This window comes from Lynx canadensis, chromosome B2, assembly GCF_007474595.2.
Source record: "Lynx canadensis isolate LIC74 chromosome B2, mLynCan4.pri.v2, whole genome shotgun sequence".
NCBI lineage: Eukaryota > Metazoa > Chordata > Mammalia > Carnivora > Felidae > Lynx > Lynx canadensis.
In genome coordinates this window covers 6,384,867-6,456,955 of record NC_044307.1, presented here as the reverse complement: position 1 = coordinate 6,456,955, position 72,089 = coordinate 6,384,867, and positions in this window count along the sequence as shown.

The following is a 72,089-nucleotide window of genomic DNA, read 5'->3' as shown; positions in this document are numbered from 1 at the left end:
GTCTTTCCAATCAGGTTGCTGTCTGATACCCGTGCTAGGTCTACCTTTATCTCCAAACTGCAGGTGTAAGGACACCACAGGCTTCCAACCTTCTATCTGTTGCGCTAAGCAGGTCACCAGCACAGCTCCTGAGATATCTCATTCCCCCTGCCGCCAGCCTGGTGGGAAGCTGGAATAGTTAATGAAGGTGTGCATACTTACATGTGAGGAGGGGCCACAGGCATGTCTTTGTCTGTCTCAAGGTTATGCTCCTTGTATCATGTCTTTGTCTCCCAATCCCCTACGCCAATTCCACTAAAAGTAACGTTTCCATTGAACGAACTCTTATGGCGGTGTCGAACCAATGAAGAAAAAGAAAATGGCAAAAGGAAAAACAAAACGCTTGTTTGTTCCACAATCTGTAAGTTGTATAATGTAGGGCTTTATAGTACCTTCTTGATAAATGAATTATAAATAGATTTATTAAGTTGAAAAGGCAACATGAAAAAGTGAGGGGCCACAAGATTTGGGAACAGAAATGGAGAAATCATCTTAGACACAGATATATGGACTCTCTTGAAAATATCTTCTAGGGTCCTAGCGGTGCCACTGGACTCATGAAGGATTGTTAGCAATGCTGGATACTTCTGTCCAAGCTCTAAATACGTTGTAAGTCCTTATGCATACAAAAGAAAACTTTGCATTTATATAATACGTGACGGCACATTTGATGCTCCTTCATCTTGTACCTTTCTGGTTGTGTTGTGTGCACTCGTCTTTACCCCTCCTCACTCCCCACGCCCACCCTTATCCCTGACTCAGCCCAAGCATGGGGGATCCTAACAACCCAGGTGACCTATCACCACCGCCACTGTGTTCATCAGTTTTCATCTTTTTGGAATGCTCTCTCCCTCTCTCCTTGCCTATTTAAATCCTTTCTTTACTTCCAAGCCTGAAGTAACAGCCACTTCTTATGTTAAGCTACCCTTCCCACGTTTTTGTTCAATAATTTATTTGTTTATACCAACATTTAGCATTGGAACATTAACCTTTGCCCTGTTATCAAATTGCAGGGAGCATGTCTCCTATTGGTATAGTAGGGATACATGAAACAAGTCAACAGGAACTTAGTTATGGGGAGTATTTACTTCAGGAAAATTCCGAGTTTTAAAAAATTTAATATGGTTTCTAGCTGATAGTCTCCAATGTTGCACACTGATTATGGCTTTGTTAAGAGAACAGGCTTGAGTGTCACATTGCCTGGGTTGGAGTTCCAATTCTACCACGTAAATGCTAGCAAGTTAGTGTTTCTCTGTCTCAGGTTCTTCATGTGCAAAATGGAAATGAAGATAATACTCACCTCCTAGGGTTACTGAGGATGTTATATGAATTAATAAGGTGATTAGAACAGAGCCAGAACCATGCAGACAGCCAGCAAATATTAATTACTTTCCTGGTTACGATTCATGAAGACATTTATGCTGCCCTAAGCAGCTCTTTAACTTGAAGATACCAGAACAATAGTGTAATATATCAGAGTGATGGATTCAGACTTAGATATTCAGGTAAGACATAATAATAAACATGAACTCAGTCCTTTCACTGAGCAAGGCATTGCCAAGTGGGAAGAGCATGGTTTCCACTTGCCGAGCTAAATTAAACATGCTATAAAACAACGTGGACCTTTTAACAGGCATTTTTGCACAGCCAATATCAGCGGTCAAAAAATACATAGAAATCACCCAATTTCTTTAGGAAGAGAGAGAAAAAGGATTTAAGGCTAATTTAAGGGCTTTTCAAAGTCTGAAGTACATGATGGTCTATTGCTTCTGGTGTTCATTAAGACTAGTAAATATTATGGGAAAGTGTATCACCAAAAAGGAAAACTGGAGCCCAAAGTAAAAATGTAAGCACCATAAGTATAATTGAAACAATGATGAAAGGATAGCAGTTATGTCCTTAGAAAAACAAAGGCTTATTAAAAATTTCCAGGAATTAACTCTTAAGTGTTCTGTAATTGTGATTCTTGTCAAACACACACACACACACACACACACACACACACACACAACACCCCATGTCACATTGAGATGTTTACTATAATCTTAGTTCATCACGTACACTTTTCTCTATGAAGCTATCATAATTGAAAAGATATTGTTAAATACCTTTTAAAACTTTTTAAAATCTTTATTTATTTTAAGAGAGAAAGAGAGAGAGAGAATGCATGATACTTGGGGAGGGGCAGAGAGAGAGAGAAAGAGAGAGAGAATCCCAAGCAGGCATTTCCCTGTCAGTGCAGAGCTCAACACATGTGGCTGAATTTCATGAACCACGAGATCATAACCTCAGCCAAAATTGAGAATTGGACACTCAACCGACTGAGCTACCCAGGTGACCCAATATTACTAAATACCTTAAAGATACTCTCATGAGCCTGTAATTTATTAAATTATTTAAAATATAGTTTAGAGGTGCCTGGGTGGCTCAGTCGGTTGAATGTCTGACTTTGGCTCAGGTCATGATCTCACAGTCCATGAGTTCAAGCCCTGCAATGGGCTCTGTACTAATAGCTCAGATCCTGGACCCTGCTTCAAATTCCATGTCTCTGTCTCTCTCTATGCCCCTCCTCTGTTTGCACTCTCTCTCCCTCTCTCTCTCAAAAATGAATAAACATTAAAAAAAATTTTTAATAAAAATAAATGAAAGGCAAGGGAAATAAAAGAAAAAATAAGCTACTGGGACCTCATCAAGATAAAAAGCTTCTGCACTGCAAAAGGAAACAATCAACAAACCTAAAAGGCAACCTACAGAATGGGAGAAGATATTTGCAAATGACATATCAGATAAAGGGCTAGTAACCAAAATCTATAAAGAACTTATCAAACTCAACACCTGAAAAACAAATAATCCAGTGAAGAAATGAGCAGAATACGTGAATAGACACTTTTCCAAAGAAGACATCCAGATGGCTAACAGACAGATGAAAAAATTCTCAACATCACTCATCATCAGGGAAATACAAATCAAAACCACACTGAGATACCACCTCACACCTGTCAGAATGGCTAACATTAACAACTCAGGGAACAACAGATGTTGGCAAGGATGTGGAGAAACGGGAACCCTCTTGCACTGTTGGTGGGAATGCAAACTGGTGCAGCTGCTCTGGAAAACAGTGTGGAGGTTCCTCAAAAAATTAAAAATAGATCTACCCTACAACCCAGTAATAGCACTACTAGAAATTTATCCAAAGGATACAGCAGTGCTGATGCATGGGGGCACATGTACCCCAATGTTTATAGCGGTGCTATGAACAATAGCCAAATTATGAAAAGTGGCCAAATGTCCATCAACAAATGAATGGATAAAGAAGATGTGGTTTATGTATACAATGGAATACTACTTGGCGATGAGAAAGAATGAAATCCTGCCATTTGGAACAACGTGGATGGAACTGAAGGGTATTATGCTAAGTGAAACAAGTCAGTCAGAAAGACAGATATCATATGTTTTCACTCTCATGTGGAATTTGAGAAAGTTAACAGAAGACCATGAGATAAAGGAAGGGGAAAAAATAGTTTCAAACAAAGAGGCAGGCAAACCATAAGAGACTGTTAAATACAGAGAACAAACTGAGGGTTGATGGGAGGGTGGGGCAGAGGGGAAAATGGGTGATGGGCATTGAGGAAGGCACTTGTTGGGATGAGCACTGGGTGTTGTATGGAAGCGATGAATCATGGGAATCTACCATTGAAATCAAGAGCACACCGTGCACACTGTATGTTAGCCAACTTGACAATAAATTATATTAAGATAATAAAAAATAATTTAAAATTGAAAAAATAATATAAATAAACAGCTAGATAAACAAATAAATTAAAATGTAGTTCAAGTAACTGCAACCCCTGCCCAATAGGAATTTAATAATAATCCAAGATGGGAAATGCTGATGCTGTTATAAAATAAATGCGATGTATATAGAAAACAAACAGAAGAAGAAAAGGAAAAAGTGATTACCTCAGTTCCATTTCACGAGAAAAAGTACCCAACGATGAAGAGGGAGTGGGAAGAGCAGAAAGCTAGTGAAGAATTAATATGTAGCCTTCCAAGTATAAGAAGAGACCCAAGATAGCCACAGAAATGGGATGAAACCAGTAGATGGAACAGGTTTTGACCCAACACCTCTGTTCAGGGCAGACCTTTTGCTTGGAATTTCCCACACGTTTCTATCTTAGACAAACCTGGACTTACTTTAAAAATAAGTTCTATTTATATAAGTTCATTTATAGAAAAGAAATTTCAAAGGAGGAAAAACTAATCTCTGGTAATAGGGGAAAAATGAATCTATGATATTAGAAATTAGGTTAATGGTATATTCAGGGAGGGTAGTAATTTAAAAGGGCAAGCAGGTGTTTTCTGGGTTACAGTTGTATTTTGCTTTTTGCTCTGTGTGCCTGTTATACTGTTTTTGACATTGTTATACACATTCATGGAGCTATACAAGTATATATTGTGCACTTTTCTGTCTGTATGTTTTATTTAAATAACATTTGCATTTTTCAAAATGTCAACTCACACAGCCTCTGCTATGAAGCTTTCCTGCAATATTTTTTCCACCTTAGGTAAGTCTTCTTTTTCCAGTCTCTCGGTACCTACAATATTAAAGTTCATTAAGAGCAAGAGAACATAAATATTTTCTTATTTTATCACCAGCAACTAGAAGAAGACTATTATTAATCAATGCTTAATAAATTACTGATGACATAAGTAATAACTGAATGACAAAAACCTAAGATTTGCATGATCAGACTATGAGTACCAGGAAGGGTAAGATAATTAAAAATTGTTGATAATCAAGATCTTGAAGAAGATATTAAAGAAAGTCCTTAACTTATATACAAATGACTAGTTAGCATGTAGATACTGTCTACCATTTCTTCACATTCCACACATTTTAAATTAATATTGAAGGTGAAAGTTACAGAGGCTCTTTGCCTGTAACTTATCTTACGGTATTTACTTTATATATATTTATCTTATTCCTGTATTTTCATTAAAAAAGGGTTTCCAGTCAAGGAAATGTGGTCAAACCATATTTATTAATTAATTTGCGAATAGAAACTATCTAATCATAGTTACCTTGGATTTATTTATTCATTAAATACTTGTTGAGCCTCCTCTAGGTGATAGAATTTTTCATATTCAAGAGATACAAATACAAACAAAATAAGTCCCTTTCCTCAAGGCACTTCCTGGTCAGTAGGAAGAGAAATGTATATATATTAATTGCTACACTAAGGATTAATACAGAGTGCTGGAAAAAGTTTTAGAAGAAGCTATAGTTCAGGTAAAGAAACCCAGATGTGAAACTTTTCTAGAGTTTCAAAGTAAGCAGATCTCTTGGCCTCAAAGACTTATCTTGATGTGATTTGTGATGTTATAAACTCCAAGGTCGTGAGACCAAAAAGCTTGTAGCAAAAGCACACTTTGGACCTAAAGATATAGGATGATTCCAGGTACTTGAGGGCTGTGGCTCTCATATTTCCAGTGAAGTTCTAGGCACAAATCGAGTCTTTAGCTCATTTCTTGATCATGCATGGTAATTTTTCACATTGTAGCTATTCAATCCATACTTGCTGATTTTTGAAACTGGGGATGTGGCTACGATGGCCTTATCTCTAGCATGTAATGGAAGTCTTTACTCCCATCCTTACAGCAAGAAAAAGCTGGACAAAGTGAAAACCAATGACTTTTCTCAGACCTATCCGAGAACCATTTTCTTGATATCTAGAAAGAAAGAGCCTCCAGATGTCCAGCTGCAATTTGCTCACCTGGAACAGGAGCTGCTTAAGCTAAAAGCTGGCAGGCACGCTTTCGTGGTAATTTTGATGAATTGCTGAGGCTGAATTAGCATCATAACTTCCTGGGGGCTTCAGTCTTTGGGGGCTGGTCCACATTTCTCTGCAATGGATCTCCAGGAAGGTACATGGAGATCCCTTTGTGGTTCTGGCAGGGAAAGGTGAAGAGGAAACATTTTGAAACACACCCAGAGCCTTGATAACAAAAGCCTATTCTCCATGGGAAAAGATTTGCCAGAGTTTTCCATTTTCCAGATGGGGGAAAAAACTTCTTCTTCCCCAGCCCCCTCCAGCCTTCCTGTGTCAGCTAAAGAGGAAAGACAAAACGAAACAAAACCCACAGCCGACAGGTCAGGGCTTTAAGGAAACTGATTGAAAATGCATCCAGGCAAGGGAGAAGGAGGCAGAGGGATAAAAACATTTGTGAAGGTTATGGCCCTCAGACACAGGCCCACAAAAACACGGAGCTACAATCATAAAATTACAGATTACACTGCTTCTCCATGACTTCCCTTACACCTACATGTCTCCATACAATAATATACATTCCAAATACAAGGACTGTAAGACATAGACTCTCTCTGAGAAGGAGCATTTAGGGAAGCCCAAAGTAAAGAGAGGAAACTAAACCAAGGACATTAGAGAAATTTGAAGCCTCCAGCATCTACAAAAAACATTAAACCTCACCACAGCTCATAGCTAGATTAACATAAATTCTCAAATTAAAGGCCTATTTACCTCCGTTCCTATTACCTGATAAGGCATGTCAGTCTTTTCCAAAAAAAAAATGTTTATTTATTTATTTTGAAAGAGAGAGTGTGAACAGGCGTGTTCATGAGTGGGGGAGGGGCACAGAGAGAGGAGAGACAGAATTCCTAGCAGGCTATGTTCCAAGGATGCATGAGCCTGACACAGGGCTCAAATTCACCAACTGTGAGATCTTGACTTGAGTGGAAATCAGGAGTCCGACATCCAGCCGACTGAGTCACCCAGGTGCCCCAGCATGTCAGGCTTCTGGCGTGAAATTATAAGGCATGCCAAAAGGCAAAACACAAAAAAAACGAACGCAAAATACACACACACACACACACACACCCCCCACAGTGTGAAGAGGTAAAGCAATCATCGTGCTTAGACTCAGAAGTGACACAGATTTTGGAATTATCAGGCTGGAAATTTAAAATAAATATGACACATATGTTAAAAGTTTTAATGGAAAAAATACTCAACATGCGATAGCAGATAGGTAATGTAGGCAGTAAGAAGGAAACTCTGAAATAGAACGCAATGGAAATGCTGCAAATCAGAAACACTGTGATGGAAATAAAGAGTGTCTCTGATGGGCTCATCAGTAAAATTTGACATGGTAGAAGGCGGAATCTCTGGGTTTGATGACAAATCAATAGAAACTTCCTAACTAGAGACTCAGAGCAAAAAATAATTGAAAACTAGCAAAAACCAGAATGTACAAGAACAGGTATAATATCAAAAGGTGTAACATTTGCAAAATTTCAATAGAGGAAATTAAAAAAAAAAAAGACTGGAACGGAAGAAGTGTTTAGAGTAACAATGACCAAGGATTTTCCAAACACCATTGGCCATCATCAAACCACAGGTCCAGGAAGCTTGGAAAACAATTAAGGGGATATATACCAAACAGCATCAATAAAATCGCACGCCCCCAAGCATATCATATTTAGACTGTGGAAAACCAAAGACAAAGAAGGTGGAGAAGAGGGAAAACAAAACAAAACAGAACAGAACACCCTACCCATAAAGGAACAGGGATAAGAATTACAGTGGGCTTCTTTTCAGAAACCATACAAGCAAGAAACCATACAACCAGTAACTCAAGGTGATTCTCGCCCCGGGAATTTACGGATCACATTTTAAGTAACACAAACTATGCTCCAATGAACATGCCACGATGAGATTAGACATACAAGGGCTTTGTCAGTGGAAAAGCCTGTGAGACAAAACAGAGAGGCAGGCAGGAAGTTTGGGAGAGACCTCAGGCCACCCTGCAAGTTTAATCTCAAGTGAAGGAGTGGAGGGAAAAAAAAATCTTTGGGTGGGAGAGTCTTAGACTGCCATCTGCTCTAAGGAAAATTCAATCAGGATGCTAGGGAGACCTTGAGACTAAATAGGCTATTACAGGAGTTCTCAGTCTCCAGGAACAGGCTGGCCTCCGTGCTGTAATCACACACAGTCCTTGGTTTGGAACAACACGTGGAAAGTATGGGCTCAGTACACACGCTGCGATGGATTTCAGAGCCCAGCACTTGGAGCTGTGTCTACCCAACTGCAGTTGTGGACCCCAAGGTGTACCTAGTACCAGAGGAAGATAATGGTATCAAGCCAAGGGTCTATGCAAAGAGAAGAGAGGAAGCTCAGATGTTTGCCACGAATGTTTGTGAGCAAAGCTCTTTCAATTTTGACAATCTGAGAAGGACAGTTTTCGTTGTTTTTTGTTTGTTTTTTTTTTTTTCACATCTAAATCATTAGAACTCTAGCAAATCTCGGCATTACGACAAAAGGATTAATTTAAATCTGTGAAATACAGCTCTAGCATCGCATTTGATGTGGCAATGAAAACACATCTGGGTGATGGGATGAAACGTCCACAGTGATCTTAAGGATAGCCGAGGTCACAGGTGAAGCACAATTTCTCGTGTGGTGTAATCGTCCAAAAGCACCGTGCAAAATTCTCGATGTGGCAGTTGGATGAAACAGTTGTGAGATTTCAGACCGTTCGCCAAAACAACAGTCAGAAGTAAAGTACCCCTGCTTCTTTTTAAATTTTTTTTTCAACGTTTGTTTATTTTGGGGACAGAGAGAGACAGAGCATGAACGCGGGAGGGGCAGACAGAGAGGGAGACACAGAATCGGAAGCAGGCTCCAGGCTCCGAGCCATCAGCCCAGAGCCCCACGCGGGGCTCGAACTCACGGACCGCGAGATCGCGAGATCCCGCAAGATCGCGAGATCGTGACCTGGCTGAAGTCGGACGCTTAACCGACTGCGCCACCCAGGCGCCCCAGTACCCCTGCTTCTTAGCAAGCGGCGTTCGTTGAATCGCTTTTGCTTATGTTTGCTTGTTCTCTCTGGAAGGTCATTCTTTTAAATGGTGTATTGATAATTACATTCATTCTAGAACATGTATGACAAATTTGGGTCAGATTAATTTCAGGAGAGGCACTCTCCCAGATAAGGAGCTAATGGATGGGGACTACAGCTGACTACAAAATCCAGTCAAGTGCCTGGCTGTGTATGAAATTAAGCGGGGTTTCTTTTGTGAAGTGCCCGCGCTTGGACTTGATCTTTGTCATTGTGCTGTGCCAACACTGCTCTCGCTCCTCACAAGGCCGAAGAGTTTTGTGCGCTCATAACAAACAGGCATTATCTCTATTATGTAGCAAATTACCATTAAGATTAAAATACAATTAATCCTCCCTCTGGATCTCTCTTCACTGTGCTGTAAATTAATCTGCATGACAGAGCTGCAGATATCAGAGCTGGACAGAACTTTACAAGGGCCCTTCTCTACTGCAATTTCTTCATTTAATAGAAGAGAAAAATGGAGTCCTAGAGACTAACGTACCTTCACCAGGCCTACCTGTAAGGTGAAGACGAAAATCGCTTTCCCTTCTACTTCTCAGAATCTCTGTAGGAATCAAACTAGATATGGGATTCCAATTTTTGGAAAACAATCCAGTCAATAATAACATAATCATAACCACAAAGGTAACATTTATTGAACACCAGGTAAGAACTGGACACCCATGATCTCACACATCAGCCCAACCCTTTCCAGAGAGGTGCATTCATTACCCCGGCTTGGACAGGAAGAAACACATCTGCACTTGGCTGGTGGCGGAGCTGGGAAGTAGCCAGCCTAGGGAGTCTAACTCTAAAGCATACACCCTTTGTCTCATGACCTAAGGACTCACACCTTTTTCAGAAGCAGAGCCCATACTGGACCACGATTTTCTGATAATCCAGGGGATTCCCCTTATGATAAATTAATTCCATAAGGTTCTCTTGGAAGTAGGAAAACTTGAACCTGCCTGTCCCTCTCTGGGCTTAATGTTTTATGTGTTCTTTACTGTTAGCACTGAGTTTTAACGAAGAATAAAAAAAATAGGAGATGCTGCTGCTGCTGTAGGTGTTCTGCCCGGTGCCGTGGTTTCCTACCGCCGTGTATTTTGACAGTTGAACCTCCAAGTGTCCAGGGCTATTATATCCGAATATGCCTCTCATCACCCAGGGTTCTGCTTCCTTGCTGCAATAAGCATGAAGCTGCAAACTGCCCATCAGGAATTTAGAAAAGAGCCCAAAGACCATGGCAATGGCTTCTGGATGTGCTGTATGCAGATGACGTTAAAATGCTGCCACCTTCTGTTTAGCCCCAGCGCTGCGGATGCACCCTGTGCCCACCGCTTCCCTCTTCTCTGAGCTGATTTGCACTGATCCCGAACTGCACTTCTGCGATATATAATATGACAAGCTAAACGCAGAGCCTGCCAAAAAATCTTGATAGGCTCAGCTTTTGTGCTGCAGCACTTGAAAAGACCATTACTACTGCCATCCCACTAAAGTGTGCTCAATATTTTTGACAGTGAATCATCTAAGCAGGAGTTTATCTCTGCATTCGCGGGGTGGGAGTGGGCTTCGCCCGTTAAAGATTCAAAAGAGGGGAGATGAAAGGGGTGGGGGAAGGGATAATTTTCCATTGTCACTGGATGGTTTTCCGGATGTCGCAAGGGCTCTAGATTTATTCTCAGGGGCATTTTCTGCCGAGACGCTCAAAAGAAATGAAATTGCATGGGCAGGATCGTAAGTGAGGAAACAGCATGAGCACCTGCATTTTTGTCCAACGCGGAGGGTTGGACCGGGCTTCCAGAAGCTGGTTTACCCAGGACAATCACCTCTTGCTTATCAGCCTTAAACTATCATTCGGTCCAGGGCGGGAAACCTGTGGCAATCGCTGACACCATACAGGGCGCGGATTCCTTGGATCTGAAGGTCTGCTGGCCGGCAGTCTCATCCCTAATATCTCCCCAGGAAGCGCAAACAGGGCTTCATTCTACCTCAGCCTCTACAGCCTTGCAAAATTGGTTCTGTCCAGGATCATTTTAATCACTAGCATATGACCACCTCCAAGCATGTGTGTGCACTTAGGTCTGAGCGAGTTGGGACCCCTTATACATTAAAATACCAGGATTGTTTAGTAAAGCTGGAAAGTCAGGAATGGAAAATCATTCTAGCAGCCAAAACTGCCTACTTAGGTGCTTACTGACCAAATTTTTCTTGACTAAGAAACTCGTGCCTTATGTCTCTATGATTATACTCAAATCCTCTCTTGGGTCTAAAATTTATCTATCTGTCCATCTATCTAATTTTGCATCTCTCGCTACAAGAGACAACAGACAAACAAAATATATTTTATTTCCTCCCGAAGCCCTATAGGAAAAAAAAATCACCTAATCTTCCAATTTTTTTTCTCAAATGAATAATACCATTCTTAACATTCTTACTTATTTGATCCATCATTTGCCTAGAAATGCTTCTCTATATTTTAAGTCTTACACATATGATACGCTTAACACGAATTGGAGACAGTCTTGCTAGTCTTGGATCTTACAAATCCCTAAACTAATTAATAACTTAATTGCAAAAAATTTCCAATATAAATGCAGTAAAACAAGATTTTCATATTTTTGGGAGATGATACTGCGTTCGAGGAAAGTTAACACCTCCGTGTAAGGATGCTACGTAACTCTGTGGCAGACATGCACACAGACGGTAATCCTCCCCCAGCCTGGTTGAAAAGATATCAACAGAGAGCTTTCTTGAAGGATAGACTCTGTACTTTTCAAGGGTTAACGCCCAAGAGTCAGGCACCTGCACAGAAAGTCACTCCGACATAGGAAATCTCAGATGGACCGAAGGCTGGAGCAATTCAGGTGCATACGTTTCCCCACTCACTTTAGCATCCAGACCCCCATGCCTACTAGTAATATGTTTTCCATCTTCAATTTCTTCAAGTTGAACAGATACGAGAAAATACTTGCCAGTGTTCTGAACTTGTTCGTGTACTACTTAACAGCAACCTCTGCCTTCTTCTGGTAACCAAGCTTTGATAATTTCCACTCAATTTTACTTCGTGGCACTGAAAGAAAAATCATAGAGCAACTGTGCCCTGAGACAGAACCATACAACCTGCAACTGTCAGACCTTCTCAGCAAGCCTGCAGAGTATCTGAATTGCAGCAGTGAAAGGAGACTAGGGAAGACTCCATTCGTCAGATGCCAAGGCAGGAGGGAAGGAACTCTCCAAAAATCAGATCCAGAAAAACGAGGTGTTTCAAAGCTACATTGAGCAAGAGACATCTTGATGCAATGCCATGGCTCTCTGTGAAGAAACCAAACTGCAGAGAAAGACCCAGCCATCAGGATAGAGCTAACTTAGTGAGGAATCAACCTGGAACCCAATCAACTGGCTGGCATGGCTTCTCTCCTTCTCTCCTTCAACTGCAACAAGAATTCTCAGATATTAGCATCAAAAGAAAATTCAGGGAGTTTTGAGTATTTTGTTGAGTAAGAAGCAAACTGTTGGGGGAACAGAAGACTTCAAAACCTTCTCAGGAAGGTTACAGTGAGGTTTATAAAGTCAGGAAGAGGACGTCTGTAAAGCTTAGGTCTCATTGGTTAAGAGAGCAGGTTACTTAGACCATCCTTAATTTGCTACACCATGCTGAGTCAGATAAGACTCAAACTTTGTGCACAGTTTAAGTGGGTATTTCAGGGAGATGAATCCTTGTGCGTTTTTGCTGAGCTGGGTCTGGGCTCTTTGTTCAGAGGCAAAGGTGGAGTCCCAGCCTCCATTTTTATTTTTATTTGACATTAGTGTGTACAAAAATCACCTGGAGAATATGATTATCAGGCAGACACAGGCTCCCACTGGAAGGGTCAGAGACATCAGGTCTCTCTGGAGCCCAGCAATCTGTATTTTTAATGGGTGATCATGACACAGGTGGCCTGAACACACTGTTTTAGGAAAAGCCTCCTTCCTTCATGGGAGTAGCTCCCCATTTGTTTTTAGGGAAAGACTTCTGGAACCAAAACTGATTAATTATTCAAGTGTCTAGCCAAGGGGTCACCGAGGTTAACCGACTGGTGTGAGTTACCCTGCTTCCTGTTTCTCCACACTTAGAGTACTCAGGCTGATTTCGGGGGGAGACAGAATCGCGCATACCAAAAAAAAACAGAATAAAATACAAAATAAATGTAAAAAGCCTAAATGTCAACTCTGCTCGACTCTGACCCCCAGTCACTTGCCAGTAAGAAAAGCTACAGTCAAAGGCTTCCTTCTCCTGCTGGTCTCTCAAACCTCCAAAGCTTCAAGAAAAATGATAGTTACTCTCTTTCTACAAACGACTCTTGTTTCTGGATCATTCTAAGTAGCCCGGTCCATATTCCTCACAGAAACAAATTCGGAGTTCCTCTTATCAGGGGCCTACACAAAAGCAGATGTGGAAACTTCTGTACATTGGATACGCTACAGGAATGGACGACAGGGAGTTTGTTGATTCCGGAGGCCCCACGAGTCTTCTGCGACATTAGAGTACCACAGATGGGTGAGCGAATTCTGAACACCATCACGGTCTTCAGCCATTGGTGGGCCTTCTCCCACGAGCACCGAGATCCTGAATATCGGGCAGTTAGCCTTAGCATCGCAATTAGTTACCTGCTCCTCCCCGCCCTTCCCCCACCCTCTGGAGCTGCAGGCACCAGGCTGGAGAAATCAAAGTAAAACGGATGCATTTCTTATTCCTTCTGCCTCCAACGGGGAGCCGCGGCCAGCCTCTGTGTTAGCAGTGGGAGAAAAGGTAGACCCATCCTATTTGATTCAGACGGTCACCGTCACAGGGTAGCCGCAATTAGCCCACGCCGGGCTTATTCAGGCCTTGGATTCTTTTCAGAAGTGAAAAAGGGAACACTTGAGGTCTATTGAATTGAAGCGTGGCATCTGCCGAACACCGAGGGGAGAGGTCGGGGGTCAGTGCTTGATTTTGATAAAGCGTGCCAGATTAATTGTCTTTGGTAATCCTGTTTGTCATGGTAGATGTGCAGAGGAGTCTTTGTGGCCCAGGCTGACATATGGGCCAGCCTGCTGCTTGCCTATTCAGCCCCCCCACCCCTCCCCAGCACATGCTCTCCACAGTTGGACTGGTTCCCAGGGCCTTGTTTGCCGGGGGAACTGGAGGCCCTATTCAGACATCCCCCATTTCCACAAACAGGCCTCCTAATCTCCAAGCCTGCCGGGGCTCCTGAAAGAGGCTGCATTATTCAGAAGGTCTGAAGAGAGAAAGGGAGACAAGGCGGTGGGGGGGTGGGGGGGGTGGGGAGGGTGAAGGGGAGGGAGAAATCCAAATACCGGAGACCCCATGAAAGACTCTGCAGACTGAGGAGGGGGTTGGGGGGCAGAGAAATATAATTACAAAAAATAGCAGCCGTGTACTTCAGGCAGAACACTTCAGGAGGCTGATTACAGTTCCTCTCCAAATCTGAATCCATCACCAAATTATACCCTGCCTCTTTTGTAAAATAAATGTTAATAAGAGGTAATTTGGGCCCTGCTGATTGGTAAGCTCAATGGAGATAGACAATTTTTTTTTCTGCCTCTGTGTGTGTGTGTGTGTGTGTGTACGTGTATGTGTGTTTATTGTAAAATCTGGAGGGCGTTTTTCCCCCCCTTCTAACCAGAACTGATATTCAACCACAAAAGATGAAACAAATGTTCAATGGCCTGACCCAAGTGCCAGAAAATCGATAACAGTTTGAGTTTTATGATAAAGGGTGAACGAACAGATTGGCGATGGGCCCTCCGTCTGCTAGAGGGTGCACTTGGTATGCTCTGGAGAGAATGTCCCCTGAGATTTAGCTGCCAGTGGGGCCCTGGGAGGGGGGTGAACTAATGCCTGCCTCCTGGGGAGAGGAGGGTCCTTGCTCTAAATAGCTTTGCCTTTCTTTGGTTTAAAAGCAGGGTTGGTTTTTTTTTTTTTTTTTCATTTACATAATCATTATTTTGAGTTGCTGACAATTCTTTTGGGGGCTTTTATATTTAAAAGCACACAAAAAAATAGAGACAATCCTGTGACAGATCTTTTGAAAATGTTCTTATGATGTGTATTTATGAACAGATCCAGAAACGGCGCAATTAGAAACAATGAATAATAATGTTCTGATCAGACAAAAGCATGGAGATATTAAAATACAAATCCTTGATCGTAAGGCCCTGAACCAGCCTCTCGTGTATCTTCCTTGCTCTGTCCCTCGCATCTGCAGGGCAGAGATGGGGCTGGTCAGTGAATAGCCTCGCTCACCTCACATCGCTTAGGCTCCACTTGGGATTTCTGACTTAAATGCTTTGAAAACCGTGCGTGTGCGTGTGCGTCCGCGTGTATATGTGATTAACTTGACAACGTCATTGTCGATTTCAAGGGAAAAAGAAGAGATTTTTCAAAATGTAAGAAATTGAACTAAGAAGAAATCGTTAAACGGGTTTTTTTTTTTTTATTCCAGATATTCCAAGGAAAAGATTTTGTGTGGGTTTGTTTTCCCCTCCGCCCCAAATAGTTGGTAGCTATACTCGTGTTGCTGTTTGGGGATATATATTTCAATATTTATTTGTTTGACTTCTTATAGTAAAGCAGGTTGGGGACTCAGTGCTCCACTGGGTACGCAGTGGAGACAGAAAGTTTCTGCCTGCAAAGAGCCTAGGGTACATGAGGGCTCACTGTTGCTTCGCCAGTGCATAGAACAGGGCCAGGCACATCCTATGAACTCACTAAATTTTATTGATTCAAAAAGAATTTTTAGAAATATTGAATAAAAAATGACAAAGAAAAATCCACCTTGACATTGCCAAGGAGGAAAACTTGCTTTAACTTCTGCATTATATTATAAGGAAGGAGAAGGAAGCATAGGAAGAGGAGGAGGAAAAAAAGAAATAAATCACGTTTGTGAGCACATAGTCTCTGCGGGTGTAGACATTATCCCATATAATCCTTAACAGGACCTGTGGGATGGGAGCGCTGATATTCATGCGGCACACAGGGGTGCCTGAGTACTAGTTAGATGATCCTAACCACCCAGTAACCCTGTAAGATGGGTTGTGATTGATGCCCAAACATCAGTATTAAGAGGCTCCGACGGTGAGGTCTGGGCATCAGTATCTCGTAATGCTTCCCAGGTGATTCTGACAAAATGCATGATGGAGAATCATTGATTTTAAGTCCTGCTTTTCAAATGGTGATGTGCGTGCCAATTAACCAGGGGGTCTGCTAAATCGAGGTTTCCCACTAGGTTGGTTTGTGGTGGGGCCTGAAATCCCATAGTCCTAACAAGCCATCAAGTGATGCTGGTATTATGGCTGGTCTGAACCTTCTCTTGAGACGCAAGTCTTTAAAGATTAAGCAATTCACACAGTGGCTAGCCTACACTTTGAACCCTGGTTTTTCCAACTGAAGAAACGGAGTTCTTGAGCCCTGTTATATTCTACCTCTTATCAGATCAAATCCTGTGTTTATGGAAGTGTGGTGGGAACAGAAAAGCACTCATCTATGAGTCTGGAGATTTGGGGCTTTGTTACAAGTCTTTCTCTGCCTTTGACTCTGGGCCTTGTCTCCTTGGGTCTCAGTTTTCTTCTCTGAAATTTCTAGGATTTCAAGTTGATTATAGTTGCTGTCCTTGAATTCTTGATGTGTCAACTATTTAAACACCATCCATGAGATTAGACTTTTCTTACAGGGAAGATGCCACTTTAGGAAGAGCTAAAATTCTTTCTTTTTCTTTCTTTCTTTCTTTTCCTTCTTTCCTTCCTTCCTTCTTCTTTCCTTCCTTCCTTTTCTTTCCATTTCTTCCTTCCTTTTCTTTCTACTTCTTTCTTCTTTCTTTCTTTCTTTCTTTCTTTCTTTCTTTCTTTTCCTTCCTTCCTTCTCCCCCTTTCCCTCTATCTCTTTCTTTCTTTCTCTTTCTTTCTTTTCCTTCCTTCCTTCCTTCCTTCCTTCCTTCCTTCCTTCCTTCCTTCTCCCTCTTTCTCTCTCTCTTTATCTCTCTCTTTCTTCCTTTCTAAAGGATATATGTGTTTCATTATATGCTTTCTAGGATGAAAAAGAGATAAAAGAATATTTGGTGTTATTAAGAGGGGCCACTGTTTCTACAATATTCCCAGAACAACCCCATGTGAAGTCATAGATTTTAATTTCCCCCATTTTGTATACTACTACTTGGTCATGTATCCATAAAGGAAACCAATTAAAATGGAAATCTGCGAGGAGATATTAATTATTTATGGCTTAGCATGATATGGTGCTTTCAGAATGCCCTGAGGCAACTCGGATGCAGGTTGGAGAAAAAGGGCGGACGTAGGTGACAGACAAATGGAGGAGGCATCATGAGCCGGAGCTACAATACCTGAGCCTCACTGGCTGAGGTATAGATATAAAACAGATTCAGAAAGGCATAAATACCATGCCTTACTATTTTTTTTTTTTTTTTTTGGCTGGTTATCTGGAGAAATCTGTCTCAGGGTCCTCCAGCCTTTTCTGATATTGGCACTGGGAGAACCCCCCTGAAGAGAATGGAAAGTGACCAACACTTAACAGCACCTCCCTCCCTCACGTTAGCATGGTCTGAGCCAAACGCTTTTGAACTTGCGTGATTAGGCTCGGCGGGAGCCAACTGCCTTCCTCTGGAACAGAGGCGAATACCGCCCATCTTCTTCTCATGTTCTGTAGGCAATTATAACACAGGAATGTGCCTCTGAATTCCTCAAATCAGCTTATAGAGGCCGTGTGTCTGGGAGACCTGGTCTGGGGAGTGAGCTAGACTTCCAGGTGGGTGTATTTCAGGAGAACCACAGACATCCGGAAGGTCCACTGCCTAAGGAGGCACCGCTGTCCTCATCTTATTTCTTCTCACCTCACTTTTATTCAACTTATCTGTACCTCGATTTCTTTGCCCAGATTAGCCAGAAAGCTTCTTTGTCGATTTTCGAGTGAGTTTGACAAGTCTGCCCCAGAAAACGCTCCAGTGGCCGTCCATCCTAAGCAGGCCTGTCAAACAGACCGCTGCTTAGAACCAGCTTTCCCACTCTATTTCCAGAACAAGCTGTCGCCTTGCTCACAATGCTTTTGCCAAATTTTACAAGGTCAGAAATTCTGTGATGGGGGAAACACAGCTCGAGGGAAATGGAGGAAACCGTGTTTTATTCAGTGGGTGGCTTCCTCTGAGTAAAAGCATTACTCCTTTCAGGGCTGTCTCTAATGTGAAAGCGTATGGAGTCTTGAAGTTTAGAGTGAAAACTTTGCTCATCTGTTTAGCTCTCCCCAGTGGGCTGAGGACTCTTATGCTGGGTTTAATGCTTTTTGCCAATTCAATAGTACTCAGACTCCTAATGGCCACTCATGCTGCGGGTTGTCAGCAGGAACAGGTCAGGGTGACAGAGACTGTGTGATTCAGTCAGGTTACTTACATAAGATCCATCTCACTGGATTTCATTTCCTGAGATAATACGGATGAGTAATTTTTACTTCTATCAAACAATAGCATAAATAGAGACATTGCCTGGTCCCCCCCCCCCCCCTGGAATTATCCAAAACCAGGTTAGGGAAAGAAGTGCTTCTTCAATCTGTGTTCTGTATGTCTCTCTAGGGGAAGGAAAATGAATCATCCCTAACTCTTTTTAAAGTCTCCTAGCTGTTGGCCCGCTCACTCGGGTGCCCAGTGTGCTCTCACAGTGGTCTGGCATCTTGGGAATGTAAGGACTCTGGAAAGACACGGAGTGACGGTCTGACTTGGTCTGCTGCTAGAGTGACTTCGTCTGGTCTGGAGATTCGAGCATTCCTGAGTTACCGAATGCCAGTGTCGGCTCTTTTCCCCCTCTTTGGATTTGTTCATCACCCTGCTTACCCAAAGAATTCTTACCTCTTTACCATGAACGGTAATAACAATAACAATAAGTAGTAGTTGTAACGTTAGGAACAGTTATTACTTGTTCAGTTCATTATTTCTCTTTTTAGTAACCCCAAAGTATCGATAACTTGCCCAAGGTCCCACAAGCTACCATTTGGTAGTCAGACTCCAGGGCTATCCTTGACCATAGTGCAACAGGGGGTACAAAGAATCAAATAAGCAAGCACTTAGTGGAAGCTTGCAATATATAATGCGATGTGTTCAATTGAAAATATCTATATATATGGATATATATATCCTGGCAGAGCTTTTCTCAAAATTCTGGCAAAGCTTTTAGGCATTCCAAAACGTGGTTTCTTTTTTGCAGATGTAAAAAAAATTTTTTTTAATTAAAAATAAAATAAATGTAGTCCCTGTCTGCAAGATGCTGGACTCAAGACAGAGAGACAGGAAAAATAAAGCTCTATAAGAATTAATAAAAAAAAATTGGAGAAGAGAAGAAAGATATCCACCCCCCCCCCCAAACACAAGGCAGTTGTGATGAAATGTCAATGAATTACGTGTCTAATTTACTTGTTGTCACTTAAGGGAAATAGTTGAGGATCTAAGAGCAGAGATAAAAGGAGCAATGGGGGTTCCATTTTGTTGGGTTGAAGGGTTCGCATTACTCTGGCTTTTTTGGTATAAATATTTAAATATATTATATCCTCTTTGAATTGACATGGCTGTATGGATCCTCCTAACACACCAAGAGCTAAGCTGCTGAGTGGATACTTTGCTGATCAAATTTCCAGTGATGCTCTAGACATCTTGTATTCTTCAGTAGTGACTGAGTTAAGAGCCTGGTCTGCAGCTTGTTTGTAGAAACTCCAGGGAGTTTTAGACTTGATGTCGAAAGATAGCTAACACCTGAGATTGTAAAAAAGTAATAACAAACAATGTAAAAATGGCTCATATTTATCACATTGCAGGGCATAATTCTAAGGGTTCCATGTGTTTTAATTCATTTTAAATCTCACAAGAACCCTGGAGATACAGAACTCTGGCAGAGCTATAGGCATTTGCCAAAACCTGGTTTCTTTTCTTGACTGTGTTTCATATCTTGCAGTGACTTCGTAATTGACTTTGGACCAGAGTAATGTGGACACTGTGATCTTTTCTCTTCCCAGTATAGAACCATATGTCTCTCCATGCACAGTGCTTCGTGATCGTTCCAATTTCCAGCTGGCTGGAAGGGAGATGCTCCCAACCCTTTCCACTCACATGCTCACGCGCACACACACACACACACACACACACACACACACACATGCAGTGATGCCTTTGGCGTCTTCATACTGAAGAAGATAGAACCACCAAATAAAAGGATGACATCATTCAAAAGAACCATTCAACTTGGGGCATACAGTAGACTATATTGAAACAAGAGATAATGTTTCACTTGGTTAATCCGCCGTCATTTTTTTTTTTTCCTTTTAAACCACAGAAAACATTTTTTTTCAGGGTTCCAGAGGCTGAAAGGCCAAGATCAAGATGTCAGCAGGGTTGATTCCTTCTTCCAGCTGTGAGGGAAGGATCTGTTCTAGGTCTTTCTTCTTAACTGTTAAATGGTCATCCTCTCCCTTTCTCTTAACATCATTGTCCCTCTGTCCATGTCTGTGTCCAAATATCTTCTTCAGTCATATTAAATTAGGGTCTTTCTTAATGACCTCCATTTAATTACATCTTCAAAGATCTTATCTCTAAATACAGTTCCATTCTAAGGTAGTGATGGTTAGTAAAAATGCAACATATGAATTTGGGGATTACACAATTCAGCCAGTGAATCCCAGGGCATATAAAAGTTATGTTTACACTGCTAGCTGTTCAATAGCATGATGGCATGATGTCTTAAAAAAAAAAAAAGGTATGTAATTTAATTAAAAATCCTTTATCGTGGAGGGACAAGTACGCATTGGCGGCTCCAGCAACAACCACCACATATGATGGTCCCACAATGCCTCTCATCGTGTTGAGCGTGTTCTGAGGCTTCAGACTTCAAGGGGCCCTGGTTCATCCCTAAGTGTCCCAACCAGGGAGTTATCAGCACCACGTGACCTGTTCAGTTGTTTGCTGCTATCTCTTTCCATTGATTGCAATTCTAAGCCACTGAATTTTGAGATTTACTCATTACGGAATCGAGCCATCCTTATTCTTCCCATTTTACAGATGAAAAACTGAGGCTCAATTAGGTTAAGGAACTTGCCTGGGATGACTTGGGAAACCAAGATTATAGACTAGGAGATCTGATTCCAGAGCCCCAACATGTATCCACTGCGCTAAACTGGAACTTAACTCCTTGCTTTCCTCTTAGATGTGATGTTGGGTATACTTCTGGCTAAAACTAAGGTAGTGTTGGCAAGGCAAAATATTAACTGCTGTATTCTTTGGCATAAACAAGCTCCTCAAGCAAAGCAAAATTTCAAGCAGCAGGAAGTGGTTTTTAAAAGGATGTTCATTTTCATCGGTCTCCTTCTGTCTGTATAAAGCATTGTGGCTCATTGTTTTCTGTTTCCAGATTGGGAGCTAGTCCTAACATTCAATCTTACAAACTCAAGGTTGGATCTTGGGGTAAGAAAAGGCAACAAAGTTAGCATTGCCCAGGAAGAATCCAATCTGCTGTGGCAAGGCTGTGTTACATTTTGTGAATTAACAGAAATGAGCCAACTAACCTACCACCAACCAATCAGAAAGGGAAGCAACATATACTTTTCCGCATTTATCCTTCCTGCGATGTTTAGTATTCTTGAAGGGAATACTAACCTATAAAAATAAACGTCTTAGAGTAGGTTTCCAAATTGCTGTAATAAAATTAATGTAGATGGGATTGCAAGTCAAGAGTGGAGGGCCAGAGAACAGTTGGGTTGAGATACTAAATTAGACATAATTTCAAACTTCCTCATCTTGATTGGGGAAGATTATTTTGTGTCAGACTCTCCATAGACATAATGGCATTCACTTATACCTCTCCTTCATCCAGGCTACTTCTCAATCTCTGCTGTTTATTTTATTTTTCCCACAATCATATTTCCCTACCAGGTTCTTTAAGTCCCTTGATCACTGGGGAGACTGTTTTAATGCATATTTTATCCCTCATATTGTCTAGTCTAGTGTTTGCTCAGAATAAGCTGTTCAATAAACATCTCCTAAATCAATGAATATCTTAATGGTCTCTAATGTGAAATGGGATTTGATTCAACGCTTGAGTCCCTCACCATATATAGCATCGAGAGTTATAATATCTTAGGAATCTATTTTGGTAAGATAAATATTAGTCATTGCTTTCCAAGTAACTGATTCTATGCCTACATGTTCATTTTAAATCCATAAAACATACTGATTATTCACAACACAGAAATGAAAATATAATTTTTAACCATTAGGATTTCAAATTAGTACCAAGCAAAAGGAAAGGTTGGTGCACCATCTCTGAAAGTAAGAAGTAATGTAAAAAAGATATACACAGTTTGAGTGCCTGCAAAAAGTGGGAAAATCTGAGCAACAGCTAGAGTCTAGCTAACTGTGCTGTGCCAATCAATTTCCTGAGTTGCTAATGCACGGTATTTACACATGTCACCATTGGGGGAAGCCAGGTGACGGGCACAACGGACTCCTCTGCAAGATGTTTACAACTTCTCATGAGTCTACAGTCTTAAAAAAAATAAAATAAAAAATAAAAACAAAAAAACAGGGCGCCTGGTTAGCAGAGTCGGTTGGGCGACCGACTTCGGCTCGGGTCATGATCTCACAGTTTGTTGGTTTGAGTCCCGCGTCGGGCTCTGTGCTGACAGCTCGGAGCCTGGAGCCTGCTTTGGACTCTGGGTCTCCCTCTCTTTCTGATCCCTCCCCTGCTTGCACTCTGTCTCTCAAGAATGGATAAACATTTAAAAAAAATTTAAAAAACAAAAAACAAAGTTTTAAAAAGTAGGGTGAAACTATTTTAGTGATTTTGTGATAGAAGGCAATAGGAGAAAATATGTGTGCCTTTTTTTTTTTTAATTTTTGTTTAATGTTTATTTTTGAGACAGAGACAAAGCATGAACGGGGGAGGGTCAGAGAGAGAGGGAGACACAGAATCTGAAACAGGCTCCAGGCTCTGAGCTGTCAGCACAGAGCCCGACGCGGGGCTCGAACTCACAAACCGGGAGATCATGACCTAAGTCAAAGTCAGACGCTCAACTGACTGAGCCACCCAGGTGCCCCATGTGTACCTTTTTAATTTGTGTTATTCATTTCTTGTTTAACAAAGGACATTTGGGAAGTTTTTGCATTGGGAACCAACATTAAAGCCCCATATAATTTTGGCTAATTTAGCCTACTCTAGCCCTTGTGTTAAATATAAATATAAAGTGGCATAAACTATAAGAAAATATATTTTGGTAATTACTACTTTTTGGTTTTGGCTGCTGAGTATGGTATCTATGCAAGAATAATTCATATGCTCAGATTTTATGCAAACGATGTTAATTTTATAGCCTTCAAACACTTGATATTGAGTCATATAGTATTTCTTTTATTGTACTGATGGCAGAATTTACTGCTTTATGTTTTAAATACCCCCTTACTGATTAAGCACTAGAGATTTCTCCCATCTCAATACTAATGTTATAATTTTATGTTTGCAATACTAGTCCTGGAAACTATATTTTACAAAAGTTTAAATTGATCAAGTAAGATCCATCACCACACAAACACAGATACGCATGCACATATACACACAACTACAATATTCCATGAGCTTAGATGTATTCAATTAGAAAAAACAACTTCTGGGGCGCCTGGGTGGCTCAGTCGGTTAAGCGGCCGACTTCGGCTCAGGTCACGATCTCGCGGTCCGTGAGTTCAAGCCCCGCATCGGGCTCTGTGCTGACAGCTCAGAGCCTGGAGCCTGTTTCGGATTCTGTGTCTCCCTCTCTCTGACCCTCCCCCGTTCATGCTCTGTCTCTCTCTGTCTCAAAAATAAATAAACGTTAAAAAAAAAAATTAAAAAAGAAAAAGAAAAAACAACTTCTATTTCGGTCTAGAATTCTCAGATAAGCTATTTCCTCATATTGTTTATAATTTATTTTCTGTAGGCTTTAATACAAATTAAAGTATAAATTGTAAAGGTATAGATTAATTGTAAAGATATGATTTATATTATATTAATTATATTAATATGAACTAATACTAAATATAAATTTAATATAAATTTAAAATAATTTCTTTATCTTTGCCGTATTCCCTTAAAAACTTTAGTGACATTCTCAGGACTACACTAAATAGGGTGTCCTTCTGTAATTAGATTTTAAAGATGGAAGAGACTTCATAAATAATAAAATCGAACTGGCTCATTCCATAGAGTAAGAACCAGAGGATCGGCCATGCCATGTGGGTTACTGGCTGAGTCTGGATTAGAAACTAGTCTTCTGATTTTCAGAACATGGTTCATTTCACAATCTGATGTTGCCTCATGAGAGAGAAGGTGAAAAATTTTAAACCTGGGGGATTAAAAGTTCCACCTCAGGTAATTTCTTCACGTTACTCCCGAACATAGAAGTGGCCCCGTGATGACATCTAAGATATTTATTAACACTCATATACAAGAGTGGCTCTCCTTTCCCCCGCGGATTAATCAGACTACAAGGGGGAAAACAAGGAAGGAAAAGAAAAGGAAAATATTTAGGAACTGCTAGTTGGGAAATGCAGTGAGAGGAAGAAAAGGTCTTGAGAATTAAGTCAAGTTGATTCCCAGCGCCATCATTCTGTCCTGATGGGAAAAGTTGTGCTGGCCAAAAAGAACCTTGGTTTCCTTGCTAAGCTGGAACACTGCAAGGGTCACGTGCTGGCATTCTGTGATCGGTGAGATAGCCAACGGTTTTGTTGCTTCAAAACTATTTGCCGTGTTAATTACCAAATTAGTCATTTTCCTCCCTTTCTGGTCGTCATCTCATAAACTGCAGTCACTTTTGGAAAAAGCAGAATCATTGCCATTTTAGTCTGTAAGAATTTTCCATATTACACTGATCTTTGCTTTATGAGACATAAACTGATCTTCTGGTACAAGAAGAGAGGAAAATGGATCTATGGCTTGGAAAAGATGGATATATCCACTGGAACTTAAAAACCTGTTCCTACCTCCTTCACTCATTCCACAAAAATCGATAGTGTTCCAGGGCTCCCCTTCCTCCTTTTCATGTTTTCCCTGCTCCCGTCTCCACTGATGTCCATCATCATCTGATGTAACCAATATTGACAAATTAAGGAAATGAGTAGCTATTGAGGGTATCAGAAAAAAAAATGTAAGAAACTCTGAAATGGATCAAAATGCTTATTGGGTATCCTCAACAGAAAACTCTGTGTTGTGGGCTTTATACCTTTCCTTGCCATTGAGCTATTTTCCAGCTCTCAAAGTTAGAGACAACCAAGAGCAATACAAATAATTATTTCTGATTTGCAAATAGATTCTGTCCAGTGCAGGGATAATTGATTTCCATCCTTCTTATGGAAAAAGTTTTATATCTCTTTGTAAATACATTTCAGCGTTCCTGATGGATCAATACAAGGATGGTTTATTGAATTCTCTTTCAAAATGGTTGTAACATTTGACTTGTTCTCTCATCAATTAAATAATCCAAAAGAAGACATGAGGGATACTATATCCCTTTATGTATGTTCTTCTGAAAGTAAAGATTGTTGTTTCACAGAATGAGATGGTCTGCCTATTCAAGTTATATGCTTAGTTGTGATTTATTGTAATTTAATCACTACTATAATTACTGATGGGGTAGCTGGCCGGGTTAGAAGCAAAAGAAAGAGAAAGATACAGAGAGGGATAAAACACACACACACACACACACACACACACACGCACACACACACACACACACACACAGAGAGAGAGAGAGAGAAAGTTGGTTTCAATTTCACTTTAGAGGCTACCAGGCAGGGTAAATGTATATAGGGTTTGCTCTGTAGTTTAATGAACTTAGGAACTTAATTTCCCAGTTGATCATAGGATTTTGGAAATAAGTTCAGGTGCATTAATCACATTAATTCCAGGTGGGATCAGATAAACCAGACTTTCATTTTTTAATTTATTATTTTTATTTTTTAAAAGTTAATTTATTTTGAGAGACAGAGAGAGAGAGAGAGAGCGCATGGGGGAGGGGCAGAAAAAGAGGAAGAGAGAGAATCCTGAGCAGGCTCTGTGCTGACAGTGAAGAACTCGACATGGGACTCCATCCCGAAAACCATGAGATCATGACCTGAGCTGAGATCAAAAGTCCAATGCTCAGCCAACTGAGCCACCCAAGCACCCCAATAGATCAGATTCTTAAAATATACCTTATCCTGGGTGCTAAATGTGACAGAATAATCTATTCTGGTTTGTTTGAAGAGTCCAAAATGTGCTATATAGTAAGCATAAAATTTGAGTACTTTTAAGAAACTATATGAGGAAGCTAATATTGTTTGGCAAAGTATTGTTTTCAACTATGTTTCGATCTAAATAAGGAATACACATCATTAGAGCTGAAACGGCATCTGCGAACAGTTTTGAAAAGATACTGAAAAATTGTGTGTACGCTATCCTCTTTTTTCTGTCCTCCTTATCAAATGTAATTATCATGTATCATAAAAATGGCCTTGTTCTGTACTGTTTCCTATCTATAGTTCTATACAAGCTACATTTTATATTGATATGATCCATTCAAGGAGCACCCGTGGCCCTTACCAAAATTTAGGAAGCATGTGAGTCTTACCTACAACATATTTTCTAAGGCATCTATTACTTAATTTTGGGTTGATAGCTAATAATTGATATCAATAGCTAGTCTATTTTTATATGATGATGTTTTGTACTGACTTTTGTTTTAGAGTAATTTCATCTATATTTTTTCTTAAATGGAGAAACTATATTCAACTTGAGTGCTTTGCACTGGCTAGCATCACTCAGCAAAATATTATTTTTAATGAACTAAAGGGGGAAATGAGCCTAAGGGACCACTTTCTCCTCTAGACATGAAACCCCAGCACAGAATTTCACAGAGATATTTTCCAGGTGAAAACTAAAGAGTCCATCTATGGAGCATGTAATAAATCTACCATGTGAGAGCACACACAGCCAATAATAGATCGGTAAGTGTCACACTCTCCTTAATCTCATCAATGGCAAATTCTTCATCTCAGCTACTTTTCATTCTGCAGTAAGAGCAAATGAGCTTTTCCTCTATGCTTTCTTCTAGGAGTTTTATGGTTTCAGGTCTTACACTAAGTCTGTCTTCCATTTTGAGTTAAAATTTTTGTGATTGGTATAAGGTAGGGCTTTGATTTCATTTTTCTGCACATGGTTATCGAGTTTTCCCAGCACCATTTATTGAAGAGATGATCTTTTTCCCATTGCATATTCTTGGGTCCTTTGTCAAATATTAGTTGACTGTCTATGTAAGGGGGTTATTTCTGGGCTCTCCATTGTGTTCCATCGGTCTGCCTATTTTTTTTTTAACGTTTATTTATTTTTGAGACAGAGAGAGAGAGCATGAACAGGGGAGGGTCAGAGAAAGAGGGAGACACAGAATCTGAAACAGGCTCCAGGCTCTGAGCTGTCAGCACAGAGCCTGACACGGGGCTTGAACTCACGGACCGCGAGATCATGACCTGAGCCGAAGTCGGCCGCTTAACCGACTGAGCCACCCAGGCGCCCCATGCCTGTCTATTTTTAAGCCAGTGCCATACTGTTTGATTGCTATAGTTTTGGAGTAGAATTTGAAATCAGAAAATGTGATGCTTGTAGCTTTGTTTTTTCTCAGGACTGCTTTGGCTCTTTTGGGGTCTTTTGTGGTTTCACCCGAATTTTAGGATCGCCTTTTCTATTTCTGCAAAAAATGCCATTGGAATTTTGAGAGTAATGGCATGCAAACTGTAGATATCTTTGGGTAGTATGGACATTTTAACAATATTAATTCTTCTGAAGTATGGACATGATATATGCTTCCATTTGTTTGTGACTTCAATTCCTTTCATCAGAGTCTTACAGTTTTCAGGGTATAGAACTTTCACTTACTTGCTTAAATGTATTCCTGGTATTTAACTGTTTTTGATGCTAATGTGAATGGACCTGTTTTCTTTATTTCCTTTATAGATATTTCATTTTTAGTGTGTAGAAACACAACTGATTTCTGTATGCTGATGTTTATATCTTATAATTTTACTGAATTTAGTTGGTTAGTTTATCAGTTTTTTGGTTGACTCTTTAGGACTTTTCTCCATACAATTTCATATCATCTGCAAATAAAGACCATTTTACTTCTTCCTTTTTTATCTGAGTGATATTTATTTCTTTATCTTGACTGATTGTTCTAACAAAGACTTCCAATACTATGTTGATGAAGAATGGCAAGAGTGGGCATCCTTTTCTTGTTTCTGATCTTAAAGGAAAAGCTTTTAGCTTTCCCACCATTGAGTAAGATGTTAGCTGTGGGCTTCTCAATTATGATCTTTATTGTGTTGAGCTATGTTTTATTTTGTTTTGTTTTTAAACCAAATCTGTTGTGAGTTTTTATCATGACAGAATGTTGTATTTTTGTTGAATGCTTTTTCTGACTTTTTTGAGATGGTCATATAATTTTTGTCATTCATTGTATTTATGTGACGTATCACATTTATTAATTGGTGTATTGCCTTGCATCCCAGTAATAAATCTTATGTGAACATAGTGTAAGATACTTTTGACACGCTGTTGAATTTAGTTTGCTAAGATCTTGTTGGGAATTTTACATCTAGATTCATTAGGGATATGGGTCTAGGTATTGGTAACAGTTTTTCAGATAAGACTTTAAAAGCACAAACAACAAAGAAACAAAGAAATGTGTATATTTATTGCAAATAAATATGTGGGACTACATCAAACGAAAATGCTTCTGCACAGCAAAAGAAACAATCAAGAAATGAAAAAAAAAAAAAAAAAAAAACCTAAGGAATGGGAGAAAATACCTGATAAAGAGTTAATGTCCAAATATGAAAAGAATTCATACATAATGATAAAAGCAAACGATCTGACTTAAAAATGGGCAAAGGAACTGAATAGATGTTTTTCCAAAGAACACATGCAAATGGCCAACAAGTACATGAAAACATCGCTCCTCATCAGGGAAATACAAATCCAAACCACAATGAGATATCACCTCACATGTTAGAATGGCTGTCATTGAAAAGACGAGAGATGATAATTGTTGACAAAGATGTGAAGAAAAGGAAACCCTTATTCAGGGTTGGGGGAATATAAACTAGTTCAACAATTCTGTTTTATAAAAACAGTATGGAGTTTCCTCAGAAAATTAAAAATAGAACTACCATATAGTTCAGCAATTCCAACACTGCGTATATATGCAAAGGAAATTAAAAACAAGATATCAGAGAAATATCTATCCTCCCATATTTATTGCAGCATTAGTTACAATAGCCAAGATATGGAAACAACCTAAATGGTAATCAATGAATAAATGGATAAAGAAGATGTGAAATATATGTATACACACAATGGAGTAGAATATTATTCAGCCATGAGAATGAATGAAATCCCACCATTTGCAGCAACAGGGACGCACCTTCAGGCCATTATGCTAAGTCAGAGAGAGACAAGTAACCTATGATCTCACTTATCTGTAGAATCTACAAAAATCCAAACTCATAGGAGCAGAAAGTAGAATAGTGGTTACCAGGGTGTAGAGGGTCACAGAAATGGGGAGATGTCGATCAAATAGTATAAACATCTGCTTAGAAGGTGAATAAGGTCTGAATAGCTAATGTACAGCCTTGTGATTATAGATAACAACACTGTTCTCTGCCCTTGTTTATGCTAAGTTAGTACATCTTTTTTTTTTTTCAACGTTTATTTATTTTTGGGGGGGGGGACAGAGACAGAGCATGAACGGGGGAGGGGCAGAGAGAGAGGGAGACACAGAATCGGAAACAGGCTCCAGGCTCTGAGCCATCAGCCCAGAGCCTGACGCGGGGCTCGAACTCACGGACCGCGAGATCGTGACCTGGCTGAAGTCGGACGCTTAACCGACTGCGCCACCCAGGCGCCCCTAAGTTAGTACATCTTAAATGTTCTCACCACAGAAAATAAAGGGTAGCCATACGACACGATGGGGGTATTAGCTTATACAACAGTGGTAACCGTATGGCAATATATACATACATCAAATCAACACACTGTACACCTTAAAGTTACACCATGTTGTAAGGCGATTGTATGTCAATAAAGCTGAAAAATATTTTCTTAATATTTTTTTTAAAAGCAGCTGAGACTTTTTTTTTCTTGCTCATAAAAGCCTTATCACTTTCTAGAATTCTTTTAGGTGTATGTGGGTCTTATTCTTTCTGATGGATTTTAAAGCTATGCTCATGCAACCTATTTGGCTGGTTCAAACATAGGGATGAGAACAATGGTCTTTTGAGATATCAGCGTGTAAACCAGAAGCACCTATAATGATTTTTAAGTCTTTTTAGCAACCTCTGGCACCTAATATGCAATGCTATAAAGTAGGCACTCAATAAATGTTTGCTGAATAAATATGGATAAGAAAGCAAATTTATTCTGCGTTACATTAGAGTGCAGCAGGACCAGACACAAGGAATGAAGTTATAGGGAGGTAAATTTTGGGTCAATATAAAAATGTACTGTTTAGGAAATATAGCTAACTAAAAGTCAAGCAGGCTTACATGTGCGGTAATCATTTCCAAGTTATTGCAAATGTTTAATAAAGATTTTAGGGTATAAGTAGAGTTACATGGACTGCCTGAATGCTTATCTTTCTTTGTTTTTCTTTGTTTTTTCTTTTTTTTTTTAAAGAGAGTATGAGCAGGAATAGGGTAGAGACAAAGAGAGAGAGGGAGAGAGAAAAATCCCAAGCAGGACCCATGCTGTCAGCACAGAGCCCCACATGGAGCTCGAACCCACCACTGTGAAATCATGACCTGAGCCAAAATCAAGAGTCAGACTCTTAACCCGCTGAGCCACCCACAAGCCCCTACATGCTTATCTTTAGATGATTCGTTAGGTCTTTATAACTTAATAATTGTATATTATTGCAAGAGAGCAAGTTTTATATTTGTTTTTTTTTAATTTTTTTTTACATTTATTTATTTTTGAGAGACAGAGACAGAACACAAGTGGGGGAGGAGCAGAGAGAGAAGGAGACAGAGAATCTGAAGCAGGCTCCAGATTCCCAGCTGTCAGCACAGAGCCCGATGTGGGGCTCAAACTCACAAACCGGGAGATCATGACCTGAGCCGAAGTCGGAGGCTTAACCGACTGAGCCACCCAGGCACCCCCTTTTTTTAATTTTTGTTTTCACATTTATTTACTTTTGAGAGACAGAGAGAGACAGGAGAGCAAGTTTTACGTTTGTAAACCATGTAAAAGGGACCAAACCTTTGCACACACCAAACAGATGTACAAAGAAGATGTACCTTCTAAATTTTTCGGAATCTTTTTTTTTTTTTGAACCGGCTCCTATACCTTAGAGCAGCTGGAACAAAAACAAACGATAAAATTGTTAACTTGTCCAGTCAATATTATCTTAATTCCCAAGGGCTTTAATAGGCCCTGGAAGGATTTTCTCTCTCCTGTTTAAGCGCTCTGTCATTCAGATCCCCCAACTGCTTGATCTTCCCCTTCAAATCCGGACGATAGCATTCAGGTTGGCCTCTGTCACCTCTCTCTTGTGCTACAATTGCATTTTGAGGTGTCTGGATTCTTACCCGCACAGGTGTGAATGGTTTTGTGTGGCCTTTGGGGTACATTGTAGAACAAAGTGGAAACTTCTGTCCTACCTGAACCGTGGCCTCTTTGTCTAACGCCACACTTCCTCTGGTCTATCAGCCTTCTCAACTTCCGCTAGGCTCTGTGTCGACCCTGGGATGGACCAGAGGCTCATCTGCAGGCTAATCTATCCACTCATCCATTCAGGATTTTATTTTTGAAGTGGCTCCTGGGAAGGCTTGACTTAGGGCCTTTGCAGGTTTTATCGCTGCCAGTCCTTGCCCGAGTTTGAGGTTTCCTCCAGCAAAAGAAAAGTGAGGACCACAGGTTTGACACTCAGCCCTCAGACCCCATGTACGGCTATCTCTTCTTCCGCCTTTGTTGGAAGGAACGGCCTTCTGTCATGTGGGAAATGATGCAATGGTGGCCTCTGAGTACATGGTGAGGTAAGTTATACTCAAGCCATGGAACAGGAAGGCTCACAGACCAAATTGAAATGAGTGATGCCCGTAGCGTATTTAATTTAGAACACAAAGCGAGACCCACGTGGAAAGAAACACAGTAGCATTACCTGGATTCTGGGTTATGCAGTGTTCACATCTCTACTGCGTAAATGTTCCACCAGGAGGGGTGTGCTTACAGCAGCGTTGAGGTGCCACAAGAGATGATAACAGACAGGAGTCACCGGGCGGCAACACAAACACCTACTCTGTCGGAGCAAGACCTTAGGGGCAGCTATGTGTGGTCAGAGCGCAGAGCTATAGTTTGCGGATGGTCTACTGAGTCGCCATGGCCTTTTCCCTGAGTGTCTCAAAAAGGGGACACTTAGAGTCACGTGGGTATCACCACTCGGTTCTGGTTTGAGCTTTTATCCATATGAACTGCCTTATGAACCTCATGTGTATCCAGTACATCATAAATATTTACTGTTTACTTTGTCTTTCCATCTCTTTCTATCTTCGTTCACACACATCAGTTTCACTTATTTGATAATTGCCTGACATGAGCAACGGTATATAACTTAACGGAACATTAAAATACATGCTTATTGGGACACTTGGGTCGCTCAGTCAGTTAAGCGTCTGACTTTGGCTCACGGCTCGCGAGTTCGAGCCCCGCATCCGGCTCTGTGCTGACAGCTCAGAGCCTAGAGTTTGCTTCAGATTCTGTGTGCGTGTGTCTCTCTCTGCCCCTCTCCCGCTCACGCTCTGTCTGTCTCTCTCTCAAAAATAAAGTCACATGCTCCACCAACTGAGCCAGCCAGATACCCCATATGTTTATTATTTTAAAACATCCCTATTAATGAACGCTTTTAAAACATCCATTGCATTCATTATCTGTTGTCAGAAATAAACAAACGATTAATTAATTTAGTCAGTTAATGTTTACTATGAGCCTGCTTAGCTTCTGACACTGTACTTGAGCATGTAAAATGCAAGTGAACTGGACTGTTTCTTAACTCCTGTTTCGTGACCTTTAAACAGTGCCAGTACCTGCACAAATGTTCCCCAGTTACATCGATGATCCACCGAATTGAACTGATAACCTTCAACTTTCTAAATATCACAATCTGCTCTTAAAGGAGTATTAGACATGACTTTGGTCCTCAAGGAGCTTAAAAAAAGGCATATTTATTCTTTCTTTCATTCATCTATCCTTAAGACTATAATCAGGCATTGCACAGATTATAGTTTGTAAAAAAAATCTTTATTTGAATTCTGAATGGATTCTTAAATTAGGCAGCATTGGTGGGGTAGGGATATGGGATATCAATGTAGAGGAGACAATTCTTAGAATTTTTAAAGGCGCAAAATCTGAGCACAATGCGTGTACTACGCTCAAAGTATGTATGATAGAGAGTCACCTTCTCAACTAACCAGTTCTCTCTCTTTAATTGTGCATGCAAGTTTTGGAAAGAAGAAGTTGGGCCCAAGAAGCCAAACAATTTATCTGCAAAAAACTAAAATAAAATAAAAGGGCAAAACAAAAGAAGGAAGGAAGAAGAGAGAAAAGAAAGAAGGAAGGAGAGAAAGAGAGAACAAAACAAAACAAAACACGTATCTGAGATGATGCATTATAGCCAGCCGGGACACATGAAATACCAGAAATAGCCATTTCTCACCATGGTGGAAACCTATCAGCTTACAAAGATGTCATACTTCCATTACCTGCCACATGAGCAAATTTGGATACATTCTTCACCCCTATTTCCCAGCTATCATGTTGACTTTTCTGCTTCTGGTTTTACTTGCTATCATTCTTTTTCGCATGAACATTTTTCATTAAAAAAAAAAAAACAAAACACAATTTTCCACCACAGATAATTTCCATGAAGTTTAAGGGTTGTAAATCTCCTCATGATATGTATTGCAGGGTCTTAACCTTTTCATAGAAGTGGTTTCAAACCACAACACTCTTCTTGCAGCCATGTAGGTGTCTTTTGTAACTTTATCAATACATCCTTATTTGATGAAAACAACCAATCAGATGTTGTCTCTTTTTCACGGTCTTTGGATTTTTTGGTTTGATCAGCTTTCTCCTGAGTTCCTGGAAATGCCAGTTACGTAAGGAAGTCTGCCGTGCTTGTAACGTAAGATTTTATTGCCTGTTGGTGTGGACATCTGTCCTGCTGCTACATCTATGCATCCGTTGCATTGCAACTCCATTCTGTGTCTTACTCTTGTTGAATGATCTTCAAACAGTGCCAATGCTTATACAGATGTTCTCTAGTGATGTCGATGATCCACTGACTTGAATTGAGGCCTTAAACTTGGCTAAATATCACAACCTGCTCTTAAAGGGATAAAACTAGTAACTAAGCGACTAGCGGACGGCTGTTGGATTTGCACGATGGTAGCTCATGTTGATGGGTAGAAAAGATACCTAGCCTTTGACAAGTCAGACACACTCAGAGCCTCCTACTTCGCCTCCACGATAATAACCGTACACTCTGCCTAATAGTCTCTGGCTCAGTGAGCTTTGCAATCCAACGGGGTTCGGAACACGAAGTCATTTAGAAGCCACTAAAAACTTCAGTGGCTGACCAGTTAAACAGAAGTTTGATTTTTAGGAAATTCTGCCTTCCTTGAGATAATATATGGCAAGAAATGGGCATTCAATATTTATGCTCACTTTTGAAAATTACTGTGAAATGATATACAGTCCTACAGTAATCCCAAAGTAAGACAGGAGCAAAGGGACACAGAGAGTCTCGCACATGTAAATCCTATTTTAAGCTGGGGTACTGGGATTGCTTATATATGCCAATAAAATCTCCACATGTAAGCTGAGGAAGCTCTTGGCTGTTATAAAATGTAAATCCTCTCTTAAGAAAACAACTGATTTGAAGCGCATTTCTATCTGTGGATCATGCTGTCAGGATTTTAGTGTTCTAATAACCCAGTTCTAATGAGTTCTTATGATTTATTCAATAAGGACTAAAGGTCTTTTATATAATTGTTACCTTGCTGGCTAATACTGTAGGAAATGTTATATAATTCTACGTAGATATATTATTTAGTTCACGTCCTTGAATAATCAAAACAATTAATCATAATTTCTTATTAAATAAGTCACCACTGTCAAAATTACTTTTATTCCTTAGGCTGGAAATCTCTGCTTAAAATTTGTGAAGTATAAAAATTCTGTGAAGCATAAACTCTCTTCAGGTAGATAAAAGTCATTTTAACTGTAAAGAATTGTCAGGTGAGGGACACCTGGGTGGCTCAGGTGGTTAAGCCTCTGACCGGCTCAGGTCATGGTCTTGTGGTTTGAGAGTTCGAGACCCATGCCAGGCTCTGTGCTGTTAGCTGGAGCCCAGAGCCTGCTTCAGTTTCTGTCTTTCTGTCTCTCTCTGCCCCTACCATACTCGCACTCTGTCTCTCTCTCAAAAATACATAAAATAAATAAAATAAAATAAAATAAATTAATAAAATAAAAAATAAATAAAATAAATAAAAATAAAATAAAATAAATAATTTAAAAATTTTTTAATAAATTAAAAATTATAAATTTATTTTTTTTTCAAAAATAAATAAATAAAATAAAATAAAATAAAATAAATAAATTAAAAATTTTTTTTAGAAATAGGTGAATGAAGTCAATAGTTACAGATTCCATTTTGTTCAGGGAATTATGTAAATGGATAAAGAGAGGGAATTCAGCCCTGAATATTAGTATTACCCTTTTTAAATTTTTGTCTGATTTTATTTTATTTTTATGGGTTTTTGATTGTCAAATGAAGTTAAGTGACCTTTTGTCCATATCTACTAGAATAAATAAGGATGTCCATACTTCCTCTTGGTTCCTCTGACTGCGATGAGACAGTCACTCACATTGATAGAGTCAGTGTAAGGCGGACCATTGGGTTAAGGGGACATCGAACTTAAAATTCATGTCACTGGGAGTGTCGGTACCTCCTTAAGAAGTTAAAGTACTCGTGAAATTTCTGTGATTTGGATTTGATGTGTGTAGTACCATTGTCATTTTCTCCTACGTTCTCCCCTTCGCTGGGATCACACTTCTAACAGGGTGTCTGGACTTTCTCAAATACATTTACTCGGCCAACATCTATAGTACTTCTCTATGTCAACCACAGAAATTAGCATCAGAGACATAGGTGAATATGTTAACTAGACTTTATTGCAGTGATCACTTAACAAGCTATAAAATATAGAATCACTATACTGTACACCTGAACCTGACATAACGTTACATGTCAAAGATACCACAATAAAACAATTTCTGTGGAACTGTTTAGAAGTTAATAGGTGCTTGAAAACTGAATAACTTCAGTCGCTGATGAGACATTGAAGCATTTTGTTTGTCGGTAATTGGTGGAAGAGAGGCTGTTTGGAGTTCGGCTTACGTATTTCTGCACCCTGATGTATGAAGGAGTTACACATGTAATTTCATGTGTAATTTCACATGTAATTACATGTCAGTCATGTAATTTTCTCTGGCTTCCGTGCTATTTCAGGCCATAAATTCCTGTACTGTTTTCTTAGAGGTTGTTTAAAACAGTTCTATGATTTGTTATGTAATTCGTACAGAAGAATACATATACAATATATATCATCTATGAAGCATATCAATAGTATCTATAATACTTTTACGTATACATAAAAACTTGCCACTGGATTTAAATTAGAATATTACCCATATAGAGAGCTGTTCCTAATACTACATTTTTATTCTGTATTTATGCAACCCTTCCCTGATTATATAACAACATCCAAGTATTTTAAAGTTCCTGTTATTATTTCTTCCTTGATGAAGCAGTTGAATTTTATGTAAGTTGTATTTTAATAAAGCTATTAAGAAACAAGACATGAAAAACAAGGTGAAATCAAGGTTATTAATAATTTTGTTGAATTTCTCAGATCTTTATCAGGTTTCTGTAGGCAAGACCTATGTCTTGCATAATTGACAGGATAGTTATGGAACCTCCAAGTATGGTGCTATGTTTTTAACTTTCCCTATGTTCTATAAATTTTTCTTTTATATATTTTAAAAGTATTTTCAGGTGCATATATTTTTCTGGTGTGTGGAGTATTTTCTCACGTGGTGACAGAATTCTCTACTGCAAAAACTATTTTGTCTTAAAGTCTATCTATTCTGACATAAATATTGTTCTCCCAATTTTCTTTTGGCTAGTGTTTTCCACATTTTCCCCACATTTTTCAATCGTACAGTGGCATTATATTTTAAATGTATTTCTTATGACTAACATAGCACAGAGCTGTTTTTGAATCCAATCTGTTTTGAAGTACATAAATACATGTTTCAGTTTATCAGTTTAAATATAGTTTACATATTTTATTATATTTTTTATATATTTAATTATATAAATATGTCAATATTTAAATAAGCATAACATATTTTAATACTTAAATACACATTGAATACAGTCAGACTTTTCAGTTTTATTTGTGCTTCCCTTCTATTCTGTTTTTTTCTTTCTTTTCTCTCTCATTTTGTTTATATTTTAATCTCTTGCTTAGTTTGATTCCTTTTCCTCCTTCTATCCCACTAATATATCAGATAAAAAATCTATTTCTAGTCATTTATTATTAATTTTTGAAAACTGATTACACTTCCTTAGCTATACTTACTTATCAGAGCCTATAATGAATTTGGTCTTAAAACACCTTGCCCCACCTCTCACACCATGAAAAAAATGTAGAGACTTTTCGATACTTAAGATCATGTATTCAATTTAAATTCCATTTTCGTCTATTTAGTTCTCTCATTTGTGGGAGGGAATCTACTGTAGGCTGTTGTTGTTTAGTTTAACATACATTTCTACTAACTTATTTGCTCATCATTCCTTCTTGTATTTCATTCCTCCTACCCTAGGTCATTTTTATTCCTGTGAAATTATTTCCTTTGAGAGCAAGTTTTGTAAAGGCATTTGGTAGTAACCTGTTCATTTTAGTTTCATCTGAAAATGTCTTTGTTATGTCGCTTGTAAGACAATACACAAAGTATTCCTGTGTGTCAACAGAAAGTCAATATTACGTTTATTTGCCTGTTTTCCACTAATGAAATAGCTGTGGGATTGTGTCTTCACTATCTCCTCTGCTAGCTGCTTATAACTTTACCGTAGTAAACTTGTTTGCATTTTATATATTGGTGGGTTTCATAAAACTATTCCCCTGCTACCAAATACCTACTTTATAACCCAAGGAAGTAATTTTGGAGGTCAATTCTTATTTTTCTTAAAGATTGTATTTTTAAGTAATCTCTACATTCAACATAGGGCTAAACTCACAACCCCGAAATCAAGAGTCACATGCTTCACCAACTGAGCCAGCCAGGTGCCCATGTCAGTTCTTATTTTTAAATAAAATGAGTATTTTGAAAGCCTCGTAGGAATATGTTACTAAAATGTTATCTATCTTGGATGTCTGATATTATAATCTTTAGGATTTTATCACCTTATCTAAAGAAAATTAACTGACCAAACTGTGCATAACACAAGTGATGTATCTCTTAGAAAGAAAAATCTTTGTTAATTGTAGTCCTGATGGCAAGCTTTGAGAAAGTTTCTCATCTTACACATGGTTTTGTTTATTTCATTTTCCATGTATGCACTAAACTTTTTATAGTTCGTCATAAAACACGTAAGGTTTATTTTGAGACTGAAATGGATAATCAATTACAAATGATAAACACAGGTGTCTGCTAAGTGATCAGAATGATGGTTCTTCCTTTCTTGGGTTCAGAACCAATGGATTTGTTTTTCTTCACGAATTTATTATTTCTTTAGATCAGGATTACCATTGGTAAATGAAACTAAAAATTCTCACTGTGGATTTATAGTCAAGACTATGTTTTTAATGTTTGTTTTTGAGAGAGAGATAGAGAGACAGAGTGTGAGCGGGGGAGGGGCAGAGAGAGAGGGAGACACAGAATCTGAAGCAGGCTCGGGGCTCCGAGCTGTCAGCACAGAGCCCGACGTGGGGCTCGAACTCATGACCTGCGAGATCATGACCTGAGCTGAAGTCCGACGTTTAAACGACTGGGCCACCCAGTCGCCCCAAGACTATTTTTAAAGTCTCCTTTCTAAGCCCAAAACTTCAGTCAGATAAAATCAAGAGAACCTTGAGTCAAATAGTTTCTGTCTTCTATTTTTTCTGTGATAAAATAATGGCGTCCATCATCCTACCTCTCATTTTACAAGGTGGAAGGTGGGAAAGGCTGTTATAAATCTAGTAGTCTAAACGCTTCAATCTTTGGGAAGGAAAGGTAGTCCCAGATTAGTGATGCAGAAGAATGAGAGGTAGCAAAGCTCATTAACTTGTTTGTTAGTCAAGAAGAGAACCCATTTGGTGCCTGGATCTGTCTCTCTCTCTCAAAGATAAACATTTAGGGGTGCTTGGGAGGCTCAATCAGTTAAGCATCTGACTTCAGCTCAGGTCGTGATCTCGAGGTTTGTGGGTTTGAGCCCCACTTTGGACTCTGTGCTGACAGCTCAGAGCCCGGAACCTGTTTTGGATTCAATGTCTCCCTCTCTCTCTGCCCCTTCCCCCTCGCACTCTGTCTCTCTCAAAAGTAAACATTAAAAAAATTTTTTTTTTAAGAAGATAACTCATTTTTTTTTCCATGACACAGACTTGTTTCTTTTTGCTTCAGGAGCCACAAAACAAGCAACAGTCTTAGCTTATCGATGGATGGAAAATAGCTAACATTTACCATGTCACTGAATTCTCAGAATACTCCTATGAAATATTTACTATTGTTATCCTGATTCTGTAAGTAAGCACATTGGGGCACAGAAAGGTTAACTAAGTAACTCACCCAGAGCTACACAGTTTTGGTGAATGGCATGGCTGCAAACCCATTAGTCAAACCCAGAAAACCGCTCTCAACCAACACCAAATATGGCTACTTCCTGTATCATTTAGTCAAATGGAAAGCAAATTTTGAGGAAAAATTCTTGGTTTTAAGTCAGGTGAAGATTCACTTTGGGTTGAATTTTTCTTTTCCTGGTGAAAGAGTGAAAACGCGAAAGAGTGAAAAGTGGGCTTTTGTTCTGGAGAAGTCCTGAGAAAGAGTTAAGTAGACGGAAGCTGAGATTTCATCCAGGTGGCTGGATTGGAAAAAACCTAACTATTCTTCCATATATTCAGCTAGAAGGGCGCAAATGTGGACCCGAGAAATAATGATAGAAAACAAAAAAGAGAAAGAGAAAACTCTCCACAGAAAAGCTCCAGGGAGATAGAAGAATTCAGCAAAAAGAATTTGCTCCTCAAATGCAATGTGATCCAAACTGGGGAGCTTTACTCATATTTGCTTCCAGGTCACTGAGAGGAGGCAATGCAAGTTTCAGGGATTTTAAAAAATTACACTGAGTCCTGGATTCTTATCAAAGAACATGTTAAAATATCTTGGTGATTCCTAGAGGTGATGAGTCTTTAACTGATTTTAACTGTATTTGCTAAAGGCACACAGCGAAATGGACTACGCTTTAATAAAGGACTTAAGAAAAAAAATCATTGAATTTGGGGCAACACCAAGTGAATTCTACCAATAGTTCTGCCAACAAACATGCCTGTAAGCAAATTATGGGAAAATACTGACAGTGTTTGGCTTGAGCAGGGTCTCAAACTAGGAGCCACATCAAATCCACCAGCAAAGATGCTTCATCTGGGCAGTGTAGGGTTTTTAAAGATTAGATCTGATTTGTCCTTGGGCAGACCCGGCACGTCAGTAGACTGTGGCACCAGCACTCCCAAGTGGTTTGCGCTCTCTGCCATTCCTGGCCCCTGATGCTATGTGGATTTCCCACCTCTGGTTTAAGCGTGAGATTTGTTCAAAAGGATAGCGACAGGGGCACTGAGACTTGGCAAAGTTGTAGAAGAAATCCACTCCTAATCAAATACGACCACTACGATTAATGAAGTGGATGGAGTCATCGGCTCTAATTCTCCCCTCCCAGCAACTGTGCTCTCTGCCAGGAAATGCCTTAGTGACATCCCTCTGTGAGTCACGTCTCGGCCTCCCATGTTCGAGTTTGGGCACAAGACTTGCCTTCCCAGATAGAATGAGACAGTGGTGACCATGTGTTAACGCTAAGCCTCGGCCTCCAGAAGCCTTGTGTGTTTTTGCTTGCTCTCTTGTGTTTCTGCCACAACCATGGTATCAGGATGTTTGGGCTAATCACTGGGCTTCGGAGGAGATAGTACACAAATGAATATGCATGATGAACATGCATTTAAAAAATATTCACATGTTCAAAATCGCTAGAAAAATCAAACCGTGCAAATTACATCCCTGAAAGATCATATGTTGCATATCAAATTAGGAATTAAAAAAATACTGTGTGCTCCGGGTGCTTAGTTTTGGGATGTGGGAGCAAAGATAATACACGTTTTTGTAGGTTTGTGGATTACCTCCACCTTTCCGGAAAACAATTTGGAATATAGCGTCAGAGACATTCAAAATACTCCTAAGAATTTTTTACCTTAATAATTCTACATTGAAGAATTTTGCCTTAAAATAGAATTGTGCAGACCCAAAGTACACAGATCTTCATAGCTTTTCACAGCTTTGTTTATAATAGCAAAACATCAGAACTCACAGTCGGTAACTGAACTTAAATGATGACCCAAAAATATAATTGGATTCCATAAAGTCATTAAGAATATTGTTACAGACGTACATGTCCTGACTTAGAAAGAAATAGAGAAGAATTGGATAAATTGCCAAAGAAAGAAAGTTACAGAACCATATCTAGATAATTATATCTCTCTTTTGTGCAAAACTGTTCAAATATACTTTACATAAAAGTTAAAAGTCTATGCCACAAATGTAAAGCAAGTAATGTAAATTTTATCATTCATGCCTATCTGTACTTTGCAGTTTTTTGTAAGTATATTTTTACTCGTGTAATTAAAAATTAAATAACAAAATGGGGTGCCTGCGCGGCTCGGTCAGTTTAGTGTCCAACTCTTGATTTTGGCACAGGTCATGACCCCAGGGTCATGGAATGGAGCCCCAGTTGGGCTCCATACTGAGCATGGAGACTGCTTAAGATTTTCTCTCTCTCTCTTTCTCTCCTCCTCTCCCCCTCTCCTCCATCTGCTCTCTCTATCTCTCTCTTTCAAATAAAGAAAATTAATTAAAAAATTAAATAACAAAGGCACCCCCCTCCCCCTCTTAACATGGCTGATTCAATATTTTAGAGTAGCTAAAAAACAGATCAAACCTGTTCTTTGGCTGTAAATTAAATCTTGAATTCTATTTCTACTCTTTTACCTGTGTCCAAAGTCTCTCCTCCTTGGTGGTTACTTCTGCTCCTGATCCTACTCTATTTTAGGTTTAACATAAACAGTCAAGGGATCCTTGGGTTTTGGTTTTCCCTCCTGCCCTCACTGCCGAAATATAAAAAGGTAAAAAATAAAATGTGGATTTTCAAAATTCGCCTTTATAATCACAATACGAATTTTTACTTCTTATTTTCGTTTTTCTAAATATTCATATTCCAACTCTTCCTAAATTATCTGTATTATACTCATAATAATTTCATTGTCTACAAAGGAGAGACTTAGAAAGATCATACATTTGGGGTGCCTGGGTGGCTCAGTTGGTTAAGCGTCTGACTTCAGCTCAGGTCTCCGACTTCAGCTCAGGTCATGATCTCGCCGTTTGTGAGTTTGAGCCCCGCGTGGGGCTCTGTGCTGACAGCTCGGAGCCCGGAGCCTGCTTTGGATTCTGTGTCTCCCTCTCTCTCTGCCCCTCCCTGACTCACACTCTGAATCTCTCTCTCTCCCAAAAATAAATAAACATCAAAAAAGGGGAAAAAAAGAAAGATCATATATTCAACAATAAATATTTGGTAGTTTTAATCACTGCAACACCCCTCACAGTTCAAAACATGGCTATGTTGGTGGCTCCTCACATGGAAAAAATCTGTAGAATTAGGGGGGAAAATGAATGTTGAACATTTATTGAGTGTTTAACTCTCTTACTGACCGTTGCTAACATTAAGAAATGAAGGGAGGCAACCTGACTTTGCTAATGACCTTGAAAATATAGAAATTAATTTCATGCTTGTATTTGTCTTTCTGATAAGTGGCATCCAGACAAAAGTTTTTAGCATCATCTGGCCCAACCACTGGAAGGAATCTCAGGCTAGAATACCAGGACAAATCAAATGTGAAGTCAGTAATTTTCTCATCACTCATGGCTGCTGTGAAACGCAGTCAATGTCTAATCTTCTGTAATAACTACAACTGTGTGCCAATTCCCTTAGTGCTCTGCTAAATATAGAATTTTACTTATTTTGATTTGGGGTCTTTTTTGTGATAATCTTTATCAGTTTTATCTTTTCTTTCAAAGTATTCATACTTACTTCCATTGCTCAACCAACAAAAGGATTTCTTTGAAGAGAAATCCTCAGTCATTAGGCTCAGAAACAATTCCTCTCCCTATTTCCAGGAATCAAAGTACAGATTGAATCGAGTTCTTCTGATAGCTTTAGTTTGGTTTTATTTTTTCCGTAGTTCTCAGAAGAAAATAAACTTTAAATGTTGAACTTACTAAAATAATTATACATAAATTAGAAAATAGTGATTTCTGAGTCTCTTTAAGAATATATTTCTCGGGGCGCCTGGGTGGCGCAGTCGGTTAAGCGTCCGACTTCAGCCAGGTCACGATCTCGCGGTCCGTGAGTTCGAGCCCCGCGTCAGGCTCTGGGCTGATGGCTCGGAGCCTGGAGCCTGTTTCCGATTCTGTGTCTCCCTCTCTCTCTGCCCCTCCCCCGTTCATGCTCTGTCTCTCTCTGTCCCAAAAATAAATAAACGTTGAAAAAAAAATTAAAAAAAGAATATATTTCTCTTTTTAAAGTAATCTCCACACCCAACATGGGGCTTGAACTCACGACTCTGAGATCAAGAGTCACATACTCTACTGACTGAGCCAGCCAGGTGCCCCTATTTCCATTTTTTAAACCACCAAAATAAATACACAGGAAAATATACATAGGAATAAAACACACGTAGGAATAAAAGCCATTTCAAGGACCCAGATAGGCTTCTCTCTAATACTTAATAATGGAGATGTAGATATTTATCTAAGGAATAGAAACTTCATTATTTCTTTATAAGAATCTAAGTTTAAGTTAAGAACTTGTAAGTTATTAACATTTTTCCAAGAAGGTCTTGGGAAATATGAACCAGATAGTTTAAGAAAGCGTCAGATATAACTAGACTTTAATGTGTTTTTCCACAGAAAGGGACTTCTTTCTTCTCAAAGTTGAATTGATATTATAAATTGAATTATTTTATTTTGCCAACGAAAAGTAATTATATACTCATCCTAGTTACATGACTATCATCATTTAAATAGCCGTATGACTTTTGAGTTATTAACATCTGCAATTCCACATGTCCAGTCATGAAAGGAGGTTAAATATAACCTCAAGTATGCATTCCCTCAGATATTCGTTTGTTCTGCTCTCATTCAAAAGTCATTTTGGAGTCTGCGTTCATGACACAGCCTGGAAATACAGCCACAAACAAGTAAGGCATTGTGTCTGCTTCCTCAAGCTTCCCTGCTGATAGGAAAATCCAATCCTGAAGACAATTGTCAAAGAGTATTAATGGTAGAGTTAGATCGAGGTGCCGTGGAGCGCTGTGGAAGGTCAACCCACTCACTGTCCAAGGGAGGTTTCCCAGAAATACCAGCGTTAGGACCTAAGGTAGGAGTAGTTCTAACTGGTGCTGAAAAATGAATAGTAGCTCCTATGAACTCTTCTAAAACAATTAACTGTATGGACAAGCACAGTCTAAGTGAAGGGGACCACTTGGTGTAAAATCACGAACATGGGCACAGAATGAAAAGACAGGAAGGGAAATATTAAAAAAAATTTTTTTTCATCTTTATTTTTGAGAGAGAGAGAGAGAGAGAGAGAGAGAGAGAGAGAGAGCTCAAGCAGGGGAGGGCAGAGAGAAGGAGACACAGAATTCAAAGCAGGCTCCAGGCTCTGAGCTGTCAGCATAGAGCCCGATGTGGGGCTCGAATTCATGAACCGGGAGATCATGGCCTGAGCCCACGTCGGACGCTTAACTGACTGAGCCACCCAGGGGCCCCTGGAATATTTTTAAGATACACCAATCCCACCTTTTGTCCTCTTCATTTATACCTTAGAGTACTGTTGACTCTGGACATCCGTGCCTGATCTTGAAAGATATTGAGGTTAGTAGGGGAACAACACTGGCAGTTTTCTAAAAGGCAAATTGATAGTATTCAAATTGTGTATGTATGTGTATATATATATATATATATATATATATATATATATGTAATCGAGCATGTCCATTCTTGGAATCAATCTTCAGCAGGTGCTCATATATATATAAACAGAAATTTATGCTCAGTAACAGCAAATGTTGGGAGAAAACTCAACAATGGGAGAATAAAAATAAATACATTTTCACAATATACAGAGTTAGAAATGTAACGCTCAGAAAGTTAGTGTAAGTAGTGAAAAAACATCTAAAGTGGGATAAGACAAAGCTTTTCTACACTGATTATGTATTATTTGAATAGTAAGAAAATTAATATAATTTGCTCTTTTTAAATTTTTATTTTTAAGATACCTATACATCACTTGAATCAGATCATTCTGTAGGGTTGGGAGCCATCTCCACCTCGCTAATATTCTAATCTATTGAAAACCTTTAATTTACAGCATCTCATTGAGTCTACTTCCCAAGCTCGAGGAAAAAAAAAAAAAAAATGGCCACACTGGTAGCTTCTAAAGTGGTAGAAATCCGTAGAATTGGGGGGAAAAGGAAATGCTGAAGATTTATTGAGTATTTATTTAACTCTCTGGAAGATACAAAGCTCAGCAACGTACATCTATGATCTGGTTTAATCCCTTGGAACAACAACAGCACCACAAGCAAGGTGATATGAAGCCTCTTTGTATATCGGACAGGCTGACGTTCAGAGAAATCAAGCGACCGTCCCAAGGTAAGGTGGCGACTCTGTGATGGGGCTGGCGTTCAAAACCAGGATGCTTGAAACTGCAGCCCGAGGTATTACCAAGTTGAATTGATGCTATGATGACACTCATCTTGGTTATGCAGAAACTGAGGTTCTTAATCCTGAAGAGACGGAGTTCCTGCGTCCAAACTGTAATGCCATACATCTCTTAAAGCTGCTGCTGATTTTCACATTGATGTGTTCTGAGGCTAAATCTCATGGTTTTGCCCACTACCTTACGTCTATGTGCTTGAGATGCAATGTCTTTTCAGTGACCGGCAGTAGCTGAATTCTCAAAAATAAGTAAAGTGCAAGGGACGGCCTGAGGGTAACAATGTTCCTGGCGATTTCCCTGTCGGCCTTCCTAACTCCATAACTTGAACAAATAAATGTGCTCTGTGGTTGGTGTGGCCGGAAGCTCTGGGAGCCTGGTGTCACTCATTTCAACTTAGCGCAAGCCCTTGACGGATTTCTTCTTGAGACCCTCCTGTGTTACCTCCAGGGCTACAAGGTGGTATCACCATGGGCTCTGGACCTTCCTCGCCTTCAGATTCTTGGGCCGAACGTCAGCCGTTTAAAATATACATCTGGTCTGATTTGATGACAAATACGCGAAAATATATTTTAAACAAATAAAAACTCAACTGGTATCCCGGGTAGTTAATTAGAAATGAAGCACCGCCAGTAACAAAGACATTATCTGCCAATTTCTCAATTGTCTTCTGATCCACTTTACCTGGAAAATAAAGCTTCTGCGGAGAAAGGTAACGATAACAGACTACATCTGATAAATAAAAATAAGGAGTTTCCTCCGCTCGTTGAAACGGGGCCATCCACAGCTCACCACTGAGGTGGAAACCAATCATCTCTCAGCCTACAGTAATGTCATGATAGTATAACTGTGATCCACTCAATGGTCTTCTGCAGGCAATTTTTTAAAATTTTTTAATGCTTATTTATTTTTGAGAGAGAGAGAGAGAGAGAGAGAGAGAGAGAGAGCGCGAGCATGAGCAGGAGAGGGGCAGAGAGAGAGGGCGACACAGTATATATGTGAACTGGTGCTTACCTCTGCCACGGTATGAGAACCAAATTAAAAGCATCATTGCAATTTGTGTTTGTGGAGGAAGATTACTCAGAAAACAAGCTGACTTTACAGGACTTTAAAAAACTATGTGGCAGGTATTTACAGCGTTGTGCTAGTAACAAAGTATTTTCATTTCCTCATTCAGGCACGTGTGGAATTTCTTTTGGAAATTCTTTTGGAATAGTACTCCATTAGCCCACGATTTGAACCTTAATAGTATTTATTTGTAAATATTGCACAAATCAAAATTTTCCTTTCTGATTCTCCTTTCTTTTTACTCATCCCAAATTTCAAAATAGTTCAACTTCAAAATAGCTTCTTTTTGTTGTTTTTTTAAAACTTGTAGGCTGTGTTCTATATGCGGCTTGTTCTGTATTAAACTTGTATACTGTGTTCCAAATGGAGCTTTTTCTGGAATATTTCTCTATGCAGTCTCTGCTCTGGGATCTGCTTATCTGCCTCATTAATTTCCCTTTTTCTGTTAGATCACATTCATTATCATACCCAAGGGCTCCAGCATTTCCCATCGTAAAAAACAGACCTGGACTCCAGGGTTCTCCTCCCAAGAGCCCATTCCTTATTCACAGAGAAATTCAGAATTCACTTCCTTCCCTTTCTGTTCTCTCTTGCATTCTTCCCTCTCCCTCTTCTTCTTCACTACACCGAAGTTCTCCTCATGGCTATCAAAGTCCATGAGCCTTACAATTAAGGTATATATATCCATTATTCGCGTTGGACACGGGATCCCAGCAGCGTCTGCCATAAAGGCCGATCCCTCTTTCACGACACACTCCTTGGCTTCTGTGAAAGCACGCTTTCTTGGTTTTCCTCCTCCCTCTCCTTAGCGAATGTCTTGTCTCAAAATATGTGTTACATACTTAATATTTGTTTCGTTAAGGGTTTTTTGGTGAGGTTTTTATCTTGTTCTTTCATTTGGAACAAATTCGTCTCTTTCTACATTTTGCTCGACTGCATGAATTAGACAAAAAAGCCATATACCACATTCTTGAAAGGGTGGGTGACCCCGGGGGCGTCTGGCTGGCTCAGTTGGTAGAGCATGCTACTCTGGATCTTGGGATTGTGGGTTCCAGCCCCACATTGGGAGTAAGATTACTTTATAACACTGAAAGAGTGGCCTCCTGTAGGAGAGACTTACCATTCAGCCTAGACTTAGCACTTGGCTCTTCTCAACCCTTTGTGATTGTCTAAGCAGCAGTCCGATGAAGTTGCTTCCAGCTTATCTCTCTACTCTCAGGCAAAAGACCCCAAACCCAAACAACCCCCTCCAGGCCATAAGGACTGCCTTGAGCCAGCAAGACCCCGCCCATTACAACGACCAACTTGACCTTCAATGCCTACCAGCAAGTCTGCTCTGACCTTTGCCTCACGCTTTCCTTTAACCTGGAAGTATTTTCCGCACTTTGGTAGACCCTCTTTGAGATGTTACTCCACCGTTTTCCAGGGTTGGCCTCACTGAAATAAATTCCTTTCTTAATTAATCAGTGCTTGCTTCTTTCTCTGCCTTTCGATTTGGCGGCGGTGAGTGGCTGAAGCTGGTCCGTCTGGGACCCCAGAGCCCTGAGCTCCCGCTACAGCAGGCTTTTAAGGGCTCTTTCTCTGTTGTCCTGAGGAACCCACAAAAGTAAGGCCACTGGCCACCAGAGCCTGGCGGGATGGAGGTGTGTGTGGGGGTGGGGGGGCAACCACAAACAGCAGGGTTTCAGAAAAGTGTATAAGCTCTTCTCTGGGAGGCAGGGGTGAGATGGAGCCAGGCAGAGGGGGGGGGGGGGCGCCGGGCTCCGCAGCACCCTGTTCCCAGACAGCGCCTCCTGGGTCCGGAGTCGTGTGCCAAACTGGAAGCCTGCCTCTCCCCCATCAAGGCTTGAGAACAAGAGATCCTGGGGGAAGGGGGAGGAGCGTGTTTCAGTCTGCTATGTGTTCCTTGCAGGGTGGCGGTCGCTTAGAACTGCCCCTCTGCTTGTCACAGTCCTGGGGGGACCCAGGCCAGAGATGAGGGCTACCCTTGGAGGCAGCCAAGAACCATGAGCACCAGTTGCAAGCTGCGTGTGCAAATTCACCTCGGGAGACGGGAGACGGGAGACCCTCAGCTCCGTGGTAGGCTGGCTGGGAGGGGAGGGGAGCGGAGGGGAGGACTTGCCTGCGCAGAACGACGTGGGGGAGCGCACACCCAGCGCCCCAGAGGAAAAAAAGGACGGAGCTCTCGGCTAGGGCAAGGCAGGGGAGATGCGAACACAGGGCCCACAAGCCAGTGGGCCAAAGACGGGTGCTCAACTAGGTGCCTGCCTCTCGGGCTGGTATGAAGATGAGAAAAGGAGCCAGGATTGCAGAAGGAGGTGCGGGTCTGCAGGGGCCCCCCTCTGCGCTGCACCCCCGCAGGTGAGTACGTGTGCGGTGGGAGCCCCTTTCCAGCCACCTCTCGGTTTCTTACAGTCTCCTGGGTCTGGTAGACCACCGCCCCAGGGGTTTTCAAAGCTAGATGGCTGGGGGCTCTTCTCTCAGGTACAGGCCTCGAAAGTTGGGGTGTCCGATGAGGGGTTCAGCCCCTTCCCTCATCGGGGAGAAGCTCCAGGTTTTGAGTTCCCTCCGGATGGCAGGCGGCGGGCTGTGCAGGGAGCGGAGTTCACGTGGAGAGGGCGTCCCAGCCTTTGCCACCTGCTTCGGTGTGGTTTTCCGCTCGCTCAACTGATGTGCGGTTTTGCTCAGCTAGCATTTACAGTCTCTCTCTCCTTATTTTTTATTTTTTCCAAGGGAAACTCTTCCATTTGTGGCACACACTTCGTGTGCCCGTGGGAGAAGGTGAGCCTGGGACCCTCCTGCATCACCACCTTGATCTGGAGCCCCCCCCCCCCAAATTTCCTAGTTGTGTTGTCTCCAGGGCTCTGGCATAGATCCCTTGTTGTCTCTATATTTTTTCTTGCCTCATGGCCTTAACTACTGCGTGAAGAGGCTTCCTACTCCTCAATCTGTATTTCCATCTCTGACCGCCTCTCTGAGTTCCAGACATAATTCCTCAACTACTTTCGTGAAAACTGTAGGTTCTTGTCCGGTAAACATCACAGACTTCCTTACCGGTTACCAAACTGAACTCTTGTGTCTACAACCTTCCTGAATATTTTCTGCCTCTTTTTATTTACTTACTTACTTATTAAATTTTTTTAAGTTTATTCATTTATTTTGAGAGAGACAGAGAAAGCATGAGTGGGGAGGGGCAGAGAGAGAAAGAGAGAGTATTTCAAGCAGGCTCCATGCTGCCAGCACAGAGCTGGGTGTGGGGCTCAAACCCACGAACTGTGAGAGCATGACCTGAACCCAAACCAAGAGTTGGGATGCTTAACAGAGTGGGATGCTTAACTGACTGAGCCACCCAGGCACCCCTCTACCTCATTGTGGTAAACAACACCATTTACTACTGAGTTTTTCAAGCCAGAATAGTTTCCACGAATGCCTTTAGGAAGAATGAAATTTATCTCCATAATAAGTCCCAGAGTCTCCGTTTGTCTACTCTTTCTGTACCGTTGTTACCACTCTAGTCCAAGTCTTCCCACCTCCAGTAAGCTTCTGCAAATCCCACAATTGGCCACCCACATCCACCGATGACCTCCCCCCTAGCTTATTATTCATACAGCAACCACATGAGCTTTTTAATAACAAAATTCAGAACATGCCATTTTCTAACTTAAATCCCTTTGCTGGCTTCCCATATCCTTAGGATAAAACACAGAGTTCTGACAAGGCATGTCAAAATCTGCCTTTCTCCCCGTATCTGCTACCACACTATACTTTTCCTGCTCTCCATTCACACAGACTTCCTTTGAGGTAACTACAATACTTTAAATATCCCATCTGAAAATCTCCCCCACTCCTAATTACTCTCTATCACGTCATTGTGTTTATTTCCTTCAGATCGCTCATTTACTGCACTTTATAATTATGTTGTGTGTGTTTTACTTAGGGATCTTCTAATAGGAAGAGGCATTTATATTCTGGATTCCACCAGACAAGGGGCTTTGCCGTACTTCAACTATTTTTTCTCACCACCTAGAAAAGTGCCTGACATATTGTAGGTGTTCAGCAAATATTCATTGAGCCAACAATAAGGCCACTTTCATTCCATTTTGCTAAACTGTAAATGTATCCATTCACGAGTACTAAATGAAAACTTATGTGCTGCATTTGGTAAGAAACTAATATCACTCGGCATCTAGAATAGAGGTCAGCCTGCTATAGCCTGAAGGCCAAATTCTACCTGCTGCCTGTTTTTACAAATAAAGTTTTATTGGAACACAGCCCTACCTATTCATTTACCTAGTCATTGTCTGTGCCTATTTGTGCTGTAAAGTTAGAGTTGAGTAGTTGTATCAGAGACTGTCTTTCTTGGCTTGGGAAGGCTGAAAGATTTGCTCCCTGGTCCTTTACAGGAAAAGTTTATTGACCTCTGCTCTAAAAAGATCCCAGTGTGATCATTGCTTCAGTAGAAAATCTTTAGTTAGGTTTTCTTTTTTTTAAATTTTTAAATTTTTTTTTTTTTGAGAGACAGAGCATGAGCGGGGGAGGGGCAGAAAGAGAGGGAGACACAGAGTCCCAAGCAGGCTCCGGGCTCCCAGCTGTCAGCACAGAGCCCGACACAGGGCTTGAACTCATGACCAGTGAGATCATGACCTGAGCTGAAGTCGGACGCTCAACCAACAGAGCCACTCAGGTGCCCCCAGGTGGGTTTTCAGAGCTAACAATCAAGCAAAGAATTTTAAAGACAGCATAATGCATCCTATACCGGATCAAGATCAGTGCCCATTCTTCACCTCCCGATATGTATAGTCCTGAGTCTTCTGGAGTTTTCGTCTAGGCTTACCCATTAACACTTGACAACCACCAGGCCCTAAATGTTTTCTAAGTTCAGTCTCATCATCTGTGAGGTGAGCAGGATAGCATTTGCTCTGACTAACTGAGCGCTCGTGAGGAGAGAGTGAAGTGTCCCACACAATGGCTGGGTTTTGATTTTGACTTCATCTTTCCGATGACTCCTTCCTAGCGCTGTCCTAAACAGTTCCTTCTCCCTGCTTCACTTCTGGGGGATGCTATTTTGATTACAGATTATGATCATGACTTGTGCAATTAGACTGTCCGGATTTAAATTGCAACTCTTGCATATAAGAGTTTAAAAAATCATTTTTATTAAGATATGATTCACATACAACATTGTATAAGCTTTGGGTGTACAACATTGATTTGACATTTTTATGTTGTGATGTGATCGCTATTGTAGCATCAGCTGACAATCACATCTCAGAGTTATCATTTCTTCCAGTGGCAGGAAAAATTAGGATCTAGTCTCTTACCAAGTTTAATGTCTATAATACAAGTTTATTGTCTGTTATCACCGTACCATGTACAGATCTCGAGAACTTATTTATTTACTGGTTGCAGACATTGATAAGTTCATTTTTTCAAGTCTTAGTAAAATGAGGAAATAACAGCTAATGTTCATATCAAGGTTACTGTGAGTCAGGTGGTGCTTTAAGCCCTTTAGATGCATTCATTTGTTTAATACTCTTAGCCACACAAGTCAGGGTTATTATTATTCACATCCCATTTCATAGATAATAACATTGAGGCACCAAGAAAGTTAAAAAACTTGTCCAACATTACGGACGCAATAAGTCAAAGAGCTGAGATTTGAACCCAGTCCTCGGGCTTCGCTTTTTATCTTCGCGTAAAATTCTGGTTGGGATTAAATGAAGGAAACGATGAAAACTTCTTGACCGTGCTTACATTAGAAGGCATGCCATAAATGCTACTTATTATTTTATACAATCTTCTGTAGGCTATTCTGAATTGAAAATGTCCCATCCTATTCTTCCAGAATTACTTTGATTATTTCTGAATAAATTAAGTTGAGATGAATATATTTAGTTGATCCATTTGCATGATACCATTTAAATAGCCGCAAACTCACCTTTAATTTTTATGTGTGTGTGACGTCATGCCCTCTAGGAAAAGACCCTAACATCCAGGTAAGCCAGATTTCTTCGCAGCCCCTCTCTCTTCAGCCTGGGTAACCAAGACAAAGTAAAAAATTCCTTCTAATTTTAATCTTAAACCTATCTGTCCCTACGATGTCTGCAACATGTAATAGGCCAGGAATTGAAATCTGGGAAGAATAAAGTGAGGTGAGGTGTTCTAAACTTGCGTTCTTCAACTCCTAATTTTTTTTTAATGAGTAAATGTGTTCCCTAATAACAAATGTACCATTGTGGCAGGACAGGCCAGCTCTTCCCCGAATCCTCAAGGAAGCCCCATGACGCACCGGGAAACAAAACATGGAAGTACCTGGCTTGTGTAACGACTGCACGACAACTTGTCCTCACAATGTAATAACATGGAGGAGGCAAAACCATTTGAAAAATCTTTTGACCGGGCTGAATTCGGGGTTTCAACTCCATCCCTTTGCTGAAAATGTGAAAATCTGATTTTTTGCATAGTTCTGGCACCGTCACTGCCAGCACAGGGAAGGCGCAGGCTTTACTGGGGAGAAAACTGAGGACACACAGAGAGAAAACGAAAGCATATGGTTTGAAATGTTTCCCAATTATGCCTCTGCACTTTTTGACAGAACATGTTCGGGATTGCTGAGAGTAATACGTTGAAAGCTAGGTATAAAACATGGTACATTGTAGAAAAAAAGATTCATCTTTTCCGGTTCCCTCTTCCCCAAAATGGCACTTATGGAGAAGTGGAAGCTGATGTCTCATCTGTGCAGAGAGCCGGGGCTCCCGAATTCCTCAGAAGAAAGCTTACCACAGCCCACGTGATGGGATGGTGGTGGAAAAAATGTCTTTGGGTTGAAAGATACAATAGGACGTATATGGCAGGCATATTGCACGAGCTCGGGGACAGAGACCAGGATGAGCAAGGTGTACTCGGAAGAATTTGAGATTTGCTTGCTAAAGGAGAGATTGAACACTGACTGGTAGCAGGAGATACTGTCGAATGAGTGGATTGGGGACCGAAAGCACAGAGCTTTGAGTAGAGATTTAAGAATGTTAGAGTTAAGTGGGAACTGTTAGATATTTCTCTTGTAATACGTTATTATGGCGAAGACTGCAGCATTTTAAAACACTTGACGCTAAAGCACAATGTGTTACTCATTTTGTTCAAAGACATAATTGCAGCCCAAAGGAACCATGGATTTTTGTGTTTTTCTTTGAGCCTATAGGGGGCTCCAGTATCACTGCTTTATTAAGTAGATTGGCCATTGTCTGGAGTTTTGGTTTCCGGACCTTTTTTATACTTGTCTTAGTTTTCTCAGTCTTGGCAAAATACCCGAGACTGGGTGGTTCAAACAACCGAATGATCGTTTCTTTGTTCTCACACTTCTGGAAACAGGAAGTTTGTGATCAGGGCACCAGCGTGGTCAGGTTCTTGTGAGGGTTCTCTTTTTGGCTTGGAGATGCTACCTTCTCCAGATGTCCTCACATAGCCTTTCTTTGCTCGGTGTGTGTGTGTGTGTGTGTGTGTGTGTGTGTGGAGAGAGAGAGAGAGGAGAGAGAAGAAAGAGGAGAGAAAGAGAGAGATCTCTTCTTACAAGGCCACCAAGGCCACCAATCCTATCAAATTAGGACCTCACTCTTATGATCTCCTTTAACCTTAATTACCTCTTAAATGCCTTCCCACCAAATAGAATCACTTTGTGGCTTCGTCTCCAACATACGAATTTAGCGGAAATACAATTCAGTATGTGAAGATACTCTTCAGAATTATTGAGGCTCTCAAAGAGCTTTTGTTCATTGGGTTATATTCATTGATACTTAGTATGTTAGAAATTAAAACTAAGGAATTTTTAAAACAATACGCAGCGTGCATTCCATTAGCTGTCTAGAAAACTACACTTTATACTTATGGGAGAGTAGAGTGACAAAAGCAAAGAGCACTTTAGTATTGTTATGAAAATAGTTCTGCCCTCACAGATGCCCTAGAAGGCTCTCAAGGATTCACAGGCATCCCAAACAAACTTTGAAAATCATTCACATAGAAGACATTTGAGCTGCCTAGATATTTTTAAATAAGCAATTCTTCCAAAAAGAAGCATATATATATATATATATATATATATATAAAATCTATCATCTATCATCTAAATGTAATACATATATTGGAAGTTATATCAAAATCTGAAGATCTCCTTTTTTGCTCCAAAGTTAGGATAACACACAGAAATTGCAGGGCTAGACACCCCCACTTCCTGCCACCAGCATTTGAATACCCAAACCCAAAGACAGTTACAAGCTTTCATTCTCATCTGTATGACAGTCTACTCTTCTTTTAGAAAAATCAACTTCATGGCTGTGCTCAGGGGCCAGACAAAAGATAGGCAGATATTGATTTTCCCAGGAATGACAGAGGGCTCATATTTTCCTTTTCTTATTTTACATCAAAACCTTGTCATTCTTAAGGCACTCTACACACACACACACACACACACACACACACACACACACACCGTCTTGATCTTCAAAGATAGCAAAGCATTCACTGAAACTATTTTAAGAGGGAAAGACCATTGCAGTGTTGAATTCCAAATTCTCAAAAGCACTGGATTCTGTAATAGCTCATATTTTTCTAGCACTGGCTGTGAGTATTTTGCCACCAAAGATTTGGCCTTTTCTTCTTATAGTTTTTTTTTTAATTTTTTTTTAATGTTTATTTATTTTTGAGACAGAGAGAGACAGAGCATGAATGTGGGAGGGTCAGAGAGAGAGGGAGACACAGAATCCGAAACAGGCTCCAGGCTCCGAGCTGTCAGCACAGAGCCCGACGCGGGGCTCGAACTCACGGACGTGAGATCATGACCTGGGCCGAAGTCGGACGCTCAACCGACTGAGCCACCCAGGCGCCCCCTTCTTATAGTTTTATATTCTCTCTGAATTTCTTCCAATATCACCAGTTGAAATGCTTGGGGCAGAACTTCATTCTAGAATATTGTTCTCTTCTTAGACATCGATGTTTCAAATAATTATAAAAACCACCGCAAAGTTAGTGCCAAACCAGTGAAAAAAAGGTCAGTCAGCAATTTTACACGCAGGAAGAGTCTATACTCAATTTGCACATCAGAGTTTTAATATTCTGTTGACTTTAAAACCGAATAAACCATAAAGTTTACATTTGGACAACTTGAGTCAAAATTAATCTAAACAAAATGCCTGAAGTGACGGTGATTTACCAAATGAATAGCAGGACTTGGGTCGGAGAAAGACTAATTCTCAGCATTAAAAGAGCCTCAAATATTTCTATTCCCCCTCTTAAGCAGATGTTAAGATGAATGGGCCGGCTCCCCCCAGTCTACTTTATGATCATGTCCTTAAGAAATGATTACTTCCATGTGCTCAATATTTGAATAACATTAAGAAGAATTTGCCACCTTCAGAAAGGCATTACCAATGGGAACTGCAGACACTCGGTAATAAGATGACAAATCATTTCGTTGAAGCAAGATTTTCCTACGTGTGTGTGTGTGTCTTATTTAAGAAGTCAGGACACAGAGCTGGTGTCGTCAGAGGGGCAGGGTTAGTAATCGTGTAATCGAAGTCACATGTTTTTTAAAGTTTGGAGTGCACTGAACAGTGTATGCGTTGATTTAAGTCAGTTAAGTTTATGTGTGAAGTTCTCTTTTCCTTTAGAAAAGAGAAAGGCATGAAGAAAACCGGTAACTTCTCTACGGTCTTTGTGGTTGGAGGATGTAAAAGAGACCATGCTTGGTATCAGCTTTCTTTATTTCTCTCAATCCAATCTTGCTTTTCTCCTTCTGCCTAATTACTCTAGGAAAAATATCCAGTTTTTTCTCCCTTTTTTTTTAATTTTTAATGTTTATTTATTTTTGAGAGAGACAGAGACAGAATGCGAGTGGGTTGGGACAGAGAGAGAGGGAGACACAGAATCCGAAACAGGCTCCAGGCTCCGAGCTGTCAGCACAGAGCCCGGCGTGGGGCTCGAACTCGCAAGCTGCGAGATCACGACCTGAGCCGAAGCCGGACACTCAACCGACTGAGCCACCCAGGCGCCCCTTTTTCTCCCTTTTAATATCTACTCTGGCTGGCAGAGAATATGAAGATATAAGGGTGAGTGAAAAGCTCGCTGGTTCTTCTGGCTCACATTAGAATATTTAGAAAGTTAGAGAAATCTTAAAAGTCTAACTCACCCAGATCTCTTCCACGTTGGGAGGCCGATTAATGTATTGGGTTCTGTTATGTCCTATTGGGCAATGTTCTGTACCCCGGAATGTCATTCTGAAGCATTATTTTTAATGACAGAATGAGGAAAATAAATAAACACAAAGTCATTTGCCCCTTGGTTGCAAACGGATATCGAGTTCGGAGAGATCTGATGTATCAATAGAAGAAGGCAGTTCTGAATGCTAAATCAAATTACACCTTTTCCTGTTGGGATTTTAACATCTGCCTCCGTGTAGATTGATTAGAATAAAGCAACCATCAGAGGCCCTTTGTCTGTGTTTGACTGGGCGAAACAACTGACGAGTGGCCATCAGATTACCCACAGAGGGGCAGCTGTGAGATGGGGTTTGACAGCTGACTTCATTATAATTCGTGGGCTGCAGACTGCAATGGATTTGTCCTTTAATTGAGCTGGGCCAGCAAACTGCCCAGAGAGGAAATAGGAGGGAAATGGTTGGATGCTGATAACACAACAGAGGACCTAGGAGGTGAATCCCACTCTAGGACAGAACAGACAGTATCAGGACAACCCTGGAAAGCAATGTTTGGTATGGAGAGAGTTCCAATGGCTTTAACTGAAATTGCCCTACCTGGGCTTTTGGAAGGTCTGCAAAAGTCCTTTTATTCATCAGGGATCTTTTTCCCCCCTTAGCAGGCAATTTCCAAAATATGTGCCTATTGCTTCCTTTGTCACGTGCTCGTGAATGCTGTCTACCAAGAAGAGTGTCTTCAAAAGTGTATGAACAACGATGTGTAAAGAAGGAAAGAAGGTTTGCTACGGGTCGCAAGATTCTGGAGGGGTTTCTCATAAAACATTTTTTTTTGCAGATTGTCAAATTATTATGATTTACCATGATTCAGCATATATAGATATATTCAGGAACATAAAATAGTATATGGTCAAATATTCCTAAGTGAAATCCTGCCGTCTGAACCATCAAAGGCAATTGGATTTAATAAAACACAGAGGTCAAAATAATGCACCATTTCAAATTAAAAGAAAGATAACTTACAACTGCATACATTGTGAAAATGTTATAGATTTTTGCTTTGGGAAAATAGCTTGGTAATAGTCTTTGGCATTTAAATATATGTGCTTCTGTGATTTGTCTTCATTTGCTTCTGGTAGGTTTTCTTCTGTTCACAATAAGGAGTCAACGTGAAATAATTACTAAAAAATTTACACTGGTCATAAATAAAATAATACACACTGTTCAATGTCACCATCACAAATGCTTTTTGTGAATGTTTCCATTTATGTTATCATCGCTTTACTTTATATAGTGGAACTATATAGTGGGACTTCTTTATTTACAATTATAGGATTAATTGAATAAATCAACGGAGGGCATTATTACCATATTTTTTATTACTGTGTTCAGCTTCCTTTCCCACAAAATTTTTTTGCGAGTTCATTGCAAGAAGAAAACTCTTTACATTATTATCATGGTTCAATCTTCCTGTCTGTGAATGCCGAACCAGAAATGTAAAGTAGTTAACCAGCAATCAAAAGAAAATCTAGATAAATGATACTTTGATAATTGCTTTTAGAATCATAGAATTTTAGGTACTCAAATATTTAATGGTCATTTACTCAAATAACTCATTTCTTTCTGGTGGTAAAAATCAATGTGGAGATGGGGTGACTCATCTTAGGACTTACGACCTAGTAACAGAGATTTTCTGAATAGAAGAAGGTGAGGTCTGGTTTATTCAGGCCAGTAGTTGAACGTTACTGTCAGACCCTTCACAGAATGTCAATACTTAACTCATGAAGGACATTTCCTCAATATGTATAATGGTTAAGTATAGAGGTTAACTCCTATATACTTTGCAACATAAACTCCTAAGAGCGAATTTCTACTATTCTTCTACTATTCTATCCTACTAGTCTATCCTACTATTATAAAGGTAGGTAATGGTAACCTTCTAATTTTACAAATGAGGAAACTGAGGCACAGAGCGATTTTTTTTAAGTGACTTGCCCAATCTCTTTGTGGCTGTTTCATTTGTAAAATTAGGAGGCTAATATTATCTACCTTTATAATATTACAAATTCTGTGTGTGTGTGTGTGTGTGTGTGTGTGCACGCGATGATTAACACATGTAAAAGCATTAGAACAAATAGAAAGTCGGGCACCTCGGTGGCTCAGTTGTTTGATTATCCAACTTCGGCTCAAGTCATAATCTCATGGTTCATGAGTTTGAGCCCCGCAACTCCGCATCTGGTTCACCGCTGTCAGCACAGAGCCTGTTTCGGATCCTCTGTCCCCCTCTCTCTGCCCCTCCTCCACTTGCTCTCTCTCAAAAATAAATGGACATTAAAAAAAATCTTAAAGAACAAATATAAAGTAAGCCTCATATTAAAGCAAGTGTTAACTATGACCCACCCTTCTTTCTCTCAATTAGCCTCATTATATTTTTTGCATGCTAATGTATTAAATATAAATAAGTGAATAATACATGAATGCTTTTTTATGAAAATAGCATCTAGTGATAAAATTTACAAAATTATCGACCTGTATTTCTTGAGCAAATAACCATTCCAGAAATAAACATTCCAGCCCTATAACCAGTTCTAAAGGCAATTTCTGATTTATTCTCCATGAGATTTTGCCTCATTGGTGTGCCCTTTCCTTGAAATGGTTTCCGCAGTTATGGAGACATTGACCTCCAGAGGGGGGAAAAATGGGGGAAAATCAGCCAGGCTGATAAAGTTGTATCTCTATGTGACCATGGGAAATTATTCCCAGTGAAGAAAACCTGGATCTATTTTACACCCTTATTTGAATCACGTCCATGGCTTTCAGACCCTATCTTGTTTTTTGCCACCTGTAATCTGGTCTTCCTAGATTTATTTCTTCAATCAACTGCTAATTACTTGTAAACAATCCTTAAAAAACATTTCTCAGGATTCCCAAACTAACTACAAATTGGCAGTATGAGAGACATGGGATTGGCATCACTTTATAAAACAGTGATGAATGGGGGCGCCTGGGTCGCTCCGTTGGTTGAGTGTCTGACTCTTGATTTTGACTCAGGTCATGATTTCACCTTTCTGAGTTCGAGCCCCACGTTGGGCTCAGTGCTGAAGCACAGAACCTGCTTGGGATTCTCTCTCTCTCTGCCCCTCTTCTCCTTTCTCTCTCTCAAAGTAAATAAGTAAACATTAAAAAAAGAGATTTAAAAAATAAAATAAAATAGTGATGAATAATATTAACCCCCCAAAATAATTCTCTAAATCGTTCTGTCCCTGTCCCTGAAACACACAGTCTAGTAATCTCCTAAAAGGCCTCCCATAATAGGTCACAGAATAATAATATGTTATGTCCGCAATATGATAATTTACATGCAACAAAATTCAGCACATGCATAATAAGTTTCTGTATGTTTTTCCACAAACTATAAAGCAGCAGTGGGCATTTTTAGAAAGTAAATGTGTCCATTACACAATGGCCACTAAATTAGGTTATATATATGCAATGCACTAGAATTCCTTACCAAATAAGATAATGGAAACTAATAGAGTTATTGACCACCAATACCACATTTGCTTCATTGTGCACACTAAATCTCTTATGGATAGAGAGTGCCACTTTAGATGTTACACGATTTGTGTTCATATGGAGGAAAAGATAGAAATTAAAATCAAGATTTTATATGTTCTGGGTCCCAACTCTCTCATCATTGTCTAAAATTTGAATTGCTAAGTAAAGTCAACTAATTATAAACTTTCTCTAAAACTTACAGTGTGAAAAACACAAGTCTTGCATTTGTTATCTCCATGGGTTTGTCTAGTGTCTGTGACTTGGAAATCATGTTTCCTTTGTTAGGTCAAGGCTTATTCCCTCAAATCAGACATAAACATTATATACAAGAACCATAGAGGTTCTCTTTCTTATTCTGAATTCAGGCATTCAAATGAGTAGTTTACAAGGTTCATTTGGGGAAATCACACTTAAAGTTTGGAGGTTCTGTTTTAGCTTTATTTGAAGGACGTCTGTGAATCAGGTACTCATATTCACGTTTGTTGCTAAGGGTGAGGTTTGGGTATGGAAAGGAGGTCTTTAGGAATAGCACACCTTGGTCCTTCAGAGTGGTTGCATTTTAATCTTCAGAAAGATCTACGGGACTGATACATCGACAGTACCCGTTGACATACAAAAATGAGATCACTGAATCTGACTGAAGATTAATTCAGCCTCCCTTACTCAGGAACCATCAGGGAAGGACCCGAGATCAGGAGATGAGGTGTAAAGAAGAAAGATATGGAAGAAGGAGGTCAATTCAATCCAAATTTATACAGTTAACTAAATAGGAAGACTTTCTTGCACTGAAAGAAAAGAGAGATTGAAAGACTAAAAAGTCCAAATTTATAAAACTATGCTTTTAACAAAAACATCAGATAAACTGTTTTAGCCTTGGGGGATTTAAATTTTATCTCATTCTGTTGGATTTCTCCTTTATCTCTGTTGTAGAATGATCATTATTTTATCTCTAATAGAAATATTTAAGGCTATAATTTCCCTCAGCACTTATTAATCTGTACCTAGCAAATTTTCATATCCTGCATCATTATTAATATTCAGCATGAAATGTTGTTTATTTCATTTGTGATTTCTTCTTTGACCCTTAGATTATTTAAAAGTTGGTTTTTTGTTTTTTACATTTATTCATTTTTGATAGAGAGAGACAGAGTGAGAGCATGGGAGGGGCAGAGGGAGAGTCAGACACAGAATCTGAAGCAGACTACAGGCTCTGGGCTGTCAGCACAGAGCCAGATGTGGGGCTCGAACTCATGGAATGTGAGATCATGACCTGAGCTGAAGTCAGACACTCAACTGACTGAGCCACCTAGGAACCCTTGGATTATTTTAAAATATATTGTTTAGTTTGAAAATATTTGTGATACTCATAGATATCTTTTTTTTTTAATTTATAATTACGCCCCCTTGTGAGCAGAGAACATACGCTGCATAATTTAAATTTTAAATGTGTTGGGGCTTGCTTTATAGCCCTACGTAATATCTGTCTCGGTGGACATAACATATGCTCATGGAAAGAATACATTTTCTCTGGGGCGCCTGGGTGGCTCAGTCGGTTAAGCATCCGACTTCAGCTCAGGTCATGATCTCACAGTCCATGGGTTCAAGCCCCATGTCGGGCTCTGTGCTGACAGCTCAGAGCCTGGAGCCTGCTTCAGATTCTGTGTCTCCCGCTCTCTCTGCCCCTCCCCTGCTCATGCTCTCTCTCTCTCTGTCTCAAAAATAAATAAAAACATTAAAAAATTTAAAAAAATTTTTCCTGTTGTTAGGTGCAGTGTTCTTTTTCTTTTTAAGTTTATTTATTTTGAGAGGAGGGGAGGGAGGGACAGAGAGAAGGGGGGAGAGAATACTAAAAAGGTTCCACACTCAGTGCAGAGCCCGATCCAGGGTTCAATCCCATGACCGCGAGACCATGACCTGCACTGAAATCAAGAGTTGGCCACTTAACTGACTGAGCCACCCAGGTGCCCCACATTTATTCTTTTTTTTTTTATTTTATTTTTTTTTTTAATTTTTTTTTTCAACGTTTATTTATTTTTGGGACAGAGAGAGACAGAGCATGAACGGGGGAGGGGCAGAGAGAGAGGGAGACACAGAATCGGAAGCAGGCTCCAGGCTCTGAGCCATCAGCCCAGAGCCCGATGCGGGGCTCGAACTCACGGACCGCGAGATCGTGACCTGGCTGAAGTCGGACGCTTAACCGACTGCGCCACCCAGGCGCCCCGACCCACATTTATTCTTAAAGGACAACTTTTCTGAATATAGTATTTAGTTTTTTTGTTAATTACTTTCAAGGTATTGTTCACCGTTTTCTCATCTATAGATTTTCTGATGAGAAATCCATGTTAATTCCAACTGTTTTTCTGTAGGTAATGTGGTGCTTTTCTTTGTCTGCTTTTGAGATTTCTCTTTCTTCAGCATTTGGTGTTTCAACTATAATGTGACCTTGGCTTGGTTTTCTTCATATTTATCCTACTTGATGTTTGCAAAATTTCATGAATCTTTAAATTTACATATTTCATTAAATCGGAAAGAGGTTGAACATTATTTCTTCAAATAAATTGTCTTCTTGATTGTCTCTTGTGCTTTTCTGAGACTCCAATTACATGTTTGTTGGATTTTTGATGTAGTTCCACAGTCTTGAGCTCTCTTCTTTTTTCTCCTTTTTTTCTGTTTTTTTTTCTCTCTGTTCAAGTTTACTGACTTTCTCTCACTCATATTATGTAGGAATTTTTTAAATTTCAGATATTGTGTATCACACTCACTTATTTCTTTTCCTAATTTCTGTTCCTTTATGCTTCCTATCTATTCTTTGTGAGCATACTTTCCCTTATGTGCTTGAATATTGTTATAATTGCTATTAAGAATAGCAATTGTCTGCTACTTGTAACATATGGATTGTCTCGGGATTGTCTTTTCCATTCAGAATGGGTCTTCATATGTATAGTGATTTTGGATTGTATTTTGAGCATTATTACTGTGGAAGCCGAGGACTCTGTTTTATTCATTTTAAAACATTTAAATTTTTGCTGTTATTTTTGTTTGTTTTAACAGGGAATTAACTTGTAGAAATTAAACTCCAAATTCTGCATCCTAAATCTCAGTGTAGGTTAGTCTATTTATCCTTTGCTGATGACTATCAGGAGCATGTATGGTTCAGGAGAAAAAACAAATTTGGGCAGAATTGATACAAAACATTTCGGCAATTTTTTTCTACTTCTTACTTTCATTGGATGCCCCTCACTTTTAAGCAGATGTTAAGTGCCTCAAATTTTGTTCCCTAATTCTTCAAGGCACAACAATCTTAGGTTTTCTATAAAAAATTAGTCGCCATGTGTGCAGATAACTTTGACTGAATGCCTTAGAAATACAAAATCATCCAAAGTATCCTTTTTCTTCTATATTTTCGCTCCTGAAAGTATCTGTTGTATATTTTTAGTGTCATTATTTATTTTTAGAAATTGGTGTGAAGAGAGTAAAAAGAAATAGTCATGAGAATGTAATACACAGCATGGAGACTGTAGTTATGAACACTCTATTGTATCGTAAAGTTAATAAGAGAATAGGTCTTAAAAGTTCTCATCACAAGGAAGAAAAAATTCTCTACACAGTATCAGATGTTAACTAGACTTACTGTGGTGATGATCTCACAGTATACACAAATATCAAATCATTATGTTTTATGCCTGAAACAAATATATGTTAATTATAACTGAATATTTTTTTAAACAAAAATGTTATTTTATTTTTTCTTTTAAGTTTTTATTTAAATTCCAGTTAGGTAACATACAGCGTAATATTAGCTTTAGGTGTACAATACAGTGATTCAGCACTTACACATAACCCCCAGTGCTCATTACAAGTGCTCTCCTTAATCCCCTTCACCTATTTCACCCATCCCCCCACCCGCCTCCCCTCTGGTAACCATTGATTTGTTCTCTACAGTTAAGAATCTCTTGGTTTGCCTCTCTCTTTTTTCCCCTTATGATTGTTTGTTTTCTTTCTTTAATTGCACATATGAACGAGATCATGTGGTCTTTGGTTTTCTGTAACTGACATGTTGCACTTAGCATTATATTTCTAGCTCCATCCACATCATTGCAAATGGCAAGATTTCATTCTTTTTGATGTCTGAGGAATATTCTATTACACACACACACACACTCACACGTATGCATACACATCACATCTTCTTTATCCATTCATGAGTTGATGGACATTTGCGCTCTTTCCATAATTTGACTATTGTTGATAACGATTCTACAAACATCAGGGTGCAAGTATCACTTCAAACTAGTATTTTGTATTCGTCTGATAAATGCCTAGTAGTACAATTGCTGGATAGTAGGGTAGTACTATTTTTAACTTTCTGAGGAACCTCCATACTATTTTTCAGAGTGGCTGCACCAGTTTGCCTTCCCATCAACAGTGTAAGAGGGGTGCCCTTTCTCTGCATCCTTGAGAATATCTGCTGTTTTGTGTTGTTGATTTTAGCCATTATGACAGGTGTGAGGTAATATCTCCTTGTAATTTTGATCTGTACTTCCCTGATGATGAGTGATGTTGCGCATCTTTTCATGTGTCTGTTGGCCATATATATATCTTCTTTGGAAAAATGTCTATTTGTGTGTTCTGCTCATTTTTAACTGAAATATTTGTTTTTTTGGGTGTTGAGTTTGAGAAGTTTTTATACATTTTGGATACTAACCCTGTATGAGATATGTCATTTGCAAATATCTTCTCCCATTCTCTAGGTTGCCTTTTGCTGTTTTGATTGTTTCCTTTACTGTGTAGAAGCTTTTTATTTTGATAAAGTCTCAATAGTTTATTTTTGCTTTTGTTTCTCTTGTCTCAGAAGCATATCTAGTAAGAAGTCACTATGGCCGATGTAAAAGAGGTTAGTGCCTGTGTTCTCCTCTGGGATTTTAATGGCTTTCTGTCTCACATTTAGGTCTTTCATCCATTTTGAATTTATTTTAAGAAACTGGTTGAATTTCATTCTTTTGTATGTTGCTGTCCAGTTTTCCCAACACTATGTGTTGAAAAGACTTTTTTTCTATTAGATATTTTTTCCTGTTTTGTCAAAGATTAAATGACCATGTAGTTGTGGGTTCATTGCTGGGTTTTCTATTCTGTTCCATCGATGTGTGTGTCTCTTTTTGTGCTAGTACCATACTGTCTTGATCACTAAAGCTTTGTAATATAACTTGAAGTCCGGAATTGTAGATGCTTCCAACTTTGCTTTTTCATCTTTAAGGTTTCTTTGGCTATTCAGGGTCTTTTGTGGTTCCATACACATTTTAGGATTGTTTGTTCTAGCGTTGTGAAAAATGCTGGTGGTGTTTTCATAGCAATTGCATTAAATGTGTAGTTTTGTTTTATTTCTTCTCTAATCTTAATTATTTCTCTCTTCCTGCTAGCTTTAGGCTTCATTTGATGTTCTTTTTCTAGCTCCTTTAGGTGTAAGGTTTGGTTGTGTATTTGAGATGTTTTTTGTTTCTTGAGTAAGGCCTACATTGCTATATATTTTTCTCTTACAATTCCTTTTCCTGCATCAGAAATGGTTTGGACCATTTTTTCTTGTTTTCTTGTCATTTGTTTCCATGTATTTTTAAATTTCTTTTTCAATTTCCTGGTTGACTCATTAATTGTTTAGTAGCATGTTGTTTAACCTTCATTTATTTGTGGTCTTTCAATTTTTTTTCTTATAGTTGACATCGAGAATCATAGAATTGTGGTCAGAAAATATGTATGCTATGATCTTGATCTTTTTTGTACTTGTTGAGGGCTGATTTGTGACCCAGTATGTTGTCTGTTCTGGAGAATGTCACATGTGCACTTGAAAAGAATGTGTATTCTGCTGCTTTAAGATGAAATGTTCTGAATATGTTAAGTCCATCTGGTCCCATGTGTCATTCAAAACCATTGTTTCCTTGTTGATTTTCTGCTTATATGATCTGTACATTGATGTAAATGGGGTGTTAAAGTCCCCATACTATTGTTGTATTATTATTATCAATGAGTTCCTTTGTTTTTGCTATTAATTGTTTTATATATTATAATAGTTAGATCTTCTTGTTGGATTGTCCCCTCTATTATGATATTGTGCCCTTCTTCATCTCTTGTTACAGCCTTTTGTTTAAAGTCTAGTTACCCCAGCTTTCTTTTGACATCCATTGGCATGATAAGTCCTTCTCCATCCCCTCACTCTCAATCTGCAGGTGCCTTTAGGTCTAAAATGAGTCTCTTATAGGTAGCATTTAAATGGGTCTTGCTTTTCTTTTTTTATCCTTTCTGACACCCTATGTCTTTTTATTGAAGTGTTTAGTTAATTTACATTAAGAGTAATTATTGATAGATATGCATTGACTGCCACTTTATTACTTGTGTAGTGATTGTTTCTGGAGAGTTTTCCACTCAAAGTATTCTCCTTAATATTTCTTGCAGGGCTGGTTTAGTAGTCATGAACTCCTTTAGTTTTTGTTTGTCTGGGAAACTCTTTATCTCTCCTTCTATTCTGAATGATAGCCTTGCTGAATAGAGTGTTCTTGGCTGCAGAATTGGCTTCCCAGTCAGCTCGTTGAATATATCATGCCACTCCCTTCTGTCCTGCCAAGTTTCTGTTGAGAAATCGGCAGCTACCCTTATAGGTCTTCCCTTGTAACTTATGGACTTTGGTCTTGCTGATTTTAAGATTTTTTTTTCTTTATCACTGTATTTTGCAAATTTAATTACAGATTGCAGGGCTTCTTGGTGTTCTCCTGCTTTTGTTGGTTTTGATGGGAGTTCTTTGTGCCTCCTGAACTTGGATGTCTATTTCCTTGCCTAGATTAGGGGAGTTTTCAGCTATTATTTCCTCAAATACATGTTCTAGCCCTTTTTATCTTTCTTCTTCTTCCATAACTCCTATAATATGAATGTTATTATGTTTGATGGAGTCACTGAGTTCCCTAAGTCTGTTCTCATGTGCCATAATTCTACTTGCTCTCTTTTGTTCAGCATCATTATTTTCCATTATTTTGTCTTCTTTATCCTTTATCTGTCCCTCCGCTTCTTCTAGCCTTGTGTTCATGGCAACCAGCCTGCTTCTAATCTGTTATTGCATTTTTCATTCCTGACTGATTCTTTTTTAACTCTTATTTCTGTTATAAGGGCCTTTTTGAAGTCCTCCATTCTTTTCTCAAGCCCAGTGAATATCCTTATGATCTTTGCTTTAAATTCTCCATCAGGCATGCTACTTATGTCTGTTTCACTTAGATCTCTGGCTGTGACCTTATCTCGTTCTTGCATTTGGGATGAATTCCTCTGTCCTTGCATTTTGTCTAAGTCTCTGCCTTCTTCTGTGTGTTGGAAAAGCCTCTTATGTTTCCCGCTCCTGAGAGTAATGGCTCTATGGAGAAGAGATCATATAGTATCCAAGGCACGGTGGTTCAGGAAGTGTATCTGGTAAGTCCTGCATGTGGTCTGCTGTTGTGTTTTGTCTGTTGTATCTTTTAGGTCAGTTATCTGCAGAGACTCTCCTTGCTTGCATTGGGCGGTGTTTGGTAGTTGGCCAGAATGTGGTGAGTTTTAACTAGGTGTGCTCTGGTCTGCTTGTTAAATGAGAGCTGATACTATTTCCAAAAGAACTGAAGCCCTGCAGAACTCTCTGGTGGCCATGGGTTTGTGCTGGTCTTCTATGGGAGGGGTCTGTTGGCCTGGGATTGAGGCAAACTTGACGGAGAAGTGCAGTCCTGCCAGAGAGCAAGTGGTGGGGCTTGGTGTGAGCAGATTAGGCAGGCAGTGTAGACACTGTGCTGCTTCCCACTCACTGAAGCTGAGGGGTGGGGGAGGGGATTGGCACCAGCCAGCTTCTTTGTCCCCAGAGAGGTGTCTCCCTGAATGCTACCTTGAAGGCATGCATTCCAAGGGGAGCAAATAATCTCCCCCACTGTGTGCCTCAGGGGCTCCTCATGTCTGTTGTTGCAAGCCATCTGCCCCCGGGCCGTTTGCCTGCCTTCTCGCCAAGAGTAGGGCAATGCTCTCCAAGCTCTATCCCAGCCAAGCCCTCAGACCTTTAAAACTCCAGTCTTTAAGCCCTGCTGGTTGCAAGAACTCACTAAAACCAGCCCCTCTCATTTTCCCAGCCCATGGCTTTGGGGAGATGTTCTTGTGCTGTTCCTCGTGTGCTCCTCTATCTGTCACCTTTCTCTGTGACCACGGCTCCCTCCCTTCCACAGCATCTGCAATTTGAGATCCTTTTCTCCTCCAAACCATGCCTCCAAACTTCCTAACTTCCTCCATGTGGCCTCTTCTCTTCCTTTAGTTGTGGAGCTTGTTCTGTTAGTCTTCAGGTTGATTTCTGGAGTATTTAGAATGATTTGAGAGTTACCTATCAAATGGGATGAGATGAGTCTAGGGTCCTCCTACTCCTCTACCCTCCTTCTTTCCTTCCTCTTAATTAAAACAAAAATTTAAAGGTATTGAGAGTTTGTAGCTCTTATCTGCAGTAGGATTATGTCCTTTAGAAATTACTTGGTTATAGCAGAAGTGGAAGAGTGATCAGTGTTTCTTGAAACACAAGAAGCTCCAACTACCCAAGATTATTTGAACTTTTTTGGGCTGGTTACCTAAATGCTTACATGATGCATAGTTATCGTTTTCCCAAATGTCTTTCAATAAATGGAGCCTGAGAAAGAAAGTCATTCTGAGGCAGTAGCCATGCTGTAGCCACATGCAAATATTTAAGGAACCCAAGAAGGTGCAGTGTATACCCTTGCTATAATTCTAATAATGAAGAACTCTTTAGGAATATGAGCAACGAAGTAGGAGAATTTAATGTTTAAGGGTATTTCTGAATTAAACTCCTTCTCCCCATTCACCTAAATTGGTCAATACTGCATAGAAGGTATGATAAATCTTCGTTACATTAAAATTAAACTGCCATTAAGAATACAATTTGAGCCACATTTTCAGATAGTAGTGATGCTTCTGAGCCCATGATTCATAGCACCTTACTTAGCAATCTCATCGATAATAGAATTTACAGAACAGATTACTAAACTAGAGGCTGAACACATCGCCACAGGAAAATAAAAAGGATTAACGGGATTGGGGGCTGGGTTGCTCAGTGGGTTAAGCGTCCAACTCTTGATTTTGGCTCAGGTCATCTCAGGGTTTATGGGATCAAGCCCAGCGTCAGACAGATCCTACTTGGGACTGCTCCTCTCTTTCTGCATCCCCCCCGCCCCGGCTCATTCTCTTTCCCCCTCTCTCTTTCCTTCAAAATAAATAAATAAACTTTTTAAAAAGGGAGAAATGGGGCAAAATGAATTAATTTCAAAACTAAGATATTATTAAATACATAGAAAAATAAATGTTTATGGACAAATATAAGTATGTAAGCCATCTTGCTCTAAAATGCTTATCGAGTATATAAGCTACCCGACACTCAGGACGGGACTAAGGAAAAGTAGAGATGTGTTTTATCCCACAAAAGGTAGCAAAATTTATGCAGTAATGGAAACAATATTTGGAGTTTAAGGGAAGTGTGTGTGTATGCTCTTGTGTACATGTGCACAAGTTTGTCGTTGAATGTTTTTAAAGCAAGAATTCTAGTAGAAAGGGTATCTAACTACCGTCATTCTTTTATGTGGCTTTTTCCCTATTCATGTAATTCTAATTTATCAATCCTGCTGAGAAGCTTAAAGAGCAAGGTTTAGTTTCTTCCTGAATATAATTTTCATTTTTATTGTTTAATCCAATATGAATTTTTATTAGACTTGCTGAATTTTAACACTAGTTTCTTTGCAATATCCTAATGAATTTTTGTCACTGTGGGGCACTTTATATTGCTATCAGATTAGTAGGGGAGCACATGTTAGTTATTAGACTTCCTATAAATAATGTATATTCACTTACGTGGTACCAGTCCATACTGAAAATTGTTTCTTAAGGAACATAGAAGTTACCAAGTTAAAGAGTAAGAGAAATCAAGTTGATAAAGAGAGAAGGTGCTGAATTTTCGAGGCTAGGTTAGGAATGTCTGCTAAATGTTAATATTCACTCCTGGTGACTATTTCTATTACACTTTGATATATAAATACTGAACTTTATATTCAAAAGCTAGTCAGTTGGAGAGGATTTTATGAAAGCTGTAGTAGAAAGACACTTGGCCAAGCTGCCCAACAACTTAATTCTCTGGGTTTTATTTTATATAAATCAACTAAATGTGGCAAAAATGACAAAGCCCAATGCTGGTCAGAGTTAGAGATTTCTCACTGAGCATCAACAAGGTATAAATTATAACTTTATGATGGGAAATTAGTCAAAATAAGGGTAATATCATAAAAAAATTATAAAGTCCTTAAATACAGCAATTCTACCTCTACTAACAAGCATTTCTTTGCTTAACCCAAGGAAATAATTAAAAACATGATGAAGCATTAGATACAAAGACGAATGTCAAATTATGGCAAAAGAATTAAATGACAAAAGAATTAAAATTCTTCCATTGTGACTTTTGTTGAGATCAAGGCACTCCACCACCAGGAGGGCCACCTGGATACACATGGTCTGAGGCAGGAGCAGGCAGGGTTGGAGTGTATGGAAGGACGTTTGGGCCCTGTCGCATAGCTCTTTGCTCAACTAGAGTTTTTTATTTTGTCTTTGTTGTTGGAAAACATAGGTCAAGTCACTTGTTATTTGGAAAACTATAGGAAAAGGTCACTGCAGTAACTGGTACAAGTGGAAATTTATTTCTATAATTTCTTTTGCAGGATTTTGAGTATTTTCAAGATTATGAATAGTAACTTATTTGTGCGTGTTCGAAACGTGTGAAGAAATCATTTTACCAAATCATTTTACTACAAATGTCAAGTATAAAGATGCATAAAATCGGAAAGCTTATGTAATGTTCTCTTGAATAACTAGCAAATAATTTTCCTCCTGGAGAAAAGTTAGGAATGAACCTAAAAGATTGCACAGAAATCTGATACGTATGCCGTTTTTCTCAAGCCATTGAACGCTGAATGGTTGTAAACTCAGGGTCATCTGTCTGATAGTAAGCTATGTACATTTTTTGCCTGGAGTTGTGCAATGAGGAAAGCCCTCCACCGACATCTGTTTTGAAGAATC